General features: G+C 37.1%; 1 protein-coding gene across 1 annotated transcript; it reads right to left on the bottom strand.

The window, feature by feature from the left end:
- Window positions 1–13,954: 13,954 nt before the first annotated feature.
- On the bottom strand, window positions 13,955–72,087 carry GABRA2 (gamma-aminobutyric acid (GABA) A receptor, alpha 2). Its single transcript, XM_009588164.1, has 9 exons — window positions 71,624–72,087; window positions 68,986–69,101; window positions 44,894–44,961; window positions 33,303–33,523; window positions 30,864–30,946; window positions 27,746–27,889; window positions 26,789–26,941; window positions 18,556–18,758; window positions 13,955–14,496 (listed from the first exon to the last, which is right to left on the bottom strand). The coding sequence occupies exons 1-9, from the start codon at window positions 71,692–71,694 to the stop codon at window positions 14,188–14,190; spliced, it is 1,368 nt and encodes a 455-aa protein (XP_009586459.1). The 5' UTR covers window positions 71,695–72,087; the 3' UTR covers window positions 13,955–14,187.
- Window positions 72,088–72,089: the final 2 nt, after the last annotated feature.

Below are 72,089 nucleotides of genomic sequence, written 5' to 3'. Positions count from 1 at the left end.
GTCATATACTGCCTCAGGCTGAATTGTAAGGCTAGGTATATCTTTAGGAGTTTCATAAATTAAGTTCTCAGTGTATCTATCAGCTCCTTTTTAAAAAGGTAGGTATTCATTTCTTTTTGTAATAGATTTATATTCAAGTCAATCTATTTCTAGAGTTAAAGGGCTATCATTGTGACTTCTAACTTATTCACACTTTCTTCATATAGCTTGTGTTGGTAGTAGGATCTGAAGAAAACCTGGCTGCTATTTTTACAGATTTTGGGTTTGAAAGTGAAGATGGGAAGAGCACATTAATTTGCAGCCATGTATTACAGGGAATGCCTTGTTGGTATCAGGTTGCCCCACAGTCCACCCCAGCAAGGAGTCTTCGGTGGAGCTGCATAACTCAAGAGGCCAAAATGATGTCCTCTGACAACAAGCAGAGATCTTCAGAACTGGAAATGACCTATCTTCAGGATCTGTACAGTTCAGATTTAACACAGAACTTGGAGTTGAAAAATTCCAAGGCGGAAAGCCAAGAACACATTCGCAGAAGAGGAAATAAGATTGAACCTAGAGCTTGTTTAATTTTGTGCCATGAGAGACAATGATCTGCTTGGATCCTTAGAAAGGAATTTAATACCTGCAAGTTCATTCTTCCTTCCAACACCAGCTTTATCAGCTTTTGCACAGAGACACAGGATCACTGAGGTTAGAAGGAACCTCTGGAGATCATCTAAAGTCCCTACTCTAAGCAGGTCACCTACAGCAGGTTGCTCAGGATCATATCCAGATGGCTTTTGAGTAGCTCCAAGGGTGGAGACTCCAAAACATCTCAGGGCAACCTGTCCAGTGCTCAGTCACTCTTGCAGGAAGACAGGTTTTTTGTGTGTTTAAATGGAATATTCTATATATCAATTTGTGCCCTTTGCCTCTTGTCCTTTCACCAAATGTCACTGAGAAAAGTCTGGTCTGGTCGACTTTACTTCCTCAGATATTGACGCACATCGATAAGATGTCCCCTGAGCTTTCTCTTTTACATGCTGAATAGTCCTAAGTCTCTCAACCTTTCCTCATATTTCAAAATCTCCAGGCCCTTAGTCATCTTCATGGCACTTCACAGGACTCGCTCCAGTATGTTCATGTCTCTCTTGTACTACAGGGGAGCCCAACACTGAACACAGTACTCCAAACATGGTCTCACCAATGCTGAGTAGCAGCTCGACCTGCTGGCAATGCTCTTCCTATTGCAACCCAGGACGCTCTTGGCCTTCTTTGCCACAACAGCACATTGCTGGCTCAGTTTCTTGTTTACCAGGACCCCAAGGTACTTCTCTGGAGAGCTGCTTTCCAGCTTGTACTGGTGCATGGGCTTATTCTTCCTCTCATGCAGGAATTTGCATTTCCCTTTGTTGAACTTCATGAGGTTCCTCTCTACCCATTTCTCCAACCTGTCAAGACTCTTTTGAATGGCAACACAACCCTGTGGTGTATCGGCCACTCCTCCCAGTTTTGTATTGTCTGTGAGCTTGCTGAGGGTGCACTCCATCACACCACCCAGGTCATTATTCAGGATTTCAAACAGTATTGGCCCCAGTATCAACCCCTGGGTAAATAACTAGTGATTGGCTTCCAAGTGAACTTTGAGCTACTGATCACAAGATCAGTCCCTCTGAGACTGGCAGTTCAGCCACTTTTCAGTCCACCTCAGCTCTACTTCATCAGTCTGTCTAACAGGATGTTATAGGAGATACTGTCAAATGCCTTACTGAAGTCACATAAACAACATCCAGTGCTCTCCCCTTGTCCACAAAGCTAGTCTTCTAATAATGGAAGAGTATCAAGTTGGTCAAGCATGATTTCCCCTTCATAAATCAATGCTCACCACTCCCAATCACCATCTTGTCCTTAAGATGTTTGAAAATGCTTTCCAGGATTGTTTGCTCAATTACCTTCCCAAGAATCAAGGTAAAGATGACTGGCCTGTAGTTCATCAGACCCTCCTTCTTGCCCTCTTTGAAGGCAGGAGTAATATTTGCTTTCTTCCAGTCCTCAGGAACTGGATTTTTTCAAAGGTAATAGAGAGTGGCCTCACAGTGACATCAGGCAACTCCCTCAGCACTTGCAGGTGCATCTCATCAGAACATCAGAACCCGTGGACTTGTGTATGTCCTGTTTGTTTAAATGTTCCTTATCCTGATCTTCTTCCATCAAGACTAAGTCTTCCTTGCTTAACTTTCCCACTGGACTCTGGGGTCTGGGATTCCTGAACATAGGTCTTACCAACAAAGACCAAGGCAAAGAAGACATTGAGTTCCTCAGCCTTCTCCATGTCTCTGCTCACCAGGGTCCCTGTCCCATTCAACAGTGGGCCCATGTTTTCCCTAGTCTTCCCTTTGCTGCTGAGATACCTATAGAAGTCCTTCATTCTGCCTTTCATGTCCATCATTAGATTTGACTCCAGGTGTACTTTTGTTTTCTCATGACTGTCTCTGCATACTCAGACAGTGTCTCCATATTCCTTCTAGGTCACCTGGCCCTGCTTCCACCTTCTGTGTGCCTCCTTTTTATATCTGAGTTTAGCCAGGACCAACTTGTTCATCCATGCAGGCCTCCCGCTGTCTTGGCTTGACTTTTTGCATGCTGAGCTGGACTTTTCTCTCCAGGACCACCTACCAAGGGGCTCTTTCAAGCATATCCCCCAGCAGCCTGGAGCTGAGTATGGAGTTAGCACTGTGCGGAGATCAGAGTCACGGCCAGTCTGCTGTCTTGAAGTCCAGGGCTGAAATCCTGCTTTTTGCCTTGTTCCCTCCTCTTAGGATCCTGAACACCACCATCTCATGGTCAGTGCACCCAAGGCTTGCACATCCCCAATCAGTCCATCCTTGTTTGTAAGTATGAGCTACAGCAGTGCATCTCCCCTTGCTGCCACGCAGTTGTCCTCAATACACTTCAGAAGCCTCCCGTATTGCCTTGGGTATTTTTCCACTCTTTTGGTTTTTTTACCCTGTCTTTCAGTGTGAGGTGTGAAGGTACTCTCACCATTGGTAAACGGCAGGGTGACCAGGTGGATCTAGTCTTTGATATTCCCAGTACCACATGGTCACTGGCTCATTACTGGACACTTGTTCTAGTGTATTAATGCTGTCAGACTTCTCTTTTTTTAAAAATAGAAACATTGACCACCATACACAGCCCACAGTTCAACATTAGTTGAACTCTAATATAATGCAGCGTGAAGCATGGTTTGACTCTAAACTCCCAACACTGTCATTTCTGCAAACACTAAACTGTTTAGTGTTAAGTGGCTGTGATAGAAAGGAAGAACAGAAAGGGATTGTGAAGGAAAATGTGTTCCATCAGAAAGGTTAAACAGCAATATGCCAAACCACAACTTAGGGGAATTTTCATTGCCAGTTCTGACTATCTCAAAATATTAACAATTGACTTGGGGGGGAGGTAGAGGAGTGCAGCAGTTAAATAAGTTGCTCTGCACAAAACAGTAATCTTCATAAAACTCAGTCACATTCTTTGCCCTTGCCACTCATGTCCAGTATTAGCAAAAAATGATGCTAGTCTTTGGAAAGTGGAAGAGACATTGACTTCCTTCCTCTTTAATAATTTATACCAGGGTTTCAAAAGATCTGCAAAGCAATTGAAAGCAGAGTTGCTTTTCAATATTTAAAATGTTATGAATATTCATCTTTCACTTTTATCGTGACTCCTATCCACTGCAAATGCAAAGGACAACTGTTCAAAATGTTTTCTGTGCTGGATCTAGTTAAATGTTTCTCTTCTCCCATATGATTTGTTAACTCTGCAAATATTACTCAGGCCCCCTGTTTACTTCATATCTGTACATAAAGCATACTGTTGAAAAGAAATCCTCATTTATTACAATCTGATTTTTGGATTAAATGTTTCCTGAAAAGATACACTATATTATAGACCATTTTCTGCATTGCTATTAATCCCTCAGCATTCCATAAGAGCATAAAAAATTTTGATATCGGTGAAATAGTCAGAAAAAAATATTCTAACTAAAGAAAAACACTTTCCTATGGAACAATAGCTATCTTTGGACAATTGTTAATAAGAGAGCATTACAAGCATATTTTGCCCTCCAAGCATATTTTGTCTGCATACATTTTTGCATCCATGAAGAAGGAAATGTATAAAGAAACAAGCAGAACAGACTGCTTCTTCACCAATAACTTCATCCTTAGTTTTATCTTGGCATTAGGATGTTGCCTTGCTTTACATTACAACATTCTCTCTGAAGGGGAAGAATTGAAAAGGAAGTCAAATTAATCCAGTGGCTCCAGGAGGTGTTATCTGCAGTGTCCTAATAAATCAGTAAATCTCTTAATAAGCAAATACCCTGAATAGATACAGAAGAAATGTACTGGTCATACAACTGAGATTGGACCCTGTCGGTACACACTCAAAAGCTACTGATTTACAGCTTTGGAAAAAAGCAGGCAGCAATGCCCAAATAAAACAAGTACATACCTATCAGTGTGTTTGAACAACCATGTCCAGCCTCTTGCTGGCAGCATCCCGGTGTCAATCCCATCTTTCATGGGTTGGCCAAACTCTCAGCACCACTTCAAGGGAGGGCTGTTTGTTTTGGAGCAGTGGCAAAGAAATGGCAAGCTATGAAGTGGCAATAAGAATCAGGCCCACACATTGCCCAGTATTTTGCTCAATATGCAGTGTGTGTGCTGTTCATAGGCTTTTCCCTGCGAACAATGTTGGTGACAGTAGTAGGACTGGAGATCAGTGAGAGTGTTGTTGTCAGTCTCTAACACAGTAGAACAGGCTCTCTGGGACTTTGGGATCAAGACTAGATTAATTGTGTAAGGTGTGCTACAAAAAAGAAAAAAAAAAAAAAAAGACACTTCTGAGCTATCACAAAGCAATCCAGAAAAAATCTAGTCAACAGAAAGGCAATGCCCTCACTCAGCCCGCGCCAATCTGCAGATGGAGTGTGCATCCTAGTACAGGATACAGTTCGAGACATGCTGTAAGCAGCAATTTGACCTGAAGAACATAAGTGAACTTTCTTTGACATTTTTTCACTCCTCACATTTTGATTTTCCCTTCAAATCCAGGCGACTGCGACGACAGTTAGGAGGAGGCTGTATTCTCTGCCAAACATTCCAACACCAAAGAATATATTTGTTGGTATTTGTTGATACCTTTAACACTCAAAGTTTACAAGCCTGAGGTCCAAGATGAACCATCTAATATAATTTGAACTACAAATTACGCGATATCTTGAACTCTACAAGGTATGCCACAGAGATCATAAAGAGACCCCAGCCAAGGACCACAAGGAGCAATAGGTTTTACAGACATGTTTCTGAACTGAAGGCTGTTGCTGGTGCATACACAACGCACCTAACTGGTGTAGCCTGTCCTGCCAACCGTTGCCAGAATACAAAGCACAAGCAGGAGCTGTGGTACGTTACCCTGGGACCACAACTGCAATTACCCAGCCCTGCATTTATGGGTTCCTGGCTTCCCACAGGGAGGTGCTGGCACTGAAGCACAGGGCTTTCCAGACCAAAAGGCTGCATAGCCAATACAGTACCTTTTCCCCAAGGGAAGGGAGTGCTGTCTTCGCACTGCCTGCCTGCAAATCTTTCATACGTTTTCAGCACCTATTAAGGGAGGAATCCTGCTCCTGCAGGGCTTCTCGGGCAAGAGGCTCCAAGGCTGACAGGACAGACATTTGGCTATGAAGCATCACGCATTTGTTCCAGCACAGAGGTATGCCACTGTTCGAGCTGAGGGTTGCACCTACCTGATCTGTAGCATTCTATAGTCAAGTACCTACATGCATTTGAAATTAGAAAATTAAGTCCATCAGCCACATTGTAACCCTTACCTCATGACCAATGGTAGTCAATGTATAAGAGGGAGGGTTTTTCTCACCTGATAGAATACGTATTTTGTATCACCTCAATACCTGAAAATTTACTGTGGAAAAGCAAGTGCAAAATCACCCAGTTTGATTTTGTGAGGATATGCAATAGCAAGGGTCTTCTACTGCTGTTAATTGTTCTACTACTTGTTAATTGACAAAAGTCATTACATACGTGCAAAGGATATTGTCCTGATTCACAGAGGCACGCAGATTTTGTTATGCACCAGCCCAAATACCTCTTTTTGGGTGCAAGCAAGTAGGATCTAAGCAGTGATGTTCCAAGGAAAACCCTAGGAAAGCCAGCCTTGTGGTGAAGCCTGGGCCCAAGTGCTAGCATTTTCAATCTAAATTACCAATAAAACCAAACTACTTAGGGCTATAGCTTGGACTATATACATAGGGACACTCGTCTCAGAAGTCCAAAGCAATAAAGGAAGTAGCAACAGGCACAATTTGCAACATGGGAAATTCCAATCAAATACAAAGAAAAGCTTTTATGCCATGAGAGTGGTGGGACCCAGGGAGGTTGTGTGATCTCTGTCCTTGGAGATGCTCGACACTTGACTGGACAAGGCCTCATATAACTTCATGTAATGTTGTTGTGCTTTGAGCAGGGGATTTGACAGGATGACCTCCAGAGATCCTTTCCAATGTAAATTATTACAACTCTACTATATTTATCTATTCGCAACATAGATTGCTCACACTCTGTCCTGGCATTCCCAGGTATTCCGGGAGAGCATTACATAGCCCCAGCCCAGATACAAGGAGCCCCAAACTGCTTCTGATAAGCAAAATTACTTCCATCTTCCATGAAGAACATATTTGCGTTTGTCATGAGAAGCTGCAGCTATGCAGGAAAAGAAAGGGCCATCCCTGAAGTATTTATAGCCTTTCCACTGAAAGACTTGGAACTCAGAACACTCATTTTAAAACAAACAAAACCCCAAAAACAAACTCACACCCTACTAAGAGTATATACATTTGGGGTTGTTTCCAAGTGAGCTTTGTTACCCCATCTACTCCCTTTGATGAACCAAGGTGTCTACTAGGAGGTTTCTTATGTTCCACATCAACTGGTGGTTAGTGTACATCCTGCAGCAATATGTTTTATAACCTTCTGAAAACATGAAACATTGCCATGCGTAATGTGAATACATGAGGACATTCTCATTATATAAATAGAAAACTGTCACCAAGCTAAGGAATATTTTCTTTCCAATATACTATTTGCTTCCTTTGGGAAATTCTATCCCAAATAAAAAAGCACCTTCACAGAGGCTGTAATGGATTGCTTAAAAACAAGCAAACAAAACTAAACAAACAAAAAACCCACACACAAATACTGAGAGAAAAGCCATGAGGGGAATTAAATATTTGTGCTGTCAAAGCATCAAAAACAAAAATACAAAATGTGCTATATTTAAATTAACTTTAATAAGAAGTACAAAAAGATGTTAAGCAATATTTTGCATGTAGTTAATAAATATTCTTCAACAGCAAGCAGTGACACATTCAAACATAAATCCAGTTATTTCTTTTACATTTTAGAAAAGTAACAACTTTTTCCAGTTAAAACAAGGTCACAAATTACAGAATATTATCATCCTCTTCAATTATTTATAACTATGAAACCTAAATAAGTGAACAGTCATCCAGAAGATTTTATATGATGTTGATGTTCAAGGTTAAGTATTCTTACATTTATCATGCAGTTTCTTACTGTGCATATTTGATTGGTGTTTAATTTTCTTTAAAATTATTGGTTCCATTCCTTTTGCTGTTTCCTTATTTCTTGTTAATATACTGGAAGCACCTATTTTCAAACTCCTATACATTTTCATGCCTAAGTGACTCACTAAAGCAGATTTGTCATACAATGCATAAAGCTTTCTGACTCCAGCTCAGCTGAGAAATTGCTAACAATGTCTGAATCAGACTCCATGTTATTTTTATTATTTTTTTTAAATCAAGTATAACAAGATTTAGTGTAATCACTTCCATTAAAATTAAAGTACCTTCAAATGTTTCCTAATAAAGTGACTATTTGGAGGAGTGAGGGTGAAGGGGTGCTGTTTAGGAACTGACTTTTTAACAGTTTATAGATACAGTGCATATTGTACATATGTATTCTAATAGATGTAAAGTACTACATTGCATTCCGTGCTAATGCTAAGCTACAGTAGCCTATAAACTGATAAATTCAGCCAAAATGAACATCTAATAAAGAATATCAAAAGCAGTTGATCAAAGTAATATTTTGTTCCATTCTCTATTTCCATCCATCCTCAACAGCGTAGATAGATGGATGAAGTACTGGAAAACAAGTAACATTTCAACCTGTTGAAGCTCACCTCTTTGAATATCAGATGAATGAAAGCACTCAGTGCAATCATTAAAAACCTTGCATGCATAAAGACATGCTCCAGGCCACCTGGTCAAGTGATGTATTCACAACATTATGTAAGGAATTAAAATTTGAAAGCAAAATATAACTTTTAAATCATCCAACAATAAAAATATATTCATATATATTTATGTAGACACCAACACAGGAAGCGTATACATCATCTTGCATATTTTAAAACATCCTCCAAATTCCTTTTTGTGAGTGTTATCACCTACTCCTAACTCATAGCACTTTGACAATATTCTTAAAAGGCATTAATATATACCAGGAATGAAACAGACATCAAGTCCTGTATTTCAGTATGGTTGGCTCTTCTTTTAAGGGCTTATTTTCATGGGTTAAAGAACTAAGCACCTCTATCCAAAGAAGAGCCCAAGTGTACTCTCGGGTGTACTCCCCTTGTGTAAAAAATCCTAACTGACTTCAGTGACATAGACAAATATCCTGAGGATGCTAATCAGGTTTATTTAATTCAGTGCATATTTTGCCCTGATCTCAGTCAGAGTCATCAAGCCCTCAAAGTTTAGCCTTTTCCAGTAAGATGTAATCACAGACTCCAAAACTTGAGTTCAAGGATTCACCTAGAGAGATCTGAATCTAGAAAATTAAATGGTTTAAGGTAGAGGAAAACAAACTTTTTTTGTGATTAACATCTGCCATTCATTGAAACAAACTTTTGAGCCTTTAGCTTCTACTACTAAAGGTTTAAAGTGACGAAGTCCTTCCCTGATTCTCAGATGGTTGGAATTAACAACTGGATTATGAATAGAATTAAAAGTTCTGGTTATTAGGGAGTTTGGGTTATCTACAGAAATGAGGCAGAAGAGGTCTCCTTGAGTAAAAAAAAACACGAGAAGGTAATGTTAAAGGGATATAACTTAAAGTTATATCGCAAACTGACAGCATTCTAGCAGAAGGTACACTGTCGCTGAGAAGAGGTGGAAGGAATCCTAAAACTCTGCTTTCTAAAGAACCACTCCCTTTACTGGAGGCTGAAGTGTGAGCTGACTTTCATATAAATTCATTTAATTAACATTTCAAAGTCTTTAAGACAAAAACTTTATATATGACATCAAATTATACCAAATTCAGAGATTCTATTTAGATATGTTTAGACATTTGTACATTTATCATGCTCTGTGTTTTTTAAATGAAGCTATTTAACTTTCTGGGCTCATTTTAAAATGTTTTCTTCCTCTGCTTTAAAACCCATTGCATTGCTTTCTAAATTTTAGCATTATGTGTCTACACATAATCAGGCGTAGACTGATAATAGCTTCATATCCATACTGAAATCATCTTTCATGCAAATTTGTTAGGAATGGAAATGTTCAGAAGCATAGACTTAATCTATTTTGTGAAAGGCCAAGGCAAAAACTTGTGCACCACTAAGCTTTCAGAATAGGAATGAGAGGTATGGAGGATGGATGCTGACTATCTGTGCTTAAGTGAAAGTCACACCTCTTAAGAAAACAAAACCTAGAATTAACAAAGTTCTACTTAATTCCTGAAGCTTCTTTTCTCCCTCCGCCCTAAATGTCCCATACATTAGGAAGCACACAACACTGCATCGTTTTCACAAAGGTGTCAGCAGAAGCCTCTCAGTTTCAAAGGCACAACTCATGTCCCTCAAGTTCAGCAGAATTATACAAGAAATATTTCAATTTCATATGCTCTGAAAGTTACTTTCCCACAACTCACCTATGGTAACGAAGGCTCGGAACTGAAGCTGAAACAAAAAATACATATTGCCTTCCTCAATGGCTTCTTCCTCAATCAACTCACAATCCACTGACACAGTAACAAAGTTTTTCCCTCTTTCCTCCCCCACACATCCCTACCTCTTCCCAGCTGCTTCTGGTTGCTTTCACGCAGACAGTTCATGGTCACACCACTTTTGAAAAGTCTCACCACCCCATATGTTATCTATAATCACTGGGAAGGGAAGGTGATTCACTAAGGCTCCTGTCTGGTGTCTGGTGAAGCTCTTTCATGCTCTCTCCTGTGACCATGCTCCTTAATTCAGCATAATGTTCAGTGGTATTAGTAGTCTTCCAATCTAAAGCTTGTATCTCAGAACATCTACCATAATATTTTTTTTAAAGACGTGCAACAATGCAGCAGTTACAAGTTGAATTAACCCAGATACGGAAGGTGAAGGTAATTTCATTGGCTAAAACCCATTGGCTACAACGTAATTGAGAAGTTTGAAAGCCACTCTTTTCAAAGCAATCTGTTAAGAAGTCTCCAGCAGACAACCCTGGCTGATAAACCCTGCTGATCTTTATATTTTTCATGCTGATTTATAAATTACTCTTAAATTACTGACTACACGCATCCAGAATTATGTGCCCCTTGGAAACCTACTTCATAAACCTCTTTCAGAATCATGGTAATTCCAATCCAAGTTTACCACAGTGTTGTATCATTGTATTTATTGTATTCATTTCTTAAGCCACATAAAATATGACACCCTGACCCAAGAATAATGGGAAAAATAAATTAGATTAACATGTCAACCAAAAATTTCACTGGTAGATTCCATGTGCAAGTCTTTGATAGCGAAGTGACTTGCGTTTGCTCACTCATGCTCTCTCTCCCCGCTTTAAGTATTTAAGACCAGCAAGTTTTACTCAAATTAAATGAAACTTCTAGGTATTTGGAACATAAATTTTTGAGACCAGCTTTAAAATCCCAGACACACATCCTATACTGCTAAATGGAAAGAAGGCCTAACTCTTCTATTCCCATGTTCCTTGCAGGATGCTTGCATTCACTTAAATCTTTACACTCAAATTCACTTATCCAGTTGTTAGTCTTACAAATTTGCAACTTATGTGTAGTCAGTTTATTCACTATAGGTGTTTCAGTAGTGAAACAATAAAGCAGACTCCTTCCTCCTACGGAGGGAGTTTGCTTTAACGCAGACCAACTGAACTAAATGTAAAACTTTTCTAGAGCGTACGCACTCAAAAGCCTTGCCGATGCCCAGAATAACTGCATGTGGATATTTAAAACGTATTATTTTTCACTGAGTGAATTTCTATAGTATGCCTATTTTTCTATATTAGTGTGTGATAAATGTATCTTTAGCATGTGATGAACACCTGTTTTTTTGTCTGACTCAAAGCACAATGCAAGTGCAGCGAAAATGGTCAGTGAATGAAAAAATAATTGTACCCAATAAAAGCAGTAGCAGCAGAGCTGACTAACATGAGACAGCATCAGGCTTCTTGTACAAACTGAAGATACGCTTTTTGCATGCAGCTTTGAATTATACAGATGTTATCTTCCAGAGAAGAATCCTTGCTGGAGAAGACTTGTACAGTTAAAAACCTTTGAGGGGTCCCGTTCTTGGATAAGGATGCAAAACCCTTCCTTATCAGGTAATCCAACATGCCTCTGAGCACACTCACGTTTGTAGTGGGGAGAGTTCTGACTATACAGTGTCGTGCATGGAGCAATACACAACATTGTTCAAACATTGTAAAGGGTTTGGAGTACCTGGGATGTGGCCAAGTGTGAAACACAAACCTCTGTTTCCCATACACCCGTCCAGTGAGGTTCGGAGAGTCCCTAGATCTTGCTGACATGAACAGAAGGTAAGAACTCCCGGCTAGGTCACAGGAAGGAGACCTCAGCTACAGAAAACATAATCGAGCTACTCAAGTTCAAGAGCAGTTTAGCATGGGCCTCCATTATACTCTACGGTCAGAGCCCTTTGCCAAAAACAGAGTTAAAAGTGAAGAGATTTTTCTACAGTTCTAATATTTACAATTATTTGTACATATGTACATATTTATATATTTATTCATACCTGGACAATGTGACGTTAAAGGGATAATTTATAATTTACAAATGAAACATTTTAAAAATGTATCATTTTCATGTACCATGAAAAAACCATTTTTTTATTGCTTGCCTTCCAGCCTTATGCTCATAATCACACTATTGCACGCATCTCCATGTTACATGGAAGATCTACATTTATATATAAATATATATGAAAATAAGAATATTTTTATTTTAATGTTCTGAGTAAAGTGCTCATTTTTTAACTACTGTTGATGAGAAAGGTTTAATCTGACAGCTTAATTAGAGGGACTTCAAGGGATACACACCTTGTCCATGCTTCTCCCTTTCATTTATAACTTAGAAATGTCTTTAATTTATTGATGTCAGCTCTGTCTTAACTATTAATTCTATTCATAATATGCATTTGTGACCTTGGCATCTATACTGTCACACAAAGTACAAAACAGAATCACATTAAAAGCAAAGAAAAAGCAAGAAAATAAAACAGCAAATGAAAGCATTGTTTCTCTTTGTTGTTTTTAGCACATTTCCATGTCTTAAGATACTCTTTTATTTGATTTTAGAAATATTTGTACAACTTTGTTAAACTCTGAACATATCTATTTTATGCACTATACTCAAGTACTGTACAAAACTGCAATAAATGACACTATACGACTACATATGTCTCTACTAGAAGACATCATCATAAAGGTGTATCTTTTTTTAAAGGTCAACTAATAACTGCTAATGTATGTGTGAATCAAAATATTTTTGATTGGCCAAGTATACTAAAATCTAAATACAGTACACAATTATTACTTATGTCATGATTTACCAGGCCTTTAGGGGCATAAAGAATCTTTGCAAAGGCTCAGATGAAAAACAATTTTACTGATCAGTATTAAATGTTCATATAAAATTGCAAATGGCAGCTCCAATTTTGTTATATTTGTGTATATGAAATACAGTTGATACCTACTGATAATGCATGACCTTTTATTAAAAAAATAACATTCAAATCTTAGCAAAACCATTTCTAGTATACAAAGTTGTAAAGTTATGTCAGCGAAATGTAAAGTTGCAATTTACAAAAGCAGCAGCAAATTTTATTATATGGACAATTTCCTGAACTTAAATCATGGTTCTTGTTTCCCTTGAAAACAATGCTTTCTGGGACAAATACAGGTAAATATTTTAATGGCAGGTTTTAGGATAACATTAAGCAAGGAAAAAGAGTGTATTATATTACTGATATACTTAACCCTGAAAAAATTCTGAGTGCTTTTATGAACCTGACAATAATCCAATTAAGAACAAAATCAAAAAGCAAAAAAATCCAACTTAGCTGAACCAGACAACCTGGCTTAGCAACATCAAATAAATAAACAGTGAAAAGAATAAGATTTTCACTAGTGGAAGTTGGTTGATATTGGAAATTTGATTAACACTTGCTTTTCCCTGAAATCAACTAGAAGAGTTTATTAACAACTTCAAACAGGACAGAAGTAAGAAGCTTGTGGCTTTTGCCATATAGTAGCCTTTACTACCTCTTCAGCCTACCTAGTATCCAGAATGTTTGTGAACAGTAGAACCGTACGACCTCCGTACTCTGTTATGTACATGGGTACTGCTATTGTATGAAACAATTACACTTTTTTAAAAAAATCACTTTTTTAAATGACAGTTTCTTTCATTAAAGTAGAATTAGTTACTTTATAGAAAAATATTTTAACTTTAAATTAAAAAAATACTGTTCCTAAATAATTATGTAGGATCCTATCTTCATTTCATTGTACGGAGAGAATATAATTCTGTATATTTGAATCCTAGTTTAACAGAACTCTCCTGGGTATAACTTTTAAAGAGCTGGCTGTATTTGCCATGGGTGCTATCTGTTTACAGACCCATGAATTAACACTGTGTCCCTCCTTTGGAGATACACAGATAAGACATCTATATACACTCTGTACATAATGGTTCACAGATTAGCAGTTATTAGTCGTACTGTACACAGCGAACAACCTATCTGATTAGAATGATGCTTGAAGTCCTCAGTGCAATTCAGCTTTTAGGTTGATGGCGCAAAGCCAAGTAAGACAGGCTCCCTGTTTAAATATGTAGCCCAATACACTAAATTAAAAGTACCAAATAAGACTGGAAACACTATTCTAGACATTCTGTCAATTTTGCTAACACTGTTGAATGTCTTCTTTGCTTCCTGTGGCTTCGCTTCTGGTTTTGCCTTATTGGGTTCCGCAGTTGTAGCGCTCTTGGAGATGGTTGGCAGCACTGAGTCCTTGGTAATATTTGGAGCATAGTTGGCAACAGCCACTGCATAGGCATTGTTTTTCTTAATGACAGACGCTTTTTCTTTTTTCTATTGGAAGACAGCATGAAGTTAAATATTTAATGTGTATTTGCCAGAATAGACTTAATAAAACATCATTTCAAATATAAAAGAAACAAATGAGTATGTGTGAGTATGTTAAAATAAATACCAGGAATACCACACTGACAAATTCAAATATAAAGACAGACACTTCCAGTCCATCCAAAAAGAAGGTACAGGTAACAAAAAGAATGCTCTAAAAACATGGACTCTTGCATCATCAAATGCCCTACTGAAGTTATATGAGGAAGGGTCTGTTACTGCAATTGTAAGGATAACTGGAAAAGAGCTGGTCTTTCTCTAGCTGCTTTGTATCCGGCTCCTTACAACAGAATTGCAAGATCTTTAAAATGTTCTCTGTTAAGAGAACTAGAAGGAGTGAATGGGTGGACTGGAAAAAAACCATTACCCAGCATTGTAATAAAATTAAAATTAGGCCATCTTTCCCACCTAAATCTAGCATCACTATTATTCGAGCATCTCATAACATACCACCAATAAATAAAGGAATTTCAGTAATGGTCTACATCTTTAAGAGATTCTGGAGAAATATGTGTGGGTTTACATGTATATATACATAGACACACACACACAGAGGTCAGAAAGAGATTCCAACTAAGAGAAAGAAGGACTCCAGCCTAGTAGTTGCAGAAGTGAGCTGAGAACTAGCTTAAGAACCATTTCTGTTTTTCAGAAAGTATTGTTTAAAAAATGCATAACAGTGATGAAAATGGGGATTAGAACCTAAAAAATAACAGAAGATAAGAAAAGTGGGATAGAATGATAAGAATTTAATGAAGTTCAGCAAAGGGAAATTTAAGTCCTGCACCTGGGGAGGAATAACCCCATGCACCAGTACAGGTTGGGGCTAATGGGCTGGAAAGCAGCTTTGCAGAAAAAGCCCAGGGGGTCCTGGTGGACATCAAGTTGAACACAAGCCAGCAATGTGCCCTCACAGCAATGAAGGCCAACAGCCTCCTGGGCTGCTTTACATTGCTAGCAGGCCAAGGGAGGTGATCATTCCCCTTGACTCAGTCCTGGTGAGACAAATCCAGAGTGCTGGATCCAGTTCTGGGCTCCCCAGTTCAAGAGAGACATGGACATAATGGAGCAAGTTCAGTGAAGGACCACAAAGATGATTTAAGGCCTGAAGCATCTGAAATATGAAAGGTTGAGAGAGCTGGGACTGTTCAGCCTGGAGAAGAGAAGGCTCAGGGGGGAATCTTATCAATGTATATAAATATCTGGTGGGAGAGAGTAAAGAAGACCAGACTCTTCTCAGTGATATCCAGTGGAAGGACAAGAGGCAATGGGCACAAATTGAAATACAGAATATTCCACTTAAACATACAAAAACCCCTGTTTTACTTTGAGCATGACTGAGCACTGGAACAGGTTGCCCAGAGAGGTTGTGGAGTCTCCATCTTTGGACGTATTAAAACACCGGGCATGATCCTGAGCAACCGTCCCTAGCTGACCCTGCTTGGAGTAGGGGAGTTAAATTCAATGATCTCCAGAAGTCCCTTCCAACCTCAGCAGTTCTGTGTTTTTACGGTATTGTGTATGCTTTCAAATGGCTAAAGTTCAGCCAATGGCAGTCCAATGGAGAGGCTGCCTATACATAGATACAGGGATGTATAGGTAACGAGTATAGGCTTGAGTTTTTAGACATATATATAGGTACACAGGCTAGCTCTTCAGTAAGACTGTAATGCTATAAATTCACTGTTTTGCAGCAATCCCAAACTAAGGAACTTCTAATAACCTACAGGAAAGAATGGAAGGATTTCAGTTTCTCAGGAAGCAAGGCTCTCCATATATAATTTAGAAGCAGGTAAATAAATATTAAATTCATATCTTCCACAAAACACAGAATTAAACAGATGAAGAAATAGTTAAGTTCTGGCTCATTTAAGAAATCATCAGCTGTTGTATTGGTTTGGTTTGATTTTTAATCTAATGGAAGTGGCACAAGTGGGGGAATTCTTGTGACATTTCTCACACAGGTGCATTCCAATTCTTTACTTCCACGGTGAGGCATCCCAATTTCCAATTTTGGTTTTAAATTAGCTCCAATTTGATATTTATCAGGGCCATCTACAAAACTTGATAAGATCTTCCTACTTAGATGTTGTGCCCCAAATACCTTGTCTCAGGAGATGGTGTCACATAAAAAGAAAATCTGGGATCGGGTGGGAATTCAGCATTGTTCCTTATTGACTGGAGTGTGAAAAAGGGCTGATCAAATATGTAGTTTGTCCTTGCACATGCTTTCCTGTGAGACAAATTCCATATTGACAGCACTTAGATGGGAATTTCCGTATAACGTGATCACAGACAACTGTCACTGAGGAAACATATTTCACTTTATATGGTGAAGAGTAAGCCTGGCTTTAGATGCAGAGATGCATTCAGCAAAAATAAGAGCAAATTACCAAATCAAATAATGAGAGGAACACTCTAATTTTTTTATAATTCCTTCCTTTCAGACACACTTAGTGTGTTTTTAAAAGGTATGTGTAATACCGTTAGTGAGACCTGCATAATAAATATGAACCATATTTTTGTATGAGAAACTATGAATATGTTAAAAGTTTAGCTTTTTGTTAAGTTTTGTTAAGAAAATAGAGAACTGGACATGTGAACGGTATATGAATCTTAAAATGGAATGGCTAATTTTGTCATTCCTAGGCAAGGAATATTACCTAACTGTTGAACAGCTGCCACTCCGAAGACCATGAGACAACACTGTTATATTAATTTAAAGGAACAGCCAAAGGATGATCGGAGAGTTTATAAGGGCTCCCTACATTATGACAATGCCAGGGCAATGTGCCAGTCTGAAAAGCTTCACTCGTGACATGCTGATAAACTTGTAGTGATTCTATCTACTTCTAGAATGAGAGAACAGATCCTGAAGCTATGGATAGTTCATGCCCTTCCAGTAGCCACAGGGAATTATAAACAATGTACTCATTTCCTCTAATTCTCCTTTACCATTAACTGAACATTTTGATTCGTTGTGCATTGTGCTTTATGCATTCAAAGTGCTGAGAAACCATCAGTTAATTAAATATTGCTTCACATCTACTATTATTGTCTAGGAAACAAATAATATTCTATCCTATTTTAAGGAGAACCACAGAAATCAGAGTATTCTTTGTCAGAAGAAATCCTTTTCTGTTGGTAGAATAGGGGATTGCGATAGCACAAAATTATGTAATACACTAAGTCAGTCAGTCAAAACAACAAGTCAGCTTTAACAGTTGTTCTGTGTTATTAAAATTATAAACTGTAAAGCTTGACACAAATTTAGGCGTATCACCAGTTCACTCTGTTCATGAAATAAGAAATTCTACCAGGTTAAAATTTCTTCATGCTATCACACCTACACAACTATCAATACCAGAAAATTAAGGCATGACTGTGTTTCTGCACACTCAGAGCATCAATACATCATAGGTGAAGAAGTACTCAGAATTTTGTACAACTGCTATTCAAATTAGTTTTAAAAATTAATGTCTACTTAACATTAGGGATAAATTTCAGAATACTGAAAATGTTCAAAACTTCTAGATTCTGTTGTTAATAGTTTTTACACATATGGGCATTCAGTTGTTTTTCTGATCCTTAGTTACCAGGAAAATTAATATATATTATATCTTTCTGTAATTTTTTTCTTATTTCCAGCTCAATTGGATTAAATAATATAATTAATATAACATAATTAAATAACATGATCAACCAATATAATCTGGATTAAATCTTCTAAATAACCAGATAAACAGTTGTATCTGAGGAGTGAAGAAACAAGTCAGACAGTTCAACATAAAAAAACAATGTGCTTGATAACTGGATTATTGAGACCAAGTGAGATTAGCTACATCAGGGCAGATATATTTTTGTTCAGGACAGAAGATACATCTCCATTCTTTTGATTTAAAGCATCTTTTTTTTTTTTTATATATAGCCAATTTTATCAAAAAAATACATTACAGCTGTTTTAGTGCAATTGACTGGAAATAGGGCTATTTCCTTAGGACTTACCTTATCATTCACTACACTTTTTCCATCCCAGGCCCATCCTCGTTTTGTGAAATAATTTACAGTTGCAAATTCAATTAATGCAGAGAATACAAATGCATAACAAACAGCAATAAACCAATCCATAGCTGTTGCATATGCTACTTTGGGGAGTGAATTTCGAGCACTGATGCTCAGCGTTGTCATTGTCAACACAGTTGTTACTCCTGCAAGGGGCCAAAAAAACAGAACATCAACATTTTTACTTGGATTTTGAATGTTAACAAAAATACAAACCAAAAATTATTATGGTATGTTTGTGAAATACAATGGAAAATTTGCTTATCTAAGTTGGTGACAAACTGCCAGTACTATATTAAAGGCTGCATCTGGAGTTTCCTTTGAAGTATTTTTGTTCAATTTTGTTGTCTAAACTTCCCTTTTTTAATCAGCTGAAGATTTTACTTACCAGAAATAGATAATTTTTTTTATTTTTTCTTTTTTTTAGCTATCAGGACAGGTAAGGGACAAAATTAACAATTCCTTAACGGAATCATAATATTTTGCAGCATTACAGTAATAATGATTAATATATTAATGTTTGGTGGCTGGCTTCACTGCAGTGGCTGCAGGTCTGGCACCCATCTTTACTAACAGTACCACACAAATAGACCTTTGTTATTAGAAATAATGTTGGGGTTTTTTTTGCCAGTAGCTGTCTCACTAACCATCCAGTGACATAGTTGGAGACATAAACAGGTTAAGTTTTCATTCAGGTAACATGGATTTTTTCTAGAACAGCATATTGATTTGAAATGCCAATTTATTATAACTGTGTATTATGTGTCAGAAAACAAGACTTGATGATCCAGGAAGATGGTTCTTCCGCTGTGGCAGTTACTAAAAGCACATTACAGTACTTTGTACATAATGAAGACCCAGTAGGAAGCCAGGAATTATATTCAAAAAAATCAGAAGAAAGATACATGGGAGGAAAGGAAGATAAGAACATTTTTCTGAATCAGTTTCAGCAAGCAGAAACCCACAGCCACAAACGCAGTCTCCATTCCTTAAGTAAATCAGTTCTCCCACCTCAGGCTGAATCACACTTAGACAAACTAAACTATTCCCTTTGTGGCACGCCATTAAATAATGTCTCCAGAATGAAAAGCAACGCAAAGTGATATACTTAGCACAGATCAGCAAACCTACACTCCATTATGACAGGCAAAGGAGATGCCACGGCAGAAATATTAGTAACGGCACATCACAACTTCAACAACTATACACTTATAAAATTGTTGTAAGAGGATTCCCAAGGGAAAGTAAAGCCACTGTCCCTAAGCCAGATCCTCCACTGTCAGCAATCTGTCGCCTGGGTTCTGCAGGATCGTCCTAGCTCAAATTTTCCTTCTGCTACAAGAGAAGCATTTTTAACTTCAGAAGAAAAGTGAGAGGGAAGAGAGGCAGCAATTACACATACTCAGACCTATTCAGGCTTTGCAATTTCCATCCCTCCTGTAAAGAGTCTCCATTTCAGAGAGTGCTAGAAAGGATGACAGAGCAAAGCTAAGTGGACTCAGCCTCAGCCTACTCTCCCTTGACGTGCTTCCAAAGGCCTGTGCAGCAGGGAAAACAAGGCATGGAAACATCCTGCTGAGTCACACAGTATCCAGACACCTTAGCAAACATAACTCTCTAATTGCTATTTTTCAGCCTCCATAAATTAAAGAAGTGGATTTGGTCTGGAATCAGCTGTGACACTGTTGGGATCTACTAGCCTATAAACGAAAAGGAAGCAGCTCTCATACTATATTGTATGAAAATGTGTAGACAATACATTTTGTAAAGAACTTATTCTCTCCTAACACTTACACAACATATGGCTTAATTATTTTCAGCACCTCAGGGAAAAGGCAGCCTATCTTACATTTTAAATTATCACATGCAAATTTTAACACCGGTTCTGAGCTGCAGATAAATCATTTTAATTATGCAGAAGTATCAGTAAAGTGATTGTTTCTCAGAGATAAGGTGACCTTATACACATGTAAATATATACTGTTGCTAAGGTACTGTTCTGTTTAAGTCCTACCTTTTAGAATAAACTAATCTTCTGGAAGCCCCATTGGCTTCTTCAGAAATCTAATTTAAGATTAACTGCTGACCTTTTCTAGTCTCAATTAAAACATAATGAATTCACATCTTGTATTGTGACCAGTTGACAATTTCTCTAAAAAGTTCAGCAAGCCACACCACTTTGTAACCCAAATGCTAATCAAACAGCACACATTGTCACACAATTACCAAGGCACTTTCATTTATTCCTTCTCTCTATAAATTCAGTGATGTTCAAGCTACCACAGTCATTTAACCTGAAATGAGTGGGAAAAAATTGGACAGAAAATTTAATCTGTGATACCTGTCAGTTTAGGAATCTCTAATATTTTTATACTTGCTATTCTTCTTCAGTCAAAAGACAGATGATTTTGCACATTATAGTTGATTTGACAAATCAGTATTATCAAGTCTTCTTTATGGAAAAGGACTGAATGGAAATAATCTACCTCCTTGCCACTGCTAAACCTGAGAGGACTGAAAAATTATTAATGTGGAGGAATATGGTCAACTTGGAAAACAAAACATATTTATTTCACAAAGATTTAACTTAAAACCCCACAAAACCCATACACTGACCAGATCAAAAACATTCCTCATTGCATTATCTAATTCATAACACTAGTGAACTAAAATTAGTATTAAAAAGTGAGTAGCTTGTCCCCCTACAATAAGGTAGTCAAAATATTAGAGGAAAACAATCTTCTCCCCTAAATCATATACTACTCTGAACAGCCTAAATAACTTAACAGGCTATGTAAAGACCACATGATATCTCACCATGATGTAGAAAGACCGCAGTTTATATACAGGTCAAGAACTATCTTCTATAGCCCAGCACCCAGCAGATGTGGCACTGAACGAGTGCCAGAAGGACATGGACAGGTATCATCTTGTAAGAGACCACGAGCAGTCATCAGTTTGTCTTTAAAAAGGATCCAAAAAATAAACCCTTGACATTTCCATTCTCCAAAGAGGACCAAGCATTTTATACTTGACAGTAAATATACCCCAGCATCCTTACAACTTTTGTTCTCAACAGTGCATGCCTATAAAACCTAAATATCTTCTATCACTACAGGTTTATCCATTCAGGCCAAGACTGGAGCTATTTGATTGCTTAGGATTTTTTTTATGGTGCCACTTTTGAAACGGCATCTGCTCACCGGAGAGAGGATATCCATCTCCAGGGCTGTAAATTAAACACTTTTCACTGGCACTAAACTTATATATGTGGAAAACACCAGCTCCATCATATGTTGGATTCCAGGACAGATGGATACCATTCAAGATGCGTTTAAAGTTAGACAGCCACCTTTGGGCAAACAATTTCTGTCACTCAACAGTATAGGGCACTCCCACGCAACAGCGGAAGAGGCAAACTGAAAAACTAGAAACTCCTGACTAAAAACATACAGTGGAAATTGGAGGAGCTAGCACGTAAATATTAAAGTTAAAATCTGTCATGATGACTAGTTTATGCCCACATTTGTGTGCAAAAGTCAAGCTACTCCTTGACAGGGACAAGTTCTTTTGGACCCTAATTTCACCTCTTGTGTATCAACTGATTTTTCTAATTTGAACAGATTTTAGTCAACTGAATCATGTCCTGGCTTTCTCATGTTAGAATGTGGACATCTCCTTTGAAAATGAAAGTGAAAGGCCTAAATAACGAGTTACCAAAGGACATTTCTGTAACAAAAGAGGTACTTCAACTTTGCAAATAATTTGTACAAAATGCTTAAAATATGTTCCATTTCTTATAATGTCATGCTATTCCTCCCACAATTTTATCTTTTCATCACAGCACTTTGCAAAGATATGCATAATGGTTGAGGAACATATCACAAAAGGATTGATAAATTACTTTTCTTTTTATTAGGAAGCTAATTCCATTGCTCTATTATTTCACTCTTTCTTTTTTTCTTAACAGTAATTGCAAATGTTGTTAGGTAATTAATCACTCAACCTGCTCCAAAACCTGAATAGATTTATAAACACAAATAACATAGCAGAAAGAAAAGACTGTTATCCCTTTTACAGAGATACAGATTACTACTTCATTTTATCACTCCAAGTGTAAATGGTTGGAGGTCTAAACAAAAGCTTAAAAATTCTGGAGATACTGTAATTTTAAAGTATTATACCATAACACTTGGCCACATATACTGTTTCTTTTTTACTTACGTAATCTATATGTATTACTTGAGAATACCATACAAAAGGAGTGTACATTGATTCTGCTTAGACACCGGGAGATAAGTTTGAACAGCCATTGAGAGAAATATTGTAGAAAATAGCTCAAGTGCTCTGTCTACCCTTTTTACTAATAGAACAACACAAAAGGCCAGAAGCCTTTTTAAATAGCATGGTAGGCCAAGGACCATAACATAATCTATTTCCAGAAAAGTTGCATTCAGTCAGTCAGTTAAGCTACATATACATATTGTGAAGTTGGTGCTCGTGTTGCTTCACTGTACCAATACCGACCAATGGAACTGAGCTCCCCATCGATTGACAGCCAAGCTAATTCCCAAAGCTGAACAGCAAGTGCTATTTACCCCAGCTCCAGTAAAAGTCGCACGTCATTATGCCACTATTGGAACATGAGCTAGTGTCTTGGCACACCACTGAGCTGAGAAGACATATTAGTTCATTCGCAGCCAGCTCAGTCTCTAAGGGCTACAGTTTTCCAGGTATGCCTGCCCACTGCCTACCACTAAAGTGTTATGTCTACATAACAGTTAGCAGAAATTCCCAATTAAGAAATTATAGACTGAAAGTTGTGAGTGGGTGGATATCTCTAAAGGCACAAAAGATAATCTCTAGCATGTGAAAGGAGAAGTAAATAAAGACAGTTGAGATTTTTTTCAATAAAATAGGAAAAGGTATTTTGTATATACAGAATTGTTCAAAAGGAAGGGTCTATGTCATTCAAATCCCATGTAAAAATAACCAGAGAACAAATATGAACTTTTCTTAGGTTCCCCTTTCTGTAGTTGCACAATTAAAAAGTCTATTTCAGGTCTAAATTTCTTTTTGCTTCAAAATTAATTAATACAGGTTCAGAAAAGATAAACCAAGAACAAGCAAAACACAGGGATAGGAATGCAGCGTAAGAATAAAATGATCACAGAGAACAGAGTCCTGACAAAAGAACATAGCTATGTGAATTTAAAATTCTGCATCTTGGACAATGTACTAAAAAATAATACGACTATTAACTTTTGTTCTTTCCTGCTTCATGTATCAAAGAATATATACCTAACTACATTCATTTTAACATTCTTATTCCTACTCTGTGTGAGTTAAAACACATAGATAACTGTAGCACTAAGAAAACTAATCTCTGATTTTTCTGTCACCTGCATCTAAAGCTGCTATTCAAATATACGGGATGCTTCTAAATGTTATGACCCATTAAAAATGAAGCAAGAATTCAATAAGCTGTACAAGATTAGTTTTGCTAATATTGCTGACACTAAATGCATAACAATAAACACATTACTAAGTGAAACAGATTGTAATCTTGCACTAAATGAAGGCATTATGAACCAGGCTTACTCTCTTTCGTTAAAAATGCAATCAAATGCTTTTCAAATTTATCTGCTAGGCAAAACACATTCAAGACTTATTTAATTAATAATGATAAAACTTTCTTCTTCCAATAATTTAAAGCAAAGTTGAAACAATATAACATTAGGCCATAATTCCTTTGGGATAGCTTAGGTCAACAATATTAAATAGATGCCATAAAGGAAAGGGATTAAAGAGCTCGACTATAAAAGAAGCCTCATTATACCAAGCCCATAATGTTAACCTAGAACTTGAAACTATGTTGCGACAGAATAAAAAGGGGAAAGAAAAGTAACTTCTTTCAAACATGAAATAATAAATGCTAAGTGGTGCTTTGAATAACTGGGAGTTATGTTTCTTTGAAAGGAACAGTACTCCAGTAGTCAGTCCTTTCCAGGACTTGGTAGCTCTCAAAAAGGTACTTGAAATAAATTTCTCATTGATTCTGAGAAATACTTTATCAAAACTAATACTTTCTACTTAATCTTATTTTAATATTGATATATTTATTATACAATGCAAAGATGGGTATCTAGCAAGTGACTACTCCATATAAAAACTAAAAATTAAGTACCTGCGCAGCTCTAACTGATTAATGCACAACAAGCCAGAAAACAGTAAGAAGCAATAGATGAACTTTGTCATGAAACTGTGGCTAACTTCACATTTTTGTAACACATTTAGGCAGGAGACCAGAGGGTATCAGAAATCCCAGTGACAACTGCTGCCAGTAGGTATGGAGAAAGACTGGGAGATTCTCCTGGGGCTACATGATTAAAGAGGCCATTGGCAGCTTATGCTGACAATCTCATCTAGAGTGCAAAAGAATGTTAAATAGTTCCTCAGGGGACATCCAACCCAATGCAGCAGGCAAAGCTTGAGGTGCAAATACTGCATGCAGGGGCTATGCTGCTCCATCAGGCAGAGCCTGGACATGTCTTGTTCCACTGGGTTCAGGGTGCCAGTCTAAGCTGGCCTGGAGGGGACGGAGCCCTGACTGGTGCATGAGGTGCATGTCTGTGTGGCAGAAATAAAATGCTAGCATAGAAATTGCTATCTCCTCGATATAGCCATTGTGCTCAGTAAACAGATTTTAGATTTTATGTCATTGGGTGGTATGGTTCTGTTCTTGTGGCCATCCTACCCAGTTCCCTCAAGACATCCTGAAACAGGACACTATTCATTACCCATATTATGCTAAACCCCCAGGAAAGTAAAGCTGCAGGCTGCCTTGCAGATACTACTTATTTAAAAAAAAAAAACCAAACCATAAATTAAACAAAAAATAAATCAAGAACAAGAAAGAGGCATGCAGGAAGGGACACAACATTCCAGGAAAATTATCCTAGTGCCTTGCTACTGATGACACAGTAACAGAAAGTGCATTTTAGGAAGAGAAGATGTGAGATTTTTTTTGGACAAACCAGTTACACTGTCCTACATGTACAGGAGGGGGTACAGAAAAGGGCAAAGACAGAGATATAGAGGGACTTGACAGTGTACTTGCATGGCTGGAAAACAGGAATGTGTGTTTTGATAAGCAGAAATGGACAAATTCACAGAAGATTTTGAAGAAAGAAAAAAAACATCTGCCTGATAACTGCATGGGAAAACATGGTAGAATTCTGGTCCCACAAAAACCACTGACGCATTTCATCTGACTTCAATAAGGCTCATATTCAAACCTGCAATTTTCACGATGCTTTGTGTGGCATTTTCTCTACCAGGAGAGACAGTAAGTGCTTTGTTGTGCATCCTACTTAATATGCATTTGAGTTTGGCCTATTTTTTGAAGAGTGCATGGTGTTTACTGATGACTAATCATACAACTTTATGCAGCATTTCTGATGGCTGATTCCACACAGACATTACTTTCTTTTTGTTGTGCTAGTCATTTTTTCTTTAAAGGCAAACAAATTAAAAGAACTTTAAGTTATGCAAGTAAGAAAGGCATTTGTTACTTTGCTTTAATAAAGAAGAGAGCAAAACCTTATTGTAAGAGAAACACCATTATTTTGTGCTGCTGAAGCTGTTTGCTGCCTTACAGTACACTCCAATTTGAATTAGTGAGAAAGTTTTGCCCAGACCCCCAGAATAGGATTTATTTTAAACAACTGCAGCTTGCAAAGTTTAACACATTCAAATAATTCAACAAAGTCAAATGTAACTTGCTTAATTTACAAATATATTTAGAAATGTGCTTATCTTATCAAGTACCAAAATATTTGGAAAATATCAAGGTAAGACAGACATTTCAGAAAATAATCCAAATTTACTTTTTAAATAGAAACATTATCATCTTTTTCCATTTTGTGAAAACTTTTTCCCCTTAAGAGAGTCAAGGATATATAGACAGTTCTCTCGTGCGTGCTAATTTCCAAAAACTTTGGGATTCTCAGGATATCTGTAAGCTGCAGTTGAAAGCTGTTTGGACTAGAAATAGTATCACATTCTACAAACACACTAACCTGAATGAAAAAGGCCTTTACCAAGCAGACTTCAGAAATGCTTCCTAACAGCTTCAGGTGTTGCAAACAAAGGTAATGCTACTCAGTATACTCACCAAAGACTGTCCTGGCAGGTACAGATTCTCTGTTCAGCCAGAATGACACTTGAGAGAGAATGACAGTCATGATACAGGGGAGGTAAGTCTGAATGACAAAATAACCAATTTTTCTCTTCAAGTGAAAATGAGCCGTCATTACTGTATATTCGCCTAGGTGCCACAGACAAACAAAATACAATGAAACAAAAGGTTATAATCTTAAGAAAGTCCATTTCTTTGGTAAAAGAAAGTTTGGTACGTTTATGTGAACCAAATGTGCTAGGGTTAAATTGTACAGAACGTATTTTGTCATAGAAAGCATCCTACAGAATATAAGAAAGTTTTTGAGTACAACTACAACTTGGTCCCACTGAGCTCCAGGAAAGCTCAGTGCTCAGGAACTTACAGGAACTCTTGTATGCCCTGGCAAGAACTTCAGTCCTGCAGGCTTCTGCACATAAGCAACTCTCTGCATTCACACAACGGCATGCTGAGAACTTAATCTACAGTCAGAAAGCAATCATGGGGGTCCATCACAGCCTGGCACATGTAGGAACACAGTGTAAAGTCTGGTAGAACAATCCAATGTTTAATGCCAAAAACATGATGGAAGGAAAAAATGGTTGCAACCTGCATGCTTCACCATTTAGTAGACAAAAAGTGTCATTTACCATGTGAAATTAAACAATTATCCCAGTCTTGGGTTACAAACATTAGGATTCAAGACTGAGCTCCAGGTAGCATTAAAAAACAGTCACTGGGGGCATGTTCCCCTCTCGTATCACCAGATACTTATTAACTTGAAAGAATCAGTAAAGTGCTGCTATGTGTTACTTGTATCATACATTAATAGACTATGGCTAATATCTCACGTTTCGCAACAGTTTTTTTCAGTAGCCTTCTAACACGACCAGCAATGCCTATGTTCTTCATAGCCGAGTGAGTGCTTTTTTCTTCACAATATCTTTTACTAACCTGTACTTGATTTAACTGTCTCTTTTCCAATTGTTTGGCCTAAAAGATCATATTGATTCAATCTTGAGCCATCTGGTGCCACCTGCACTGAATCTGAAGCATTGTAAGTCCAAATGTATGTCACTTCTGAAGTTGTGTATGCATCTGTGAGAAATAAGATAAAATATTTTGACAGCAATTTAAATTAAACAGCTTCCATCCAAACTCATAGAATCAGAAGAGCTACTTATTTTTCAAAAAAAAAACCCCACCCCAAAAACTTAAAATGATACGGTAAAAAATATATTTGGCCATTTAAAATAACTTTACTGTAGGGTAAATGCCTATTGCAGCATGGGAACAGGGCACTTATTTGTGATCTTATTAACCCCAATTTATTGCTACTAAATTACAAACAACATCTCTTCTACACTGTTAAAAAACTTGTCAGATATTAGATATGGATATTAGATATTAGATATTAGATCCTAAAACTCATGGTAAGCCAGATGAAAAGAACAATAATTTGCAAGATTTAGGACACACAACATTTTTGAAAATTCATTCTTATATTGTTCTTACTTTCCATTGTCCCCACTCTCCACTTTGGGAGTGTATCACAAGCATTTTATTATTAGCTGAAATTCATACCTAAATATGGGAAGCCAGGTTCAGTGACAATGCCCTTAACAAACTTGTAGTGGCTCTGTGCCTTGCCCTGCGTACCCTTTTAAATTTCACTCCTTGGCGTCTTTTTGTGGGACACGCTGACATTAAGCAGGCTGCTCTCTCAGTGCATTCATGGTCAAACATACATTTAGCCTAGGGTCTGTCAAAATAAACTAGAATGAAAGCAAATCAACACTCTATTTTAAATAGCACTAATGCCTCTCCACTAAGTAAGAAAGAAAAAAATTGAGTATGTCCTGCACATTTTTCCAGTCCAATACCCTACTAACAAATGGAGTATGAAAGGAAAAGGGTAAACCACTGATGGAAGAAATTGTGTGTTCATTTCAATTGACTGAGACAAGTACATTTTAAGTCTTATACCATAACTGTAGTGAAGTGAAAAAGAAAAGCAACATTTCTGTTGGGCTGCAAACATTTTCACTTGAGAAATCTCTGGAGGCCCAGAAAGAAGCTTCATAATGCAACTAGCCGTAAATTGCATGACTAACAAAATCTGGCAGGTGGGTAGCATGTAGAGATTTTTAACACTTCCCTTCTATCTTTCCAGCTTCCCACAAGAAGACCTCTGCTTTAATGCGAACCAGCAGTATTGCCAATTGCTGATTTATCCCCATCCTCCCCACTGTTGGCTAGACTTTTTGATAAGGATAAAGAAAGGCAATCTATTAAGACACAGCTTCTCCAATACATTCAGTTTGGCTTTTTTCTTAAGTATAAAAAAAAAACCTGAGACATTCGTACAGGCTGACGATCCTCCAAGCAATGTAAGGTTAGCACTATATGAAGAGCTATGACAAAAATATACCACTGGCAGACTTGCCTCAGCTAAACCAAAATCCTCAGGATTCCTGCTCATTTTCACCACTATTTTCATCATTCAAATTCTATCCCAGAATAAAAGCTGAAAAAGGTACAGTAGTCTAGAAATGAGTTCTAGGTAAAGAAATAAAATCGTGTGAAGCCGTTCAAAATGAACGGAAATAAGAGTCCCCTGGATGTGCAAATAGGCTGGAGCACAGGTGACTGCAAGGAAAATGAAAGACAGCTTTTCTAAAATCACATTGCTCACAGTTTGAATTCTCCTATTTGCTAGAAAACCAGAAACCATGGGCAGAGAACAAAGAACAAATTAGTAAGCAAAAAAACCCAACCAAATAATCAAGAGGAAAAACAGGGGAAAAAAAGAAACTGTTCACACGAAGTCCAATATACCTAATCAGAAGGGTTTCCAATTTAGGAGTGCAAATGAAGATGTACTACAAAGTAGCCTCTTGGCCTGAGTATCAGTTTCATTGTTACAGGGGTTTTTAAGTTGTTTTGAGGCTACATATGAGTCTTTTTTCCTCCCACACCTTATAAATCAAACATACCTTGCTGCGCACATATATGTAAATATTATTAGTCAGTAGCCGATTTCAGCTAACATTTCTGCTGTTAGTTATGTATTATGTATTATGTATTATAAATACAATATTTAGGGGGCAAAAAAAGGCTCCATGATACAAATATTGTTAATTCTAATGATCTTTTATCTCCATAGCTAAGATTTCCTTCTAGTGTGGAAACATCATCAGAAACACAGGCTTGGTTTAATTTGCTCCAAACTCTAAGGAAAAAGGATATGTCAGGGTTATGGAGAGTGTGCACAGTGCTCTGACAATGTTCATGGTTAATGATGTCCTTAGTGGCAGCATATCACCTGTTTTGTAACTTGTGGTGGCTGCAATTAATGTAAAATCAGCCAGAATTTAAACGTATTAACCTGTTTCCTCAAAAAAACATTCCCTTTCCTGGGCCCAGCAGAGAACGTAGGCTGCAGCCAAAGAAAAAAAGAAACCCTTTTAGTGTACAAAATCCAGGAAATATAATTAATGTGATCCTAATTCATAAAGAAGAATAAAGGCTGTAATATAGGTAAATGAAGTTATGCTGCTGTTAAAATAATAGTAGTGAGATCAAAGTTCACTTCTTTAACATGCAGATGCGCTAATGAGTGAAATTTTTTATCACAAGAAGCCATTTGTTGTTGACTGAGAACGTAAACCCAAATATCATTACCAATAAAGAGAAAATAAATGTTTCAACAAATGAAAACAAACATTTTTTGAAGTCTTTAATCTGCTCTTGATTAATACTACACAGGCTACGTGCACCCAGGTCTTCATTCATCGGTATGGTTTGCACGCTGCAATAAAAGTAGATCAGTGCCGTGCTGAATTAGGTGCATGGTGTTTATTGCTAACTGAAGTCAAGAAAGCTTTACAATACATTAGAAGACACAACACTGAATAGAGAAAAGAGATTTCAATGTGTCATGTTACAAATTTTTTAAGAAGTACCATCTTGTGTTTTAAACCTCTCACGTAACAACTTACTGAAACAAAGTGATGCTGAGCAATGTTAGGTATTCACTAACCAAAGGCTATACTTCCCGTTATGTACTTACAGCTGCCAAATTTCAGTGGGCATGAGTGAGCATCCATAGGGAAGTCCTCCAAGTGCATTGGACATTCAGCTTGGACTGTAAGCCTAAAAGGCAAAAGACCGCTATGCATTTAAGTCAGTTAGCAGGACAAGAACCAATTCCACAGAAATGAACAGAGTTCATGCTGATTTAGGAGATGAAACTGAAATGTTATATTAAACTAATTAAAATTTAAATCAGCTCTTGCTTCTTCCCTTTTATGTGTTCCTTTGGAAGGCATTGACTTATCACATCAAAAACCTGAAAGAGCTGACCTCAAAACTATGAGGAAAGCCATTTAAATGAAAATATAAATTATGTAACTGCAGGTTGTTAAGAATAGTCATTTTCTTCTCATAATATTCTGAGGTACATGTGTGATTACATGGCTCTCAAAGGCTCATTACAAAAGCACATAAAGTACATAAAATTTGCCAAAGGACTGTGCTCCATAGTTTTCTGAATTTTTTTTTTTTTTTTTACAGTTTGAATGGAAGATGTAGGAAAAAAACCCATTTGTGTTCTTTCAAAAGACTGTTGCTACTCATTCTCCATGTGACGTGTGATTATTATTTTTATTCATGTATAAGCATGACAGTATGTTAGCAATGCATTCACTTTTGTTCATTTTGTGAAAAAATCCCAGCAATATCCCAGTATCAAATATGGGGATTAATACGATAAAAAGGATTTTAAACAATTTGAAGAAAGTTTTTGACAGACTTTTGTTTCCCATTATTTTTAATTTAAAAAAAAAAAAAAAAAAAAAGCTCTGTTTCTCCTTCCTATCCTGTAAGTCTCCTCTGGGTAGAGATTTTTTTCTGGATGTCTTCATTTCTCTTCATCCAGCCTTAAACATCAGCTACATCCTCCTGTACTCCCAGTGATTCATAGTCATTGTATTCCCCACTATGTTCTCCCACCCCTCCACCCAAAAATATTCCATATTTCTATTCACCCCCTCCCCAGGAAAGTTTTTGTGAAGTCAAGGGGCAGAGAGAAAGAAGAGTCAGCAAACAGCTGAAGGCAAAGGGAAGAACTGCATGAGCCTCTGATATAAATCACACTATCATTTTAAATAGGCACAGATAAAAACGGCTGTTTAAAATCTAGACAATGAAAACAGTTTACACATTAATCTCATACCCTCAGAAGCAACATACTTACAAGTCATGAAAATACTTAGTTAATTCTAGCTGACATGACCCATCTTATGTTTTTTAAAAAAATTCTTCATAGTGGTTTCAAACAGTATTTCTTATTATTTATAGCATATGATTATAATACCCTCTGGAAGGAGAGAATTTCAGTCAGTTTACACAGATACAAGTTCAAATATTGATTTGAGCCCAAGCAAAAATACTATAAATGAGGGTCTCAATTGATTTCCAGCAAACTTTTCTGAACATCTCCAACCACCACATCATTCAACATCATTAGCCGTCTATCCATCAATGCTCAATACTATAAGGGTTTGGGTGTTGTATAGTAAATCCGTCTAAGGGATGCTGGTATGGCTGCATGGAAAAAATTGCACAGTACATGTTTGCTTTACAGCTCACATTTTATATCTTACTTAGGCTAGGTGTTTTAAGTCTACATTCAAACTTAATTTAGTAAATATTCTCAAAGAAAAAAGAAACTAAGTCAGGCAGTTCTGGAAATTTGGATAAAAAATTTCCAAAAAACCTCATATAGGTAACATTATTGCAAAAAGAGTAATCAAAGAAGAAATCAGTCTTATAAAAATGCTGCTTATGTCTATGCATACATGATATTTATAATTTTTCATAAATTATTTTCTAAGCAAATTTAGCACATTTTACCATGTTTATCTTAGCTGCTAACCATGCACAGGATGCAAAATTAAAACTCTAAGTAAAATATTGTAATTAGATATGAAGAAACAGTTAATACAAAGTAAGACTTATTTTCCCTGTAGTTCTTGCTGGAAAGAATTTGAGGCCTTATTAACCCTTTCTTTTTCCTGTTTATTTTTTGTTGCCACTCAATAAATTTGCTTAAGGGCTCACATGGTCAATACAATGGGTGCAGTAACAGGCAAAAGTCATACACTATTTTAATCATTCTAAGATAGAGTTGGTAAACTTTGAGTATTCTTAACAATTCTTACACGGTGATTCCCATCTGAAGGTCTCAAAGCACTTTATGCAGGTGGTCAGACCTTTTAATATATTATAGAGGTATGAAAACTGAGGAACATGTAGGAAAACTGATCTAACTCATAATCAGTCAACAGACTTGTAACAGAACTGGAAACAAAATGTATGTTTTCCTAGCTTTCTTTCTGCTGGGACAGAAATGAAACAAAGGAGAGTCCTCCTGGAACCTTACTTAATTGTTATCTGGAAAAAACACATCAAGAAATAACTTGAGCAGAGAACAGACGAAAAGGCTTACCTCATGGTGTACAAGAGAGTCCCATCATCTTGGATTCGTAGAAGCTTGTTTGGCATTGTCATGTTATGAGCCACTGACTTCTTCCCATTGTGAAAAAATGTATCTGGGGTCCAGATTTTGCTGGCCATTAAGTTGTTCAATCGAAGAATGTTCATTGGGCCCTTAAACTTTAATCTCTCATCCTTCCATCTCTGACGGAAGAAAACATCTATTGTGTATTCCTGTAACGGAATAAAGATATGCTTTTTTTGGCACAATGAAACATTAACCTGCTTTTTGAGGACCAAACCAGAAAAGCTCTGGTTGCAAAAATTCCCTTGGTAAAATTGTCAAGGGAGAACAACCATCACACAAAATTGTATAATACTGAGAATAATAAACAGGAAGTCAATTTATTAAGGGTATGACATTCTCCTTCATGATTGCTAGCTCTTGTTTGTATATCAAACCCTTCCAATATTTAGATACACATAGTATGTGTGACAAGGGTAATTTCAATAAACACAGCTATTTTACATTAAGAAGTAAGAAAAAAATACACAGAAGGGTATTAAACAGTTCCTGCAGCAGACGCACCTGAAGGAGAGTAACCCAGTATTTCAAGAGCACGGAGGATGGCTGAGACTGGAAGGAAGGAAACAAGGCTCCCCATAAAGGGTACAATATACCCAGGCAGACCGATATAAGGAAGATTTTTCCAAAGGGGAAGGTAAGGCTCTGTAAAGGTGTGGATTTTATTAACAAAAGTACATAGGTAGGGAACAAGAGCTGATGACAGGTGACACACACAGTCTGCTAAACTTTACTCTGATGCCTAATCTTGGGAAGGAAGTACAGTCTGGAGAAAAGGATGCAAGCGAAAACAGACTGATGACCTAGACCAGATGCCTGTGTCACCCAGCACTGGGTATCCCATCTGCTGAGTTTTGTTGCTGTTTTAAACAAACAAACAAAAAAGATACTAATTAAACATTGATAACGTAAATTCATCAACTAACTTTAAATTGGATCTGTAAATGGATTTAGGGGTTTGCTACTGTCAGCACAGCATATAAATTGGAAATGGAAGAGCTTAAAAACTTTGTTGGAAGCAAACTGTATTCTGTATATTGGCAAATGCTGCCTTGGTGCAATTTCAGTTTTGTTGGACCCATGATTTCAAAATATTAGTATGTTACAACAGTCTGTACTATTGCAATTACTCTGCAAATGCTACCATTTATGTAAACCATTTTCGAGTAAATTATCTTTGAATGGACAAGTCCTGATAAAATTCAACCAATATAAAATATTCAAATGATTTCAATATAAAAGTGATTTCGGCCCCCATCACTTTCTGCTGGCTCCCTTGTGTGCTGATTAACAAGGCTTAAGTTTTTCTCAGTCAATCACACAGTGGTACAAAAGGAGTGCTGAGTAGACAGCAAGAAGTGACAGCCCTTTCCAGCTCCTTTAGTCTGTGAGCCAAGGAGCTGTGAGAACCTTTTCCAAGTCAGGGCCAGAGGCTAAGATGAGCATGAGGAATAAAGGAAAGAGAATTCTGTTAGTTGAAGGAGCATGGCAGGGGCAGGAGAAAAAGCAGTTGTCATTAGGAACTGTGATAGTTGCTTGGGGAGATCTTTTTGGAATGGTGTAATGGGATACTTATAAACTAACCTGACAAAAACCACAAGCGCAGTTTTTACCTATATCAAGAAGTCTTACACTACTACAATAAAATTTTGTCATTTTTCTAATTAAAATTATAGTTACTCAAACAAATACTAAATAAAACTAACATTACAGTACACTGAAAATTAATTTGCTTGGGTTTCTTTAATGCCAGTTGCTATTACCTCTAACAATATTTTAGTAAATATATCTGTGAAATACAAAATTATGCACTTCTAAAACATGGGGTTTTTTTGACATTATACCTGATCTTTTACTGTCTCTCATCATGCCAGAGACACTGCCTCATGACAAGTAATTTGCCCACTTCTCTATGATAGATCACATTCAATTGTCCTGTTTTATTTGCTGATTTTTATGTGGTTTTATTTGCTAAATATCGTGTGACTTAAAATCCCATTTACAAATTCCAAGTTATCGATCAGTTCAGTTGTAGACCAGGGAAAGTCACAAAATGTATAAAATCATGGAGGATCAGAAGCAGCAGGAACAGTGTGCTTGAAGCAGGGGGAATATATGAAATCCGGCTAGAAATACCAGGTAATTCAAAGAAAACAATTGCTCCAAAAGCCTCCTTGTGGTTTCTGTCTGAGGGGCTTTGCCAATAAATCATTGCTATGTATGATAAGATTGATGTTTGAGGTATAAAGAAGTGGAAAGAAGAGCCTGAGGGAGTAAGACACTGAAATCCCACTGAAATTCAGCAGAAGTGAGTGATAAGTCCTACAGGTTCCTTTGACAAATATCCCTGCACATAAATGATTAGAACATAAATCTTAAGTTTTTGTAATGTTTCCATCAACAAAGAATTTCAAAGATCCCGCTTCTTCACTGTCTTCCAACATATATAAAAAGAATTACAAGAGATATAAAATAGAAAAAAAGCAGACATGAAATGCCACTAAATCAAAACAGCAACATTTCAGAAAACCACATGTGATGCATGGCAACTGCTTAGGAAGCGGAATAAGAAGGAGAGAATCTGAGCTGCAGCCTTGAAAGATCCCACTGATAAATCTCTGACTGATCCACAGGTAATTCTAATCTCTCCATCCAATCCATGCTGGAAATCTTTATTTGCAAAACATCCTGTATAGAAGATGGAAATGGGAACAAGCCAAGGTTTGGTGTGAATGATCATGAACATCTTCTCCTTCCATTTACCACAATAGCAATAAAATCTCACACAGGTCTTAAATAACTTATCTTTCTATAGACCTCAGTGCATTTTTCAAAGGAAGTATTGGGATCTCAATTGTGTATGAAGGGAAACCAAGGCACAGAAATGAAATTAACTTGTCCTCATCCATTTCCAGAGTGACTATGAAAAGCAAAATACAATCCATGACTTTTGCATCCCAGTGCTATATTCACTGATCCCGTGTTCCCTCCTGAGCCAATCTATTCTACTTATGATCGTGAATATCCCTATGATAATTACAATACAAAACAAATGAAAAAACAGGAAACTATTAAAGTATTTTGAATATAATAAGTGTGATAAAAAGCCAGCATTTATTTTGTAACTATTTCCTATTGCATATATGTACCACTTTGTCGTAAATGCTGTGTAATATTTACTTTCCAAGCAAGACCAACATTCTGTAAGAAACACAAATCTGGAGTCCAGAGAAAAAGTCTCAAATTAATACCTGATACTCGTTTCATACAATCCACAGATATTCTTCTATATGAAAAAAAACTGTGCTGTCCCTGGACATTACCAAACCACTCTCCGGTATATAGTGCAGCACCTCCACAAAATCACAAGAGCATAATTCCAGGACTACAAAGGACTCCTGTGATCATTTCTAGACAAGTAAATACTTCCTGGCTTCGTCTGGGATGGAGTTAATTTTCTTCCTAGTAGCTGGTATAGTGCTGTGTTTTGGATTTAGGATGAGAATAATGTTGATAACACACTGATATTTTAGTTGTTCCTAAGTAGTGCTTCCACTCGTCAAAGCCTTTTCAGCTTCCCATGCTCTGCCAGGTGCACAAGAAGCTGGGAGGGGGCACAGCCAGGACAGCTGACTCCAACTGACCAAAGGGATATTCCATACCACACGACGTTATGCTCAGTATATAAAGCTGGGGGAAAAAGAAGGAAGGGGGGGGCGTTCGGAGTGATGGTGTTTGTCTTCCCAAGTGACCATGTGATGAAGCCCTGCTTTCCTGGAGACAGCTGAACACCTGCCTGCCAATGGGAAGTAGTGAACAAATTCCTTGTTTTGCTTTGCTTGCGTGCGCGGCTTTTGCTTTACCTATTAAACTGTCTTTATCTCAACCCACGAGTTCTCTCACTTTTACCCTTCCGATTCTCTCCCCCATCCCACCACAGGGGAATGAGCAAGCGGCTGGGTAGTGCTTAGTTGCTGGCTGGGATTAAACCATGACACTACTGATTTGTGCCTGAAATGGTGCTTTCACAGCTGGACTCTAACACAGTACAATTAAACATAATCTTTCAAATATGTATGATACCAGCTTACATGAAATTTTAGGTACAGATGATGAGATTCTTACTACAGTGTTAAGAAGCACTGCCGGTTCAATGGTCAGAAGAATAAAATGGTGAAGGAATTTCATTCTTCTTTTAATATGCAGTTGCTGTGCATAACAGTATGCACAGCAAAAAAAAGACATTAGTATCTTTCAGAGAAGCTTTAACTGACCTGAGTACAAGCAATCCCTCCTCACTACATGGCAGTCTTCTTTTTTGCTAAGGCCAGATTTGTATGGGAAAAGTTCAAGGAACAAAAAATGTACTCTCATCCTCTCAGCTAATGGTGGGTAGATTTTGGCAGTCTTTGCATCTGGAGTAAAGATGGAAGTGTTCCAAACATCTCAAAAATTGTGAGTGTCTGTTAGCAAGCAGTATTGTCATGGAGCAGACTGAACATTTTATTAATCACTCTCTGGAACACAGCATTTTGTTAGTGAATAGTTCAGGCCAGAGTTCCTCATTCCCTACTTGTAAAGATTTTTCTCAGTCAATTCTGCAAAGAAAGTTTGGCTTTTTTTTGACCACTGTTAAAGCCATTAACTGACACCCATATATAACAATGAAAGCAAATTTTAAATACTGTAAAATATAGAACTTTAAAAAGGCAAATAAAAAAAATTAAAAATAAGGAAAGGGAAAATGGCACACATATCTTTTTATTGATTCCTTAAAGACAGTCAGAAATACTGTGGTTGATACACTGATGAGATAAACAAATACGATTCATGGACCTAAATCTCACCTAGCTAATATAGGGGCTCCATATTAATATTTATTTTTACATTAGTATAATTTCTTAATTTTAGTTCTTAAAAAGCACATTCTTGGTGCTTATATCTACGTTAAGGCAATGTGTAATTTTTCTTTCAGTTTAGCTTAAAAACATGAACAATATTAGTATGCAGCTAGTACTGTTGAACACTAACATGGTTGGTATGAAACTAAGTATCAAAACGACTTCCAAGAAAATCAAGAAGGAGTTTTAGACAGAAGACTCAAAAAAAATGCTATTATTTAAAGCAAAATAATCTGCCCAGTATATGCATTCTTGCTATAATCTGATATTTGTGGTTTTGATAAGTGCAAGTTTGTGATGGAACTTCTGCAAATTAATTTACCAAACTTCCTCATGAAGCATTTGGCTCTAGCTTTGGAGTGAATGCTGAAATTAGCTTTACAGTGGGAGGATCATTAGTTTGTTGTCGTGGTCATTTCATTCTCTGTGGGATAGATTTATGCATGGTGCAAATGGCATACACAAGGGCTAACACACTACAACAGTCTGCAAAACCCCATAGTTCTTGAAGTACACCATTGTATGCCTTGGCTTTACCTAGGCCTGTCTACCAGATTGGGCAATGTTTCTACCACCTCCATCTCACCTCCTACTTATCCCTTCTCTAAAAAAAAAAGAATTGTCTAACAATATCAGGACAGAAAGAGTTCAGGATGCAACTCTCCTTTCTGCAAAAACCCCTCAACGCTCCATTCACAAACACTGACTACTCAGGCTCTGTGTGCATCTAACATCAAATTTCACTGCGCAGATGTATAAACTGAGTCCATTTCTTCCTTTCCAAAACTTACCTTCTGATGTGTACAAAACACAGAACATAGAAGGAAATAGCAGACAGCCAGAAATTCCTTTCAGGTCTTTGGGAGGTGCAGATCTTATACACCGGTGAATAGAATTCTTGAAAATATTCTGGATAAACTCCCTTATGAAGGAGGGTTGTGGTTTGAAACTGCACTGTTGGTTATTTTTTATCAAAACCCTTAACAGCCCTGTTAAAAACTTAAACACTATCTCATCACTGCATTTCAAAGGAACATGCATTCATTTTTAAATACATACGTAATGTCTGACAGATAATATGACCTTTAATACCATAAAGAATATATGGTATATTTCTAGGGAATTATAGCATGATCTTCCTCTATTTGAAGAACTCATTTCAAACCTTTTATTTCTGCTTCATCTGCCAACTTCAGTCATTTTTGTCTAACATTTAATCTAAACATGAAATATTTGAAAAAAATCTGGAAAAAATGTGTTTAACCAGTTTGAATGATAGTGTCTAGGGAAGAGAATGTCTTCATATTCATATCCATTTATGAAAAGGACCTCCTCTGAATTATTTTCTCTCTCTTTCTTTCCATAGACCCGACATAGAATGAACTCTGAGTCTAAAATAAGGACTGAGGAGGGATAAGAGAGGAATGCGAAAGATACGGATGGGGATTACTTAGAAAAGAGACTACAGGATATTATTCACACTGCTGTCATTAAAAACACAAACACTTCTCATTACCCTTTTTTATTCAGACATGGAGAAAGAGCAACTCTGAAACACAATGGATGCCTGGTGCCAGGGACAGGAATCCGAACACGAGGTACACTGACAGCTAATGTCAATGAAGGGCTTGGACACAGCCTCTGACAAATCAATCTCCAATATTGATCCACTTGGCAGGATGCTGCACAGGGGAACAAGCCTTCCCAACAGAATAAAAGGACAGAAATTCTGCAAGAGATCATGTGAGATATCCTCCTCAAAATTTCAGCCTATGGATTTAATTTGCAAAGGCAATGACCTGAGCCTATAATAAAAGGGAATAAAAAGCAACCAATTTATTGACTTTTCAGAAACATATCAATGATAAAAAGACAACATAGATGCTCCCCAACACCTAAGAAAGCCAAGTGTATTTATCATTTCTGTTTGCCTTTTACTCTTTAGTCTTCTATTACTGATTTAAAATAAAAGCTACAGTAAAATAATTGCAGTGCTTTTTTAATCTTTGTGAAAAAAAATCATCTTGGTGCATTCCCTTATTCTTCCTGACTTACATATCATACAATCCCTGTAAAGCTTCTCTCCAGTTAAGGAACCATAGCTAATAATTAGACTTTGAAACAGCTAAAAAATAAGTTTCAGAAAAAAAAAAAGAAAACAACAAAACCTGAAATACAAAATGGAATGAGAAAATCTAAAAAACAGACACAAAAAAAGAAATGTGGTTCCCAGCTCAGCCACTCTCTTTAAAGAACCATTCTCAGTTGTAGTGAGAGATGTTGTAACAGTCCTTTCGGTCATTTCTGGATTTGACCTTCAGCCTTCATTGAAAATTTCTGTTCTGGTTATATTTGAAAAATCAGAAACGTTTATTGAAAGTTTAGTTGAAAACGGACAAGATGGAAGTGTGTGTAACAATGAACTAGCTGGGTATGACCACCTCTACAGAGAAATGTTCATGTTTCTTGACTCTAGAGTGAAAAAATAGAGGTCTATCATTAAGAAACTAGGAAAAATTGTTGTGTACAAACAAATAGGGAAAAACAAAGATGAAACCACAGTAAACAAAACTCCCCAAAGACAATGAGAAGCTAAGGTTGAAAGTTGAAACACAAAACTTTCAGAAAGCTTGTTATTTTTAATATTCAAGCAAAACTGATTCAGGCCCTGCCACCTACTAACTGTTTTGTAGGAACGCAGGAAAGACTGTTCCCAGCGACAATTAGAAAGACTGCTCTGAGGCAAAATTTGGCAAAATCTTGGCAGAGCTTTCTTCACAGCAGACGTCATATAAAGGCTCTCAGTGCCTATATGCCGTTTCTTACATACAATAACTATTGCTTGAGGAGTAAATACATTTCTCATTTATTATTTATATTTATTTTTCTATGAATGACATCAGCACTTATGGCTATCTGGGAAATTTTAGAAGCCAAAGTGTCAGGAGAGCCTGGAAGGAAAGTCAGTCTGAGAAAAAGCTGTAGAAGTATCTTAATTGCAGTGCTAAAATCAGAGTTAGCAGCATATATATTTATAAAGATACATCGATCTACCAGACTTCAAATAATTAATTTTGAAAAAACAGAGAAATAATCAGGTTTAATGTTTAAATTAAATTATTTCCATTTTATTATCCTACAAATCATAATCCAAGCAAAATTATCCTTCACCTCAGAATTTTCAATTTTTAAATATTTTAATTTAATTACAAATGTTTTAATTAGCCTCTTTAATCATAATTTAGCCTTATAACTCTAGAAAATTCACGTATGCTTTGTTTTTCAATTGTTCTGTTCAATTTTTGGTTTGTTTGTTTTCCTATACAATGCAGCTTTTCTTCTTTCAGGCTAATGTCAAAATAAATTCGTATCACTGATCTGGTTGGAAGCCTATAAGGCATAGCACCACAATACTGAACTTAAACATTTCAGAGAAATAACAGCTCAAAAAGACAGAACAGTGAAAGTAAAATCTGTTTAATCCCATGTTTTGGTTTGCCTTCCTTGATTCTCACTAGTTTGCAAAATGAAGTTGAAAATTCCTGTTATATATTGGCATTTCCTTTGACATTAAATATTGTGGTTGACATACAATAGCATTTTTATGACACAGCTAACATAGATACAGCAATATTTTAGTCACAGCAGTTCATTTGAAGTGCAGTTTGCAACAGAGTTCTGGCCAAGAGTCAAAAGATTTGGTAGCTGACTATTTTGGGCAGAACAGAGAGTAGCATCTTTTTAACTTAGTCAAAATGTTAATCCGCAACAAGGAACAAAAGTTTTTGACTCTTAACACATTTGGAGAAAATTCTCAGCCTCAGCTTTTACCTCCTAAATTTATCAATGACAACTTCAACTAGCCTAAAATTAGTCAAAGATCAAATTCCCCTGGACTTAATTATTTTTTGCAAAACTGTGACACTGGAAAAATACGGGGAATATGAATAAAAAGCTGCATTCTGGCAATCATATTGAGTCACAGATTGCACACGATACTATATTATATTATCATTATTGGGAATTACTATACTTAGTGAGAAAAACAGAACCTCACAAATTGCTATCAATTCAACAACAACAAAGGCTGGAATGACATTTTATCAACTTTGTGAATCAACACTGTTATGTGACAACTGTGTCCTTAGCTCTGATCCACCCATCATTTTCAGTGTGACACCTTCCTCTTCCATAGTATAAACACATATTAATCGTATCCCATGGCAGTGAGTCCCCTTCCCATTTTCAACAGCCTTTTCTCCTAAGCACTGTTATTCTTCAGAAGATGCTAACCAAGGGGGGAAAAACCAAACTGGCAAATAGATAATGCAAAGGGGTGCAGTCATACATCTGCTGACTTTCATTGCTATGAAAAATCCCAAGGGAAGGAATCCTACTGGCGGCAATGACTATGAGAGTTTTGGGCAACAGCAGCATCCAGCCTAAAAACCTAATGTGTCCGAGGGCCTCACCACTCACACTGTGAAAGCAGAGGACCTCCGAGGCTGGGACCCAACCTTCCTGTAAAGATCTGAGATTCAGTTTGGGATCCTCTGGAGATTTAGGAGGACATGGGCAAGAGTCAAACTTATTCTTCCAATGTAGCTTTTTAAGGAGGAAGCTTATAAAATGGGAATATTCCAGAGCTTCCAACATTTACATAAGAAAGTAGCAGTAAACCCTCTGTATAGTAGTTTACATTATCAATTCAGTAGTGCAATACCTAAATGAAAGAGTACTCATGGTAAAAACTCTAATGTCACCTTCATGTTCGACAGAATATGTGATAGTTTGGAAGCTATTATTTCAAAACTCACATGTTAAAATTTTCTAATTGACTGCTCATACGTTTCAAAATGATTTTATAATTATCAACTGAACAAGCTAAATTAACCCTGAAACTTGTAGTAGTAAGTATTAAACTGCTCTTACTTACCTATCTACTTATCTGCAAATAGACCTGCCTATTCCAGTAACAGCTGCCATCTGTTTCGATTAACACCTCTCCACAGAGCTGTTAGAGCTGTAGCATCAAACGACCTGACCCCTTACTGTGCTGTCATATCTGTCAGTGCAAATGGACACCCAGAGTTTTCCACACATTTACACTCTGATGTCAAAAGTGTTTCAGGAGCTAGGGATTACGCTAAGGGAGCTTTTCATTAAATTCCCATTTAAGCAGAGATGACTTGCATAGCCTTGGGCAAGTCTTCTTGTGCCTCAGTACCATATCTTTAAAATTGGGTTAATATCATCTCCCCATTTCACAGGAATACTGCAAGTGTAAACACTGTGAAGTCATGAGATACTAGACTAACAAGGTCAAGATGTTCATATCACCTTTGTATATAGCTGTGGATATTTGTTTTCTATAATTAGTAATAAAATAAGAATAATTTTAGAAACTAACATCATTAGGAAAAAACACCTCAAGAGAATCAGTAACATATACAGTGATAAAAAGAAAATGTCTATTTTTCCTATGAAACAACTTTTCATGTGAAGCCTCAGTAACGTATTCATCACAATTGAAACAAAGCTTGAAAACTGAAAGTATCACACACAAAAAAAAACCACAAAAAAACAGAATATATTCTCCAAAGCTATGACCGCCTCTTAGTCAGTGAGCAAGTAACTTTTAAAATATTCAGCATACCATGAAATATCTAGTTTTGTTGCAACCTAGCTTGTAACATCATGATGTTTCCTGTTTTGTATGATGCATAACCTTAAAGTTTTCACAGAAAAAGTAAATATTGCCTGTTTTTAAAAATATTCATTTTTTAATACTTATAGATACACATAGGTAGTATTTTATATGTCTCATTTAATCATGAATGTTCAAAACACTTCAAAAATAATTTCATGCAAGAAATAATTTCTTGCAGGAATGGCAAGGGCAGCTAAAGTAACTTTCAGATTGTCCTTCCCTTCTTTCCCTTTAGAGATGTTATATCCATGAAAATCTTTCTCCCCGGTGTGACATATTCTGCCTAATCTGTGTATGACTTGCAGTGAGCCTACAAAGGACCCCTTGCCTCAGAGTTTTTTCCATTGCTGTTTTCATGAAAAACTGTAATCCAGAGCAATATTCTGACAGCTTATTTCGTTTTAATGTCACTGACTTCCTTTAAATGATTACTAAATAGTGCAAATGATGAAGGACAGATCTGTAGAACAAGACAATCGTGCTGGTGACCCAATTTCCAAGCTATGTCTTTCAAGAAGTTTAGTTTAGACTGACTTCAGTTCAGGTCCCTCAGATTGTTGCCAACATTAAGTGTGCTCCTACAGTGCACCTTTCACTCTAGTTTCATCCAAGAGGAATCCAGTTTACCCACCTCAAGACTGCTCCAGAATATGAACCAAAGTACAGTCAGTGGAGTCAATCAGAAGATTCACTGGTCCAAACTAAACAGCTAATATAAGTGTACTTACCATGTAAAGTCTATAAACCAATTTCCATCTTTAGAATTACTGGGATTTGGCACTTCCTGACTTCAGTGAAAGTATTCCCAATTTGTCCACAATAAGTAAAAGCAGAATACAAGTTTAAAGGAAGTTAATAGTATATATCTTACACCATTCACCACATATGCAAAAGATTCAAAAACTTACCATATCAGTATCTGAAACAGGTCCAAAACTGGTCACATAGATGTTAGTGAAGACTTCAGTAATACTATCTGATATAAAAAGGAAAAAACAAGCAAACATTTAAAATTTATATTACTTCTTCAAACTCTCTATGCAAAATGATGGGACATTTTGAAGAAGTTTCTGTCCTTATTTACTTCTCCTAACCAGTATCCTGTTGTAAATACTGGTGGTCTCTACCCCACTGAACACAGAGGTTATCAGACAAGAGTTTGTCCCACTGCGTAGTTTGTTTCAGTTAAAGGACTATACAACCATCAGCAACTACACACATATTTCCCATTTCTCCACCAGCAAAAATAACCACACTGTCTTGGACTTAACACAGTAGTACAGTTCTAAACATAAAATACCCTTGTTGCAGAAGTGTTATCTCTGTTGTGGCAGAACATTCCTATTAAAGCCTTTCTAGTTCAAGGCTGTTTTCTTCACCCTGAATAGCTTTTTCAAAGTCAAAGGCAAGAAAAAGCTTACAAAGCAATTATTGATTACAGCAAATGTAACACTCAATAGCATCCTGCTTTTTAATGTTTTAATGTTTTAAGTGGCATGTATTTTAACATAATATTTTCTTCCCTTGATACACGATGCTCCTGATACATTATTGTGGTACTGTAAATACTATAAGAAAGTGTTCTTCCTAATCATTGTAGTCAGGCAGCCATGAAATCAGAATATTAAATATTGTACTGCAGGGAAAAATAATTGCTGAGTTTTCTATCTTCAGTTTTCAATTAGGCTCAAAATGGAACAATATTCATAAAGAGGGATAGCACAGACTTGCAGGAAATTTCTTACAGCAGTTGCCAACTACCGTCTGCATTCAAGACAGTCAACACAAGGAATTCTCTGCCTTAAAGCCAGTTGCTGGCTGGAAAAGAAATATTTGAATACAACTGGCTGCAATTTGACTCACCCCAGAATTTCCCATTCCTAAAAATAATACAGCTGCCTGTTATATGAGCGATCCTGCTGTTACAGTATGATTTCCATATTTAATCATCATTTAATATGGATAGTTAATAGTTTCTATGTTCCTAAAAACTACCTTTTGACAAATATGTGGCATGGGCAGATTTTACTTTTAATTGTATTGAGGCCAACAGCATAATCACAGCCCTCTATTGGGAGAAATCAGCAGTGCTCACCCATGACAGCAGATGCTCTATCAGCCACCAGGCAAAGGCAAGACTGTTCCATGAGTGGCTGCATGGGGAGCAGTGTATTTTCAAAGGGATGTAGGTGCACCCGAAGCAGATATGCGGTGATACAGTACTTTCAGAAAACTTCTGGAGCAGGGGGGAGGCACATTCCTGCACTCTCATCTTTAAGGAAACTTGAATTTCCTTCTCCAGCCGAACACTAGACATGTGCTTATTAGAATACACGACTTTGTAAAGACTTTTGTACCCAAAAGAATCTTCTTTCTGGGATCATCTCTGTTTTTTAAACAAACAAATAAAGGCTGATTCTTACTATGTGTCACTCTGAAAGTTCAAAAGCACACTTCCCCTGCATGTCCTGAGAGGTGTTTATTTGTGTGATAGAGACTTCTGTAATCCCATATGCAGCATCCATATACAAGCTGAGTTGATTTCTACTCCAAGCATCTTACAAACTAATTTTAAGTCAGTGGACAACAAGAGGTGCTGAGTCTGCACTGTTCTTAGTATTCAACAAGGATAAAGTACGGGTCTAGCTGAGATATCACACAGAAACCACAGGTATAGTTCAGAAGACTAGTGACTGCATGTTGCCTGTGGGAGATTCTCCAGAAAAAAAGATTATTCTCTCCAAATGGTTACCTGGCACAGGCTGAGATGAAATGGAAAAGTGACAAGAGACCTACTCTTCAGGGGGCAAAACAGTGCTGCAGGGACTAACTGTGAAATTTGGCCTGTACTATAATGACAACACAAAATCTTAATTACAATTCAATGAAAAACACTGGTGTTACAAAAATATGACTGACAATCAAGTATCCCGACAGCAGAGAACCAAGGCTAATTTCAATTGTACTGGTATAATCTGAAGGAACACTACTGCAAGCAACAGAGTCACTTGGCAAATCTTAACCCGCACACACACCCCCCCCCAAATGGTTGGAAGCATGGTCCTCTTGTAACCTCACCCAATTGCTACCAGTTGTTTGCATCTAATATATTATTTGACACATGGGATGACTTTACAATTTGCATATAGTAAACTACAGGACATGGAATCTCCAGGCTTGTCTTGCATTTTAAGTTTTAATTTAAAAAAGGTCCCATATTCTATCATATTATTTCTACATACTTCTGGATCCATCCTCCCACCAGAAATGAGCAGAAAAGACAGAGCTGCGAACAAACAAATTGACCGCAACATATTGTTGAATGCTATTACAACAGCTATTACAACTAATTCCCATTGTTGGTGTGCATTACTCACTTCAAATCACTTCAAATCCTTGGAGTGAAGGATCAAGACTTGGGGAGGGGGGATGGATGGGAAGAAGAAGAAGAGGCTTGCTAGCCACAGACCTTCAACTCCAAGAGCTTCATTTCAGGCTGTCATAATTAAGATAAGCCCTTCAATGTATATAAAAAGTCCTGGGGCAAATTCATCCCTGATAGCTTCAGGAATGGGAATGGGTGCAAATTAATCGTGCGCCTTTATTTCTTTTCTGCTAAAACTGCCTTAAACCAGCATAGCTCCAGACAACAGTGACAGCAGTGAGTTTCAACGCAACCAGTTGCTCTCCCCCAAAGTGAGGGTTCATCCTGACGGCAGGCACTCCACCAGGCTGCTTCTCCTCAGGCCAGAGTGAAGGGAGTAGGTATAACGTCTTGAAACAGGGTATGAAAGGGACAAGGGAAGCTGAAAAGTTACAAGAGATGAGAAGACTGAGGGAAAAGGAGGGATAAGAAAATAGAACAAAGGAAGACAAGAAAAAAAGAAAGAAGAAAGTACACAAAAGAGGAACTGGCAGATTTTTATTTCTGCCTCCTATTTTCTGTCAAAATTCTGCATATTTTGTAAGTTTCTATTCATACCCTACTTACAAGGAAACTGGCCCTTAAAGACAAAAGAAGCTGAAATGTAATTAATCTTGAATTATTCTTGTTACGATCTGTTAGTCTTAGCAGCCTGAGCCTTGTGTATGTTTCTTCTTTGTTACTTTAGATAGTGTTACAATAAAGTTTCCTCTGAATTACAAATTTGAACTCAAGGTTTCAGAATCAGTGTCTATGAAAAGAAAAAAGAATCCTCCTTTTTTACAACAAATATTGTCATTATTGCTTTGAAAGAATACATACTCGTCAAATAAGTCTGTATTAAAACATACCACTTTGTCCTGCTAGTAACTTACTGAAAACAATTCAGAGGCATAAAGCACAGTTTCAGATGGACTCTCTAATCAGAATTCATCCAGCATGCACCACAATTACAGGCTTTTCATAACTCACGTTCTGTCAAGAACAGCGGACTTAGCCCACTGGAGATTCAAACAGTTCTGGATCATCAGTGCTTGTGGAAAAGCCAAAGGAATGTACTTAGCTAAAAAATGTTCAACGCAACATAAACATGTGTTCATGTACAAGTCTAGAGTCTACTTTTTTGAGAAAAATTAAGGACAAGTTTTTTCCACTAGAATTATAAAATCTTTTTATTCAATTGACATGTAAACACATAACTAAAAGGCCTGATTTTCAAAAGTGCTTAAATCAATGGAGGCCTAGTACTTTTGAAAAACAGTCTAGTTTTTAAAGAAGAACCCTCTGTTGGGAGGAGGGGTGGCTGACTCATTTATACTTGTGAGCTCTTAAGTTATTCTGAATCACTGCTTTTGAAGGTTAAACAAAGAAACAGGAACAGGAAAGGGTAAGGATATAGTTTCTATTTGTGATGCTTCTTTTAGGGGAAAAAATCTCGGGCAAAGAATATGACATGTAGGTGCCATCATCACATGAAGTGCTCTGAAATTCAGCAAATGCTATTATAGCATCATTTCTAACTTGCCTTGGTCATAAATGTTAAAAGAGAAGCCTTATCTGACTTAGGTTAGGCCAATTTCTCAGAAGATGGAAGCCAAAGGTAAACTGACAAAAAAAGAATCAAGAAAGTTAAGAATAAAGAGAAGATGAAAAACACATCCTGTGGAAGCAGTAAAAACAGTAACTTTTAAGATCATGTTTCACATGGTTCTCAAGCACTGGTTTCTTCTGATTCCCTTTCCTTATTTGAACTGTCATGATATCAATACTGAAAAAATATCAAAAAGTAAGAAAAAGCAATAAATATACCAAATTGCAGAAGATTTATAGATCCTTATCTATCCTTAGCTGGAAGGTTTACTGTGTGCTTTAATTACATTTAGGATTTTTCAAACACTAATTATAATAACCCCTCTCTGAAGACAATAATTTTATTATCTTCATTTTTTCGTACTTGGGAAGCTGAGGCAGGAGGATTAAATGAAGTGTATGTAATGTGAAGTACAGGTGTTTACCAAATCTGGCTTCAGCTGTTCAACATTAAGTATCCACACTGGAAAATGTCAACATCATTGACTCATCAAAAATTAGAAGAGGAGTTCAGAGCTTAGTTAGAGTTGGTATCAGTGCCTTTGTCCATTCCATATGCCAACTCTCCTGCTGCTGGGATACCCTTTCTGATGGTCTGAAGTCCTACTGACTTGTTCCTGAGTAGAAGAGCTGTCTCAGCTGAAGGAGGCTGCTTGGCAGAGAATTTGCAGTGGCTGAAGTCTAAATCAATCACAGATTGAGTAATGGAGATGGTCAGAAAAGTCAGATGAAAAGGTTCCTCATCAGCATTTACCAATTTGTCAAAATTGGAAATTTCCACAGAGGCAATTCAATTTTGAATGAGTTCCTCTAGACTGCTGCCTGCCAGGCAGTTTTCAAAACTTCTCTGCTTTCTTTCAAATGTCCCTTCTCAGCTGCCTGCATCTCTGAAGGGGATTATGCAAGGTTCCAGTGTATGCAATGGGGGGATAACTAGACATGCAGGATTGGGCACACCTGAGAGCTCTTCCTTTCCTGGAGAACTCTGAGGCAGGATTATCTTTCTTGAAATAAATTTTCTGAGTATTTCTCAAATTTGAGAATGATCTGTGTTTTGCTCATTCCTTCTCTTCTCTCACCAAAATAATCTACAATCCTTTCTTCACAGAGAGTACAGACAAAATACGCACGAATCATTCTAGGTATGTTTAAAAAAAGAGAAGAAAGGAGTGTGATCATTGTGAAGTCTTCAGAGTGGACCACCAGCAAGGTTCCAGATGTCCTTTTGCTTGAAGCTGGCTATATTATCCATTAATGCGTCAAGGCTGTCTTCACAAGAAAACAGGCTAGTAGATTGGGTTGGACTTTTTTTCTTCCATTTGAATTTTCAGTTGATAAAACTGTAAATCCAGGGTTTGGGCAGCTAAAATAAAAGCCAATCTGTTTGAGGTAATCCAAAACCATCAAAAGTATTCTTGATGGGACAGAGCTTTTAAAATACACATACACAGTTCTAATGCATAGCATGAAACAATTTCTTACAAACATTATTTTAAATGTAGAGAAAATAGTACCCAGGAGAACATTGCAAGGCTGTAACTGAAGGGCTGCTACAGCATGCAAAAAATGTGAAAATAAAATACCGCTCTTTAATTATGTCAACAAAAAATAAAAAAGGAGGTCAAGTTACAGTGCTGTGGGAGCCTTAACTGAGGATTTCTGAGTTTTTGTGGAAATGCTGTCAAAAGCTTGATGTTACTTTAATTATTTTGCTATAAAAAATTATTTAACTGGAACTGACATTGTTCTGACATTGTAATATGGTCTCCAAGGGCATGCTTGGCAATGTTGCCCAAAGGCTTTGAAATTGTCATTCATAATACAAGTCAGAATTGCACAGGTGAAACAGCCAGGGTCTTAATCCATCAAACACTGTTCCAACTCAACATGCTGCCCTTATCTGACAAGCTCCTTAGTGTGTCCGTTGACAGCTCAAGACACTCTCTGGCAAGGAAGGGGGGTCAGAGGAGGTCATGCAACTTGGAGCCATAAGAGCAACAAAATCCATAGGAATGCAGATATTTCAAAATACTGTTCTGCCAGTTCTTCTTGATATTTAGTTTTGGTGCTTTATGTGACAGTTTTATCTATCCAACTACTCAGCATCTTCATTCATTATCCACTGTTAAATTACAACAGTTTCAAGGCCACATGTGCCTACATAAATACACTTCCAATTTGTAAATTGAAGCCAACTGTGAGAAGAAATAAATTCACTTCCCTCCTTGACATCAGCACTTCACTTCCAATAGCTTCACTCTATCCTTGATCTATTGGCAAGACAATTTCTTAATATGAGCCATAAGTAAACTTCTCTTTCAAATCTCCATCTTTAACGAGGCATATGTAGAGTAAGCTTACTAGTAAGACCTAGTAATACCTGTAAGTGTTACTGTTAATAGTTGCTCTCTTGATTCACTTTGATGTAAATGAAAGCTGAATCGGGCACTGTACTTGATTTCTCATGGTGTTGACTAAAACAAGAATATATTCTGGAGAAAATATTCTGGAGAAAGATACAGGAATTGAAAGACAGTAGGCTAACAGACCCAAACTGATTTCCCTCTGAAGAGCTTATATCTATTAACAGACATTATATCATATACTAAACAGACAGCTTCGTGTAAAGACTATGAAAGACTCTCCAAAGGCCTACAGAGAACTCATGAAGTTGGGCAACCCTGTAAAGCAATACCATACTATTGAAATAAATACCATTATGTCATTTAGACTAAATGAATACCTGGTCCTGTGTATAAGCCCATTCTTGAATTGGAATTTTTATTTCAGAAAAGTAGTATTTATTATTCTGAAATTGAATATAGCTGGTCCAAAATAGCAGGAAAATATAAACTTGAGGGACAATTTACTGTAATACAAAACTTCAGTTAAAAATAGGTGTATCTTTAGAGATGAGTGAGACTTTTCGACCATTAAAAAACCACACATTAACCTGGAAAAAAATGTTTAGCTTAACTGTCAACATCCTTTTCTTCTGTAGCAAAAAATATGACTTGGGAAAACATTTTCAGATATGTTTTTAGCCAAGCTAACGTCTTTTTTAGGTGTAGGTTACCCACAAAATGCGCACAGAATGAAATGTAGGCATATCTGCAACTCAAATAATGTGATATATCTCCACAGTCAGGTAATTACTCGGATTTGTCTTGTATGTAAAAGACACTGGCGCAAACTGTAAGAGCACTGCTTCCAGCTAGCAAACGGAAAATTAAAAAGTTCTCTCTGTGCTGAGTGATATATTTACACGTTACTAAGATAATTTTCACATGCATATGACAGATTTGGGGTTTAACTCTCACTCAAAAAGACAAAAAGAGTGCAGATCACATACACAAACATTATCTTTACTACTTTTTCTTCTCTCTTTCTCTAGCCAGAGACGTTTAATTTGCAAACCTTATTACTACAGGTAAGAAAATTAAACACATTTCCAAAGAGTCCTATGAATGAAGAGCCTTGGATACAAGTGACATTTGAGGTGCAGTTTTAACTTTATTATAGGCTTCTTCCCCAAGTTTGAGAAAGTCACTCCAGAGTAGGGCTGAAGACTGATTTTGGTGCCCAATTCTCTCTTTAAGTATATCGGACAAGCTCCACAAAGTTATTTAAGCTCCAAGTTTCCACTTAGATCAATAAAAGTTAATCTGAATGTCTCTGTGGTCCAGATCATAATAACTAAATTTTGCACCTATATTTGTCTGAATCCCCTTTAGTCCCAAATTCCTGTCGAACATTGTCAATACCCAAAATTCCCTGGCTGCTTATATTTCCACCTTAAGGCAAAAATATCCTGATGCTGCCAAGCAGCTTAAAGAACTGGCTCTCAACCAAGTCTCAACGAGTTTCTCAAACTATAATAAATACAAATTTACTGGGCCAGAAAGCCTTTGAGAGAGAAAGCAAGAAAACAAGCAAGAGACTGATTCCACAGCCTAGCAGTACTCATGGGATGTAGCAGACATAAATTGAAATCTCTGCTCAATATCTAATTTTTTACACAAAGAAGAACAATTCCTCACAATGACTGAGGAAGCATGCCCTATCTTAGAAAATTCACCTTTGTGGTCAAGACAGACCCTGACACACAGTAACTTGAGTTCATGTCTCTGCTTTAAATCAGAGCATGCACTTGACAAGAGGTGCTCTCTCTCTCACACAGGTTTCCATCATCCCAGGCTATCAGCTACTCTCATGGCTCTTTTCAGGAAAGGAGGAATGGCACAAGCTCTAGTTCACCACTGTGAACAGATGAAGTGGAGACTGGTAATGTTTTCCAACCCAAACTTGGATGTTTCACCTGTGTTGGTAAGAAAAGGCTTCAGCTGCATGCCTCTCTTCCGCATTTTTTAATTAGTTAGCTTGATAGATCCCCACTCAGTTTATTGACTTTATGAACCGCTTTTGCAGACAGTTAGGCTATGTCCACAACATTTCTGAGGTGTGCCAACATGCCTAGCTTTCCCCATGTTCCACAAATGAGACCTGGCTGTTTGAAGCAATGAATTCCACTATACATGGAGTCCAGGAGATGTATACACTGCCAAACCTAAGCCCTCAGTCTGTATGGGGCTGATTGGCCAAAGACTGTGAATGGCTCTACAGTCCAGCAGTACAAAACATAGGTCTCAGTCCGTGTTCCGACACATACGTAGATATTTTATACAAAGCAGAACATCTCCAGTGGAAGAAACCACCCTCCCAGAATGATCAAAAGTCTTGTGTCTAGTTAACAGAGTTGGAAAGTGGGAGACATGGATTCAGATCCCTATTCCCTCAGGTAGAGAATAAATAAGATGTTTAAGCTAGAACGTACTTCATCCCTGATGAGGTGGCTACTGTACTGACTGGTGCATATGACATCGGGTCAACCAATCAACCAGTGTCTAGCTTGAATCCTGCCAGTACTTAAACATGAGAGACAGTTCAGAGCAACCCAGAAGTACATAACTTAATTGGTTCTTCGCAGAAGAAATGCAGATACTCTTAGTCATTACCGTTGGACTTCATAGACTTTTGGCACCTCAAGCAACATTTTGACAATCTCAGAGGTATCAACTGCCAAGTGATTTAAGACAGCAATTAACTATGTAGACATCTTTCTGGATTTTTTTCCCTATCTTTTAAACAGAGTATTCCTCCAATTTACAGGTTCATTGTAAAGACATTAATACAACACGGATGCTTTTGTTGTACAAACATTTGAGACAACTGAGTAATTATAAACAGTAGTCCTGACTACAGTACAATTAACAAAGGGAGAAATAAAATGTTGAAAATAGGAACAAGAAGTAATGAATGAAATCATTGGGAAGGGCAATCTAAACACATGGGTAATATGAAATCTGTTTCCATAAGGCCAGACTACCATGAAATCCACCAAATCTCAATTTGTTCCCTTTTCATTACATCCTCACACACCAAGAAAAAAGGAAAAATAATTTAAAAGCATTCAGCTCTAAAATAAACTACACGTGAGTCATTTTTAGTTGGAGTTGCACAAAATGTTCAACAAAAACATGAAAGTGAAAACATAGTTGCGTTTGGCTGGAAGAAATGTGATCTTACCGAGATGGATTACTTAAAAGGTTGAAGTAAAATGAACTTAGCTAACACACAACACATTTGGCAGCAAATCAAAACTACACGGCATTCAAATGAAAAATAAAACATCAGCGCTAAACCTTATCCCCTTAGACACCACAGCTTCCATCAGGATGCAAAGAGACTGTATATAATAACCAGGCTGAGTAACAAATGGGACTACTGCATTGTTTAGATCAACTGGATGAGCATGATAAAGCTAAAGTGAACCAGACTGCCCCAACACTATCTAAAGAATGAGACAGAGGAAGACAAAGAGAACAAGAGCACTTGTCTGGAAATGGAAGGGAGCACACTTTGATAAAGTGGAGCAGTAATTATTTGGACCGACGTGAATCAGTGTCATCACACAAGTAGGAATGGCAAAGTTGTTATTCCCATGCAACCGTATTTCCATCTACTCTGCTTAGAGGCTTGTGCTATTACAAACGATACCATAACATGCAGATAAGGCAGAACAATTCCCAAAATTATTTCAGATTTTAGAAACTTATATTCAGAAGTCTTTCTCTCTCTTCTTTTTTTTTTTTTTTTAATGTTTGGATTTTATGACCTCGGTACTTAGAGCCATGGAACACCCTGTCAAATTCTGCTGCATTACCCTTCTAGGCTAATTTCAGATTTAATCTCTGTGCTTTACTCCAAGTCACAGCATTTATAAATCATCCCATTTGATACACTCACTCTGCCAGCCCCTCCTGTACTCCAAAACACATCTCCCCATAACAGCAGTATCATTTTTAAAAAGCAGAAGCTTCAAGCTTCCCTTTACATTCATGAAGTGGCCGAGTCTGGGCTTCTTAAGATATGCCTCTATTGCACAGTGGCTCCTGACTCCCTTACCTTAGTTGCTAGCTTATTTGCTTGTTCATCTCCTCTTACACAGGCCCAGGTGCTTTTCTAACCAAGATCACTCAGCCTAGATTTTCTCCAGGATAGATTTCAGGAGCCACTTTGGCTTATGCTAGTAACATGTCAACCTGCCACGGAAAGTACAAGTTATGAGAGGCGGTCTCCTTCAGTACCTTCCCACATTCCAAACATTAAAAAAAAAACCAAAATTCTCACAATTCCCTGGAAGAACATCAGAGGTCAAAGTCCTTCCTCATCAAGGACATGTGAAATGGCCACAGAACTCACACTGGAGTGACCAAGGAACTGTGATAATACATACATAATGCACACAGAATCTCACCCTTTGGCTACACACTACTTTTTCTAAGCTAGAATAGACACTATCACAGTGCTTATTACCCTTGTTAATTATTTAATGAAGATTTGGGTAGCATGCCAGAGTCCACTGAATTCAGAGAAAAAGGCTTCCCCTTGTGATGGTCAACTTCAGAGGAAGCCTTTGGAGAATGTGTGTCTCTGTGGTCAGCCATGGCAAAAAGAGTTGGCACCCTGGAGCTGACAGAAACCAGGATGAAGCTCTGGGAAGAAAAGTCTTGCTTGTTCTGTGGCAAACACTCATAGTCACCAGAGGTCGGCATCTTCCCAAGGCTTGCTGCTATCAGAGCAAAGTATGAAATTCACATGTTCTGAAGACCCAAAGGCTGATGGAGCTCCTCAAGAGATCAACAGACTTAAGCAAGCATTGAAAATTATGATCCTTTCAGACAGATTAATTTTACTGTCCATGTATAGTCCCTGTTTACTATAGTCCTGGATTGCAGAGTCATTAAAAATGGAGCTACAGTTCTTTCATCTTTTGCTAGCCTTGTACTTTGCATTCAAGCATGATGGGAACCAATGGTAGAAAAAGGTAGTGCCTTTATTTAATAGAGCTGTGTATTAGTGGGCACTCTTAATGCATTTTTTGCAGCAGGAGCCTCGAATATATTTTTAATAGGTAATGTTGTATGAAATTCTGTAATAGCATTTCAGAAGATTGTGACACACTGTCAAAAAAACTACACAGCATTCTAATCCTTCCATCAACCAGCCAGCAGTTCCTATTTTAAGCCAAGTGAAATAACTATGAAGTATAGGAAATTAATGTTTATCCAGACTACTCTAATATTCTCAAAAAAGCTAGCATGGATTTACTAAAATCGGTTAGAGGTTGTGTGTATGTTAACACCCTAAATACCTAGGGTGCATAAGAACAGGTAGGCACACTTTTTCTTTACACTTCCCTGATCCCCATGGTTGCTGAAATGCAGGGAAAGGAGGAATAAAGGTATGGGTTTTGAGACACAATACAAATCAGACTGGCTGCCAAGCTCCCTTTTTTTTATTCTTAACTGTTTTTTGTTTGGCAGGACAACCCATGGGATGGTCATGGATAATAAGCTTCTTGCTAAACAGGAGTCCTGACAAATGATGAGTTCATGGCTTGACCCAACAGAGAATCATATTAATACTTAAATCGAACAAGCACCCCCCAAATGAGCAAAAAATAATAACATGGACAGTAATGGGGCAATCCTTTTTTAAATCCCATTTTAACATGCTAGAGAGTTGTCAGTTACTCTTCTGTTATCTAGTTAATAATAATAAAAAAAAGGTCTTAGATTAAGGCTGTGTAATGTGCGTACAAGAAGTGTACTGTAGCACTCAGAAGTCCCACAGCTGAGTCACTTAAATGTCTCCAAGCTACTTTACAGACAGCAGTGTTTCCCAGAATCTCCTCTAAAACGTAGTCCCAGGATGCTCTCAAAGCTTGGATTAAGCAGCCTCAAATTTGTCTTTTATGGTTGCCTGTGACAAGAGAATTCCCCCCTCTCTGGCTGTCCATGGGACTTTCAGAACCCATCAGGCTTCTATATGTGGAAAGGCTATATATTTGGGGTGAGAATCTGCTTTTAATATTAAATTAACAAGGTTTTTTTTACAGGCAGAAAATACAAAACAGTATTTTTTTCTTTGAAATAATGCCTAATATGAGTTTAATTAGAATCCAGTTTCTTAAAGTGCATATTCTTCTAAGCAGATACTACGGCTTTGTGAAAATGCATACAGCATCTACCACAGTATATTATTTTGAAATAATTGGTTATTTTAAAAACAGCATATTATGCAGTAGCAAACAAGATTATCTGTTTTTATGGTCAACTAAAGACAAAATGCCTGGTAAAAAATTAAAGAATTCTCTGACAGCTTTTAGCACCCAGCAGATGGAAAGGGATTATTAAGGATGTGACCATTCCCTTATCTCAAACAACAGGCATTTATATTTCTCCCTTCTCATCTTTATTTATTCATTTATTTTTCCAGGAGGAAATATCTTCCCTTTTGTTCAGAAACTGCATGAGGCAATGCAGTACCAAGTTCACATTTACTGATCTAGTAGAAAGAAGTTCACTGTTTGGTACTCAATTAACACTATGGACACTGATAAGGACAGTCCATGAAATGCTATGGCATGCCCTCAGGATGGCAGAGAGGTTTTATCAACACAGCACTGAATCTAAGGCTCAAACTTCTGCTTTTCCTCATTTATATACTCCACACTACAACTGCTCCTCAGCTTCTTCTCATCCAGAGGGACTTCATTCCTCATTCAGTGAGCGTATAAATTGTGAGAAATATAAATTACTTCAAATAATGGGAATAAAAAATCTCTTTAATGACAATAAAAAGCATCTACAGTAGCCTTTAGATTGTCAGTCAGAGTGAAATATCTAGAACATTAGGCTGGTGTGTTCAGGGCAGGAATTGTCGCATCAACCCACCTCTAAATTCTTAAAGATAAATGCAGACTCTCCTTGCCCTTCCATTCCCTTTCTGCTCCCTGGTGTTGTGCTGAAAGGCTCACACACTTAAGGGAATAGAAAAGGATGGCTCTAATAATTCCCAGTCTCCTGATAGAAGTGGTCTGAAGAACCTACTATCTTAGGACAACTGAGAAGGGATATAAGAAAGAAAAAGCAGGGAAAGCGTTGGAAGACAATTACCTCTCTCGGATGACAGAATCAGCACCAAGCAATGGAGACCAACAGAGAGAAGAAGAACTCCTAATGATAGGGCAATCTTTCAGTCAGAAGATACATTGCTTTTCTGACATTGACGTATTTAAGGTATCAAAAGGATGCAATTTTTTAAATTAAAACAGAAGAAGGTGTTAAACGCAGATAGGTAACTCCAGGAAACTACATTCCCATGAAAGATCACAAATGCAAGCAATCTATAAACACTTCAAGAAAAAAACCAGGAGTTTCAGAAAACAGCTTATTCAGAAGTCATCTTTACAGGTGGAATATATCTTCTGTATAAACCTCTCCACTCAAGTCAAATGTGTGTTAGAAATTATGTGACCTGTAAAACAGAGCACTGTACTGGGGCTTGGAGACATGGATCTGTTCCATTACCAATGGTGGATCATACCTCCTGGTTACTTCACCCTCACGTACCTTTTGTATTTACTCAGATATAAAAGTCACCCCTTTTGCAAAGTAGTCTGAGTTCTCTGATACATTTTTAGTGTCACTGCTGTGAGAAAAGCCATGATGTACATATAATGGACATGTAGGTTTTACAGCATACATCAGTTTTTAACTGATCCTTATTGAACTATCTGTGTCAGAACATAATGAAGGTCAGTGGTCCATGGCACTGAATTTGGATTGCAATCAACTCTATTAGTCATAACACTACAAGATTACAAGATACTTAACTTACAGTTTGTAAAAAACACAGATTAAGCAGATAGAACGTGGGGCATCCATGTTTTTCTCAAACAAATTGCAGATTGGGATGCATGATCTCTGCTGGTTCAAGAAAAAAATGCCTGTGCCGGACCAATATGTATGTATGGACATAAAAAATAAATGCAATCTGGTCAGACGCAACTAAATCCAATCTCTGACTGCAGCTACACAACTTTACTGAAATGTTTCACGTCCTCTGATGTGCAAAATAATCCCAGGTAAGAGAGAAATTGATTTACACTGCTTTCACAGAGTTAACTGCTCTAATTATTAAATAGCCCTCAACATATGGCAAGGAATTACAGAATGTAAATCAAGAGCCATGTGCTACGAAGTAATCACATAAATGGTTCCCAAATAGCAACACCACTTCCAGAAGTTTAGCAGAATCATACCTTCCTGATGTACAGACAATTTCAGAAAACTAGTGCTGACATACTGTGCCTTATAAAGCAAACTATTATTAGGATGACAGTGGTAAACAAAGCTTCCTTTATCTGGTGATTAATTTAATTCGAGCATTAACCTGAAAAAACAGACAAAAAAAAAAATGTGTTTAAATATTAATCTTGGCATATTAAAGTGCTTTGATTCTTACCATTAAAATTTATTAGACTTTTGACAGTATTAATTGAAAATCTTCTGCTGATGCTTTAATTTAGCAGGCTGGTGAGCTGTACAGCAACACAAAACATTATCCAATATATCCTCTATAGCTGCTTTTTGAAACAGAGGACTCATTGTTGAAAAACATTAATGTCAGAAATTTAGATACGTGCATATACCATAATGATAAAACTGCTTACGTTATTCTACTTTCAAGTTTCCAAAGGGTATTTGAAAAAACTATCATTCAGCTGTCTTAATCTGCCAGTTGTTTAAAAGTGGCCAACGTTTAGTATCACCATTTTATCTCCCTCCTTCATTCTCCGCCTCTTTCGTCCTGCCCTTTCCCCTGTTCCTTGTTCATAGTGGGTTTTCACCTTGGCCTGTATTACCCTAATGCTAGGTTGTTGAAAAACAGCGTTATGTTCTACTTTGTATCTGTTTCTTGGAGTCTTTAGAAGCTGCTGTTAGATACTAACAGTAGCCACTAATAAGAGTTACTAATACCAACAATTAATACAGACCAAAATACTGTAAAAAACAAAGGAGATACAGTTTTAATGTACATGTCCTTCTGCATGATCCTTGTTGATGAAATACCTCTCTCTACGCACTACTAATTCTAAAATCACTAGATTGTGTGTTGAAAAGGTTATTGTTAAAAATAGTCACAAAATGGCAGCACTCCAAGAAAACAGAAGCAGGAATATGTAGTCAGGAATACTGCCGGAAGCAACAGATCTATCTCAGACCACTCAACAACACAGCAAAATTGTACTGGCACAAAAGGAAGGCCATCCAACCTGTGGGTGGAGAAGGATCTTTGCTTTCTACCGACCCAGGAGTCTGCTTTTGCAACACTTCAACCTCCCCAATCCATTTTCATTAGATATGAAATCTTTCAGGCAGCTGGATGTAAGCAACTGCACCTGGGAGGAGTGCAAGGCAAGTCTGGGTTTCACCACAAAAAAAAAAAAAAAAAAAAAAAAAAAAAAAAAAAAAAGCAAAATTAGACAGCTGCATCTACATGGCATGTCTGGCCTGCATTTGGGGAAAGCTATATGTAGATGGAGTGAAATAAATTCATGGAATTTTGGTCAAAGAAGAGGGCTGGGCATTTTCTAGAAGAATGTATGAAATAGGCATTTAGAAAGGGAAGAGGCAACTACGAAAACAGCAGAAGAATAAAAGAAGACTGCCGTCAGAACACTTCAGAAGGGCAGGGTTTAGAGGTTCCTGGATGCTTCCTGAGCAGGTGTTGAGCTCTAGGATACACAGTGTTGTGCAGCTTTTCAGTTCCCTGTACACTGCCCATCTAATGATGACAAAGTAAACTGTGCCTCTCCTTTAAAATACTGTCTTTTCCCATATTTAACCCTTTTCAGGACTCCAGGTTATGGTGATAGTGGGAAAAATGTGGCTAGAGTCACTTTTAGTCTATTAGTCAAGTTCCAGCTTCTGCTGGATGTTAGAACATCCAAGGCAAAGACCATAAAAAAAGATATGTCCTCTGCATTTTTCCAGACCTTTCCCATTTACCCCAAATCTTCTATTCATCACAGTGGATTGTTTATGAATAATAAGCTCAAGAGTTGTGCAACACTGTGCATTCTGCTGTCCATAGGCAGTCTAAACCTTTCATCTACACAGGTATTTTTATTCAGCTATATCTTCCAGAACTGACATTCTGAATTTAATTTTTTTCACAGTTGCCAATTAAGATGGAAAACTTCAGCCATTATTTCAATGTCTTGCTGGTTGAAAGTCACAGAATCTTAGAATAATTCAGTTTAAAAAGCACCTTTGGAAGGTCCAAAGCAAAGCCAGCTCTGAAGACAAAATCAGGTTGCCCAGGTCATATTCTGTCAAATTTTGAGTGACTCCACCACTTCTCTGAGCAACCATAACCTCTGCGACTGTGTTCAAAATCACCATCATTGGATTAATAGTTATGAGCTTGCCTAGTAAAGCTAAGGAGGGGAAAAAAAGTAGTATTTCTTCATTTTTTTATCATTTTAGATTATGTCTTATAAATAAAGATAGTATCGTTACATTGTTTTCACCACAATCAGGCCTTGAATGGAGTAGAAGCCTGTTGTACTATGCAGAATATAAATACGTAGTAAGAGGTGTGTCTCGTGGCAGTTTTTATTTATGGGATGCTAAAATACAGGAGATATACTTAAATATATATTTGCCATTAGAGGCTGCAAAAACTAAGGTTAAAAAACCCCAACCTTTTCTACACAAAGAAGCTGAAGGAGTTCTGCGTGTCCATTTAATCCCAAGTTTTTAGTTTCCATTGACAATAGAATGTCAAAACTTGCCAATTAATTGTCTTGAAAGAGAGTTATGCATGACTATTTCCTTAAATATTGGTTGTTGTCACATGAGCAGAAATCAACATCACTAAAACAGTGATGCCTACTCATATCACAGTATGATGTAACTACCATTTTTCCTTAAATCAAACATACTCCTAAGGTCCATTTTTCCAGCTCTGTGAAGGACAGTGTATTCCAAGCATTGTCTGTGTCCTATATATCTAAAACCAAAAATTCAAAGAGCATCAATGCTTTTATTAACTCCTGGTTTAATAGTTCTTCACCAAAACTTTCTTAATACCTTTAGGTGATTATACAATTGAATAAGAGATCTCTACATCTTCCTTCTTACATTCTTTAGTTAGCACTCTTTTTTTGGTATATCATATTATTAAACAAAAGATTTGAAACATAACTTTCTGTGTGTCTCCTCTACAAAGAATATACGAAACTGAGTACTCCATGGCTACATCATAGCAGTAAACATTAAAGGATTTCCCTGATACTGTTTATAAGTACACCTTTTACTGTAACCCAGAATACTATTAATTCTGTATTACAAAATGTGTCTTTGTTGCTACAGAATGACTAACATTTTTTTAAGCAACACATACATTGATTTCTACATTTTAAATTTACTTTTTTCTTGGTTAAAATCCACTACTAAAAATCCATGAAATCCATTAAAATCCCCCAAAGAGATCCTGGATGAATTTCTAATGCACTTAAATATTTCTGAAAACGTTTCAGAGTTAGATTATTTAAATAATAATTATATTTCCAGTTCAGGTGGCATTACACAAATTGTATCACTTCACAAGGGTAATAAAAATTTTGGAACTATAATATTGCAATCCTTCAGTACTTGGCTATTAAAACCAGCCTGAGTGAGAAGCAGCTCCATATTTTGGATAGCAAATTCATTGCAAGATTTATGTAACATGATAAGAGGCCTTAGTGGAAAGCAGTCAACAGAAGAATACCTCGGGTACAAGCAAGGCCACTGCTTTTCAAATAACCCAGAATAAATGTATCACTGAAAAAAGGTGATGTTTGTCTTAGCCCATGAAATCTCTCTGAAAAATTAAACCATCCCATCAGTCTGATTTACAATGAGCTCCAATGAGCTCCACAGAAATCTGCAGCATCTGCTTTCATGTCTTCCTTGTAGCTGAGATAAAAGTAAGCAAAGTCTTAATTCAGCCTTGGTGTCATCAGCAATATTTCTAGCATTAGAAGCAAATGCTGATGCTTTGCCAGGGGAAAAAAAAAAAGTAAGTACTGAATATACATGTTCAGTGAACTGGGAGATCCTGCCAGACAATCTCCTTTATAGGCATAAAAATTTTACTGTAAAGTACCTAGATTTTTGTTAACTGTTGTGAAGCATAGCATTTTGCCACTTTGCACAGTGCAACACTTTCCCCAATTGCAATACTCTGCACAGTTGTAACATTAATTTTATTTTGATATCTTCACCGTTTATTTATCCACAGACTTTCAATAAATAAATAAATAAGCTTTGTTTAGCTCCTCAGCCACTATCCTCCCATATTTTTGCTGGTTTGTTCTTCAGTATCACAACAGTTTCTGAGGGTTTTTTATCCTTCCACTTTCCTAATGATTCATTCCCTAGAATGCTTACAGCTACCGAGTTAGTTCTGTTCTTGGATTTTAGCACCATATGCGTGCCCTGGATAACTAATTAAATGAGATTTCCATATCCTCCTCTCTATTGCTTTTCCATTTTTTACATTTTTTGCCAATATACATTATCTACAACTCTAACATAAATTAATCTGAGTTTCTCCTCTGAAAGCATTATTATGGCTAGATTCCATGTGACCCTTCCAGGTATGCCCAGGAAAGAGCATACAGTAGTTTACTCCTTTGTACCCCGCCATAACTACATAGATAGTGGGTTTTCAGCAGCAAGTGCTGCTCTGAATTGCTTTGCACTAGCACGGGCAGAGAGACACTACCATTTCCAAAAGATTAAACTGGAGCAAATAAGGGCTAAGGAAACAACCAGAATTGAGCAGGGAAACTGCACTTTTTCCTTTAAAAACAGCAGTGAAAGCTTCCTGTAGTATTCTGCAGCAAAAATAGTCAAAGGACCTTCTTTTAGGATACTCTGAATGTGTATTAAGCATGATGAAGCTGACAAACCGCTAAGTTTTGAATGCTCAGCTAGGGGACTGCTACAGCTACAAACTCTTCTAAAGCTGATCAAAAACTCTGAATCACAGAGATATAAAAATATACTGCCCTAGGCTTAACATATTCCAGATTACCAGCATGTGATCATGGCCTTGTTTCCTGGCAACTGAAGACATACAACTCTTCGATAAAGACACACACACACATACACACACACATATAGCTCTCCTGATCTGAGGTGAAAAAAAAATGTTTTCTGTGAGAAAAAAAGTTTTTTCCCTTTTAGCTCATATTGGTGAGCACATCACACAACTTTTAACCACAGAGTCTGATACTCTACACTGCTACACCGATTGTATGCAACAATATATCCAGTGCTGCAAAGATGAATGATCATACCCGCAAGTGCTCGCTGCTCACCATCTCTCTGATAGCAATAATCAGCAATAATCCCTCTCAGTTCTCTTTATTTACAAAACGTTGTGAAAAAAATGTTTTGGTATGTCTATAAGTGAAACACAATTCTTGTTTAAAGCGGAGATTCTTGTTTAAAGCAATCAGAACATCTGAAAGTCATCTTGCAGCAGACATGGATCCTTCAAAATGGAACCACAGTGGCATTTAGTTTTCACCTACCTACTGTCTGATCTTCCTCAGTTTTTTTAATAACCAACATTCACCTGTTTGGTTACAATGAGAATGCCATTCCCAAAGCTGGTGAGACTGACCACAGTTTGTGGAAAGATCCTCAAATTGTGTAAATTTGCATAGCTCTTTTCAATGTCAATATGGCAGTTAAAAATCTGGCTTTCAGGCTATGAAGTCCAGCCCTCTGTCCTTGTAACTTCCCTTTGTGGTTTTATTCAAGACATAAATTTTATATTTTCTAAGTCTTGTACTCAATTATATTTTATAAATTTGGGAGAGTAGAACAGACAGAAGTTCTATAGCTGCTGGAAACGACCGATCTCAAACGTGAGAAAGCAAAGCAGGTTGAATAGCTTATGGAGACGGTAAGACTACTGAAGTATCCAACGTGATATCAAAATCCTAGCACATCTCCATTCCTTCTCCCTTCCTTCCTCTTCTTCATCTTTAAAAAGAAGCTACCATTTTAAAAAATATGTATGTTTTTGCTGATACACCTAATACACAAGAACATCAACACATTAAAAGAAGGGATTGCCTCAATCTATGTCCCTTTTTCCTTTAATCATGTCTGTCCATGGGGCAGAGGAAAGCAGACAGATAATTCAATCACTTCCAGATTGAATGCAGCTGTATCTCATTATTTGAAGATCTAAATTCTCTTTTGGTCCCTTGCTTAGTTTTAGTGTCCATTGTTTTGTGGATTTCTTTTTCTATATGCTAACAAAAATCAAAGGATTTATGGAAAAGTGCTACCTAAGTGTCTCCCAAACATTACAGCAAATAAATAGAAGAAAATACCTTCATGATTTTGGAGAAAATCATAAACAATCAAACTCTATGACTTGTCATTCGAATGCCTGTATTTCATACAAATTAGTGCTAATGATATAGGGAATTTGTTTTGAAACAGAACTTGTCATTTATTTTGATGTTTAAACAGAAATGACATGGAATGTTTGGGTAAAACAGTTCATGTAAGAACTGGAAGTGCAGTCAAGAGTGCTCCAGCTGCAATCCTGTGCTTAGTATAAAATGAGTACAGAGAAAAAGTCATTTCCCCTTGAATACCCTCATGCCTATCCATATCAGGACAGTAGGTCAGCATATTACCTAAGTCATATGAGGTGTCTCTGGCTTCAGGGGACAGTGCAGTGTCTTCTTTTCCCTGCTCACACCCATTTTGCAGACTATTTCATCACTATAGTGTTCATACATCACTCAAGGATCCCAGCTGTTAGGACAGCCAATAGCCAACAGCCAAAACCTGTTTATACAGCAGAGCTGCACCACCAGTAAAAGTTAAAGCTGCCTTAACAGTCTATACAAAATAGAACTCAGTTCTGAAGTGTATCAATGTACCAGTAAAGCATCAAGTTACATACTGTAAGTACTCACACCAAGTCTGCCAGTAAAATTACTTATAAATCTATCCCTAAATTCAAGAACGAATTCCCAAACAGACAATTACTTTGTTGAATTTATATATATAGTCTTTGAAGGAGCCTATACGTTTCCATTTTTTGGTCAGTAACTAGCTAAAATGCCAGTGTTAAGCTAACACTTTTCATTATTAAAAACTTTTTTGAAATTAATAATTCTTTACACTGAGCTGAATTTTTGCTGTAAGACATCCCTGAAAACGTCTTTCACAACAGGTGAAAGTGGGCTGGTGAACAACTCTTGCTTTCAGAAGACTTTAAAAGAATCCATCTCAGACCCTGGACTATTTCTGTTGTAGCACGTTAGGCCAGATTGTGATCTCAGTCATAGTAGTGTAGCAGGATAATGCAAGCTGCTATGCTAAAGTAAATGCTCTATTGGTTTCAATTGAACTATTTCCAATTCATAAAAATGCAAGTAGAACAGAACTGAGACTAAGTATATTAAATTAATGACGTGGCATAGTCAAAATGCAGTAGTCTGCAAAAACACTTTTAAAAACTATCAGGACTCACTAGGCACATAGTGTTTAAAAAAAAGATGAATGATTTCCATTTTTATTTTCAGAGTACAGGTTAATAGAGAAAAAGGAATAAAGTGCTATAAAATTCCTGAAATATGAAACTCCATAATTACTAAGCATTATGTACAAAAGAATTGTTTGGTATATTTCATATCATGGATTATCACAACTGGCTTTTACAAGCGTTCTTTTAAACTATAAGAATCCATCCATCCACAACCGAAGTATTCTTGCAGATTAAGATTAATGTACCATGAATCATCACGGTTTAATATGCATGACACAGTTTCATTTCACACATGTTCTGCATGGGTTGATTGCCATGTATGCCAATACCAAACAGATGTTAATTCTTTAATTTTTATACTCCCAAAGTATATTTTAATTACCTAGGAGGTTTGCAAAAGAGAAAGAGCGAGGCATTTTGAAGTAGATTTAATGGAAAATCTAAAATAAAATTCCATTAGAAAAATAATTTTTAAAATTTATGTTTTCAACAATATATGTTTTAATATTAAAAATAATACATTACATGTAAATTAATGCCAATTAAACATGAACTGTGTGATATGAAATGTTTCTGCAAGGCGTTGTATGTTTATATTATGTCTAAATTGTTAAATTCGGGTATTTTGCAAAGAAATCAAATCTCCATGTAAAATATCATTATATAAATTCTCACATCAGCAGTGCTCTGTATGTCTCATTTTATGGATCATCTAAATTAAAAAGTCCTTAAATATAAAATATTTCACAAGTCTCCACTGTACAGAGGCCAGAAGTGGAAATGAAAAGATATCCTAGGTTAAGATTAATGTATAATGAAAAAGCTGTTTCCAGCCAGCACCAGCTCCCACTTTATGCTGTGTCAGATGCAAGCCAAGATTCTCCAGAACCAGAACAGCAGCAGAGCCACAGGTCAAGATGGAAGACTGTTGGCTAAAAACTGTGAGCTTTAACTAATTCCTAATTTGATCAAACGGAGTTGTTAGAGTAATTTCCATGGAAGTTAGAGCAGGTCTCTAGCTTTGGGCCTGATCTTACCGAATCAGGAACAGGAATGGCTCCCAGGGATTTTGCACTAGAATTGGTTTTAGCAAGCTGAAACAGTCTCCAGGTTGAAAATTACAATTACCAAAACTGTTACAAATAATAATAATAGTAACAGTGTTATATGCAATACACAAATATTTGTTAGATAGTATAAATAGCAGGTAAATGATAATAGTAGATAAAATAATATCAAAACCAAGATATTCTGCCCCTCCCCATACCATAGAGATCGTTTTGCACAGCAGTATTTCCAACACCAAACAAATTATTTAAATTCCTTGCTTATATACTTATATGAGCTGGCATACAGCTTTAAAATGAAAATGTGAACTGACATTTTGAAAAATAACTGACAGTCATGGCACAAGAGTGCAGTGACCTCTGTCCTCCAATATTCCCTTTTTTTTTTTTTTTTTAAATGCCCAAATACATGCAAGGTACCCAGAAACAAAATGCTAATTACCAGTGAAACCCTAATTCCAAGGAAGTCAAAAATACAACACTCCCATTGAATTTACCTGGACAAGGAATGAATCTAAAATGTGGATTTTACACACACCACACAAAACTCTTGTGCAGATTTCTGAAAACATACCCTCATCGCATTGCAGGGAATCAAGCTGCACTCCTTGCTCAACCAAAATTCCCTGACTGGAATAACAGCTTTAGATGTTATTTTTGTTCTCATTCTGGTTTACTACGTTAAATCACCAGATTTTTTTTTTTTCTTTTTACTTAAGATAAATGTGTGAAAGTGCCTCCTTTCCATTCATAGATGTTATCTTCTCAAACTTCAAATGATTCAGCTGGGTGAATATAGAGTTATAAATAATTTATCAAGATACATACCAGTTGTTAGGGAAAAAAAAAAAAACCCTGAAGGAAGAATATCACTGCATAAAATCTGAACATTAAAACTGATTTTTTAAAATCAATCTTTAATTGTTTTTATTACCTCCTAATCCAGGTCTGAGACGATTATCATAACCATCCAGAAGTCTGTCTAGAATTCTTGTAAAGATGGTGATGTTATTCTTAGCTTCGTCTTCCAGGGAGTCAGCCAGCACTGATCTAAATGGACATTTTACATTTTAGAAAGTGCTAGATATGTTTTAATGTACTCTCAACATGCAGTTTTTGCAGGCTGCCTTGAATATTTAACTTGCTGCCCTCTAACAGGAAAGGTGTACTTAAGAGTATATGAATACACAATTTATATATAATGTGTTCAGAAACGTAAGAGTCAACGATATACTATTTAAAATTTCCAGGAAGTCATTTTCCAGCAGCCTCACTTCTAGTCAACATGGCATTACCCTGAGTGCTACTTCAAGCTCCACTAACGCATTTGGCTGTGCAGGTGCAAAAGCCTAAAAGAGCTTCCCAGGCCTCGGTGGCGTGTCGCTCCCAGACTGATAACCCGGGTTGCCACACACAAAACTGCCTCCTTCCAGCTCTATCCTGTCTGTCCTCACCTAAGTATACTCTGGATAAATCCTGTGGATATGCTTCCACCCAATGGTCATGCAATGTACATGACCAGAAGAACTAACATGAGGGAAAACTCCAGCCATCATGCTCAGGGAGTCCTCTGATGTCAGTATTTGGTGGGTGGGAACAATGATGCTGACTAGCAAGCTGCAGGATAGCTGTGGGTAGCCTTCATGTTTCTAAAATGCTATTTTGTTATAAAAAGCACTATCTGACGTTCCACCAGATGCAGACAAATCTTATAAAAGTTGGATAGAACAAAATCATAAATGAAGTGTCAAAAAGAATCTATAGATCATTGACTGTTTCAAACTTCCCCGATAAAGGAGATGTTACAGCCTATCTCTGTGGAAAACACTAGGGGCCAGAACATGAATCTGCTGCCCAGCCAGCCGTGATGCTGAACAGTCCTCCTGGACCTGGACACCCAGACAGCCCCAGTTTTGTGTACTAGGGAAACACTCCCATGCAGAAAGCCTTACACATGCAAATGTTACTGTGCCAACAATTTTAAGCACCATGCATGTGAAATGCATGAGCTCATCAGTCTTACCTACTCAATACTGGAATATTAGTATCAAGGAAGTAAAGCATCATAAGCTACAAGCATCATCATTTACACCTTTTTCAGCCATCTACATTTTTAACCTGAAATGTTTGAGTGTTTATCATCTCTAAACGAACGACTGACCAAGGCATTCTGAATGCCATAAAACAAGCATGTTTTCTTCCTCCTCCAAACCAAAAGGAGGTTTGGGTGACATTTTCTGTAAAGCAAGCTATAAAATGATTAAAGAAAGGGCTTTATGTTGGTCCTCAATTCAACAGTATGGAGGAAGTATTTAAATGTAAATCGTTGCAGTCTGTGCTTTCCATCACATAAACCACAGAATCGATCAAAATCAGGTAACTTATAAAGAACATAGCAAAATGTCATGTGTGATTTTTTTCTTAATTTTAATTACTGGATGGCTCATTTTTTAATTTTTAAAACATATTTCTGTACTGTAAGTCTCTGCCAATTTTTAAGCTTCTTTTTGAGATACAACAGTTTTTTGAACTCAAGGTACCACTAAAAAATTAGATCATACAATTATATCAAATTAGGGTCGAATCCTGCAAACTTTACTCAGGCATAAACTCCTTAATTACGCATGTAGTCTCTTTGACGTCAGTGAGATTACTCACTTGAGTAGGGTTTGCAGGATCTGGTCCACTGTGACTCAACTAATACTGCACCATAGTTAGGCATAAAGTGAAATAGGAAACATAGTTTCAGGAAATATTTTGTTCACTAGGAAATAGTTAAAAAGAAATGCAGACTTTTAAATCACAGGAAACTTGCATTATTTAGCTTGCGACCCTTACCGTGTTAGGACAACACCTACTGCAATCAGAACCAAAGCAAGTAAACCGAAGTTGCAAACTACAATTAATTGCATGTTTACGGACTGTGGGCAACACAAAACTGTTACGTGATTAAAATGACTTTCTCTTATGTTGTCACTTCAGAAATGGAGAACTTTAAACAACATAAGAAAAGTTGATTAATAAATAAGGCTATTGTTTTATTATATGTGATTGTGAAGTTGTATGCTATCTCCACCTAGAGGTTTAAAGCTTAAGTATCATTTTGAATTCTGTTATGTTGACCAAAAAAAAGACAAAAAAAAAAAAAAAGGCATGCCCATATTAAAAAATATGTGAGCATTATTTTAGAGACTGTGATTTGCTATTTGACTTCACGATAATCTATTTCGCCATCTTAACTGTTCTGTATGGTACAAAATCACAGTGATACAGTAACTCCAATAAACATTTAAGATCCAAAAAGGCATTTAAAGGAATTATTTTCTTAATGGTGAAATAAAGCATCAATTCACAAACTGTTTAAGGACAAGGGATTAGTCTTACATGGTCCCTAGACTACCTTCTACTGCATTTGCTCTGGAAACTATGTAATACTGCATTCAAACAGCTAGGAAAGATTTTTTTATTACATTACTACATACTATACTTTTCCAACCTCTCACACAAGCTTACCCTCAGCAGATCGTGACATACATGTTTGTACTGAACAACAAAATTAAACATCCTCTCACCTTGTTGGTAGCCACACCAATAAAACGAGAAGAACCAACTGCATCTCGGAGAGTGCCAGCTTCCTCTTCATCGCTGCTCTTTGCAAAACCTAACCGTGCAAGAAAAACACAAACCCACTCTCAGCTACAGTCAGTCTCCACCAAGCAGTGCTTTCAACTTAACCCGAGGAAAAATACGTCCCTTCAGCAGAGAAAGGAAACCACTGGATTTCTGCAGCACTTTTCACTACTAGCAACTTATTGTATCTCCATCTTTCCCAACGATCCTGCTCTGTGCAAAGAGGCAACGTATGATCAAAAGTGGCATGTGAGCAGACGCATCAGATGCTTTCCTTTTCCGTAAGCTGAAAGCCCCAAGACGAAAAGGAGCAAAAAATAAAAAACGTATGTATGAAAAGGTCGGGGTTTAACCATTCCTCGCCTCACTACGGCACACGGCGGCCGGGGGGGCCGGGCGGGCGGCGGG

Source organism: Fulmarus glacialis, unplaced genomic scaffold, assembly GCF_000690835.1.
Source record: "Fulmarus glacialis isolate BGI_N327 unplaced genomic scaffold, ASM69083v1 scaffold1392, whole genome shotgun sequence".
Taxonomy (NCBI): Eukaryota; Metazoa; Chordata; class Aves; order Procellariiformes; family Procellariidae; genus Fulmarus; species Fulmarus glacialis.
The sequence above is the reverse complement of the archived record's forward strand: the minus strand, read 5'-3'. Positions and strand labels throughout refer to the sequence as shown.

Bases quoted from the DNA above. Each gene is read 5' to 3' on its own strand.
- GABRA2 (XM_009588164.1), bottom strand. From the start codon at position 71,694: ATGAAGAGGAAGCTGGCACTCTCCGAGATGCAGTTGGTTCTTCTCGTT. The intron at 69,102-71,623 runs GTGAGAGGATGT...ATGTCCATTTAG, and splicing joins TTGGTGTGGCTACCAACAAG to ATCAGTGCTGGCTGACTCCC. The intron at 14,497-18,555 runs GTAAGTCCTAAG...GTCTTCCAATAG, and splicing joins AAAGTGTAGTGAATGATAAG to AAAAAAGAAAAAGCGTCTGT.